Source organism: Suncus etruscus, chromosome 1, assembly GCF_024139225.1.
Source record: "Suncus etruscus isolate mSunEtr1 chromosome 1, mSunEtr1.pri.cur, whole genome shotgun sequence".
NCBI classification, from domain to species: Eukaryota; Metazoa; Chordata; class Mammalia; order Eulipotyphla; family Soricidae; genus Suncus; species Suncus etruscus.
Window position 1 is genome coordinate 167,237,888 of NC_064848.1, and position 65,333 is coordinate 167,303,220.

The 65,333-nt window shown below is 44.4% G+C and overlaps 1 protein-coding gene across 1 annotated transcript; it reads right to left on the reverse strand.

The window, feature by feature from the left end:
• Positions 1-13,057: 13,057 nt before the first annotated feature.
• SLC6A4 (solute carrier family 6 member 4) lies at positions 13,058-53,110 on the reverse strand. Its single transcript, XM_049772779.1, has 14 exons — positions 53,083-53,110; positions 36,196-36,646; positions 33,901-34,035; positions 32,903-33,122; positions 31,913-32,051; positions 31,267-31,401; positions 30,921-31,024; positions 29,738-29,865; positions 26,025-26,137; positions 25,324-25,455; positions 24,283-24,382; positions 21,753-21,853; positions 17,916-18,083; positions 13,058-13,132 (listed from the first exon to the last, which is right to left on the reverse strand). Exons 2-14 carry the CDS (start codon positions 36,536-36,538, stop codon positions 13,058-13,060), a joined length of 1,893 nt encoding a protein of 630 aa, XP_049628736.1. The 5' UTR covers positions 36,539-36,646; positions 53,083-53,110.
• Between the last annotated feature and the right edge of the window lie 12,223 nt (positions 53,111-65,333).

Here is a 65,333-nt window from a genome sequence, read left to right on the forward strand (position 1 = left end):
CTTTTTATAACCAAAAAGTAGGGGCTGGAGAGATAGCTTACTGGATTGAGTGCTGCTTTGACCTTCAGTGTCTGGGTTCAATTTCTAGGTCTTCATGATACTCTGAGCACTGCTGGGAGTCACCACTTAGCATAAAGCCAGAAGTATCCCCTAAGCACCACTAGGTTAGCCCTCAACCCAGAAAGAAAAAGGAAACTAGTATCCATATCTCTTGACTGAGATAACTAAATTTGTTACAATCTTTGGGTGAGACTATTTGACTCATATGCTCAGGGAATATCCTTAAAGTCCATAGGTGACCTTGTGCAGTGATGGGATTAGAAAATATTAAAGAAACCAGAGAGAGGGGCCGGGAAGGTGTCGCTAGAGGTAAGGTGTCTGCCTTGCAAGTGCTAGCTTAGGACTGACCGCGATTCGATCCCCTGGCAGCCCATATGGTCCCCCCAAGCCAGGGGCGATTTCTGAGCACATAGCCAGGAATAAACCCTGAGTGTCAAACGTGTGTGGCCCAAAAAAAAAAACAAAAAAAAAACAAAACAGAGAGATAGTACAGCACTTACCTTGCATGGGGCCAACTAGGATTCAATCCCTGGTACCTCATAATTACATAGCCCACCAGAATTGATCTCTGGATACCTTGGTGTGGACCAAAACCAAAAACTGCCATGTGATCTATTTTCTACTTATAACAGTTTAGGTATGCCTCCCCTAAATGGACAATTTGGTTTAATTTTCAGATCCTACCAGTCCTTCTGCCTTTTAAATCAATGAGTTGAGGCCATTCATGTAAAGTGATAGTATTGAAATAAAGTTAATTTATTGGCATTTTTGTAATGTGAATTTTGGATACTTGTGATACTCTATTTTCTGGTACTTTTTTCTTTTTAATGTGTACAGTTTCCATTTGTCTCTTGTGTCATCTAAGTAAGTTTTCTTGAAAATACGATGCAAATTACCTCTGATGTTCTATCCTCTCTTAAATTCAAAGCAAGTGAGCCTCAATTCATTATGCAATCTATTATTACTCTCCTTCCCTGCATTTTGTTTTAAGTATAGGTAGTTTATTGTTGTTGTTTGGGGGTTGTTGGTTTGATTTTTTGTTTGTTTTATTTTGGGGCCACACCCAGGAGCATTTGGGGATTACTCATGACTCTGCACTCAGAAGTTACTCCTGGGGGCCGGAGAGATAGCATGGAGGTAGGGCATTTGCCTTGCATGCAGGACTGTGGTTTGAATCCCAGCATCCCATATTGTCCCCTGAGCCTGCCAGGAGCGATTTCTGAGCATAGAGCCAGGAGTAGCCCCTGAGCACTGCCGGATGTGACCCAAAAATAAAATAAGTTACTCCTGGCAGGACAGGGTACCATATAGAATGCCGGGGATTGAACCCAGGTCAGCTGTATGCAAGGCAAATGCTCTACTTGCTGTGCTATCAATGCAGCCCCTATAAATAGTTCTTTTTTTTTTTTTTTTTTTTTTGGTTTTGGTTTTGGTTTTGGTGCCACACCTGGAATTCTCGGGTCACTTCTGTGCTCCTAGCTCTGCGCTCAGAAATCACTCCTGGCAGGCTCCAGGAACCATATGGAATGCCGAGAATCAAACCTGGTTTTGTCCCAGGTCAGCCGCATGCGAGGCAACGTCCTACCACTCTGCTATTGCTCCAGCCCTATAAGTAGAAACCCTTTTAAGTCGGGTTTCTTTTCCTATTATGATACATTTTGGTAGAACAAAATTTGATTACTATACACATATTTAGCTGTTGTTTTTAAAGCTTTGTGCCATTGCTAACTAGAGGATTTTTTTATTTATTTGTCTGTCTCATACAGTGTTTTTGATTATATCATATGAATCCCTCTTAAGTCTGAGGTAAGTCCTGAGGTTTCTCATATATTTTTTTTCTTTTGCTGCTGCCAAGATTCTATATCTTTGGCTTATGTCACTTATATCTTGCTGTTCTTCTATTGGGGTTTATTTTATTTGAAATTCAGCTTCAGTAGGAGTGTATGACTAGTCCTCAAAAGGAAAGTTCTCAGTTACAGGGCTGGAGCAATAGCACAGCAGTAGGGCGTTTGCCTTGCATACAGCTGCCCAGGACAGACTTGGGTTTGATCCCCGGCATCCCCCAAGCCAGGAGCCATTTCTGAGTGCATAGCCAGGAATAATCCCTGAGCATCACCAGGTGTGGACCAAAAACCAAGAAAATTCTCAGTTACAATGAATTTAAACAGTTCTTCCCCAGTCTCTTTTTTTTTTTTTTTTTTTTGGTTTTTAGGTCACACCTGGCAGCGCTCAGGGGTTCCTCCTGGCTTTACACTCAGAAATCGCACCTGGCAGGCTCGGACCACGTGGGATACCAGGATTTGAACCACTGTCCCTCTGCATGCAAGGCAAATGCCTTACCTCCATGCTATCTCTCCGGCCCCCCATTCTCTTTTCTTAATGGAAAAATGTTAATTTTTTTGAGATTGTTCCATAAATTCCTGAGGTTTTGGTCATTTTTCTTTATTTTCCCCTTCTGGTCTTCCTAGCGATTTTGTTTTGTTTTGTTTTTTGGGCCACACCTGGTGGTGCTCAGGGTTAGTCCTGGCTCTGTGATCAGGAATTACTTCTGGCAATGCTTAGGGGGGACCATCTGGGATATTGGGGACCGAACATGGGTCAGCACATGCAAGGCAACGCCCTACCCACTCTAGCCCTGCAATGTAATACATTTTATCTTTGAGTACATTTCTCATTCTGCTACTGAAGTCCTCTATTGTGGTTTTTAGGTTGCCTACTATGTTCTTTAGTAAGTTGATTGAATTCATTTTATTACTCACAGAAACAGTGGTTTGATGGATATGAAATAATTAAAGAATGGGAAGTTGCATTTTGCATAATAAAATTTGCAAGGAAGATAGAATCCACCATGGTTTACTCTTTTTTTTTTATTTTTATTTTTATTGTGGCCAAAGTGAATTACAAATCTTATAAAGTGATATTTAAGGTACACAGTGACAGTAAATGAGTGCCTTTCCACCACCAGTGTTGTCCTCCCTTCATCCCTGTTCCCAAGCATATATCCCTTATCTTCCTCCTTTATCCCCCAGAATGCTAGTGTAACTAAAAGAGAATATGTTAACACTAATGTAAACCATTCTTTTTGCTGTTCCAGATATTTTTACTAGTGGTTTCTTAAAGGTTTAGAGTCAAAGGAGCACTGTAAAAACAATGCTAGAGTGGCAATTATCGTTTGCGTGCGCCCACCAAAGTATGAGGGTCATGGAAAGAAAAAACTTTAAAGTACAAGGAGACCCTTCCCCTGAAGTTTCCTGACATAAGACCGTTTCTAGGCTCCAGGCAAACTAGTTTGTCCAATCCAGGTCATTGTCTGTAGTGCCCATACAGTTTTATTTTTCACAGTCTCTGTTGTTGATACCATGTTTCTGTATTGAAAATCCTGGAATCTGTATATCCTACATTGAAGTCAGGATGGTGCAGAGCGGCATCTAATTTCAACTCACAAAGGGCAATGCAGAAATCCCTATCAAGTACGTAGATCGTTATTGTTTAAATCTTAGTGTTAAGGGAAGACTCTTGAGTAAATCGATGTCAGAGCAGCAGTAGGGTCTTCCCTGGTAGAGGATTGCTTCCAGGTGATGTCATAGACAACTTTGGATGTTTCATAGATGGCTTCCCTGGTTCAGGGGTGACTGGAAAATGCCCAAACCTTTGAGGTCTATGCCAGGTCATCATGTCAATGTTCAGCGCATATGGGGGGGCCACAAGAACAAGTCCAACAATCCCCATGACCTGGTTCAAACATAAGCATTAAACTGAGGGACTCTTTCACCAAAATTCCTTATTGAACATTTCACAAAGAGAAAAAAAGATACAAAGTGGGGAAAATAAACTAACTTAAGACAGTGGACTCAATTGTCATTGTTTATGGGAACTAACCAGAAACCTAATATGGTAGCAACCACAATTACACAATGAAAGAAGGAAGAGGCCAAGAGGCTGCTGAGAGTAAAGTAGGTAAAGAGTACTGGCCTCTTCCCAGCCTGAGAGACCATTCTCTCATTTTTATTTTGAAAATATATGGTACCCCCACCCGAACTGGTCTCTTCCGAACCTGAGAGTCCATCCTCCCATTTTTATTTTAAATATATATGATACCCCTGCGTGGTTTTTAAAATGGAGACCAATGAGAAAAAAAAATATCAATGAATGTCATAAGGTAATGTCCCAACATACACCAGTGCTGCATTGGGTGGATGGCGATCCACCCCATGTGTCCCCCCTACCCTTAGTATCAGGAGAGAAATGGGGGAAAGCCTGAGGATCATGATAGAGTCCACCTGGGCCGGCAACCAGGGAAGGCCTGGAGTAGGGGGGAAATAGGGGAATGGCTGGAAGCTTGCCAAGCCTCCCAGCATCCCCTAAGCTAGAGAGAATGCCTCCGGCATGGGGTGTCCCCTAATCCCATACCTGGGAAGAGCTGGCTTCCAGGATCAAGGCACTGAAAGCCAGCTATCTGCCCTACCCCTCCCTTTGTCCCCCCCCCCTAGAGTAGGGAGGAGGGAAGCCTGGGGACCCCTAATAGAGTCCACCTGGAACCCAACAGCAGGCCACCCGAGGTGGTACTCAGGCCAGGCCTAGAGTCCAGGGGGAAATAGGGGAATGGCTGGAGGCCTGCCAAGCCTCTCAGCACCCTTCAAGCTAGGGAGAATGCCTCTGGCATGGGTGTCCCCTAACCCCATACCTGGGAAGAGCTGGCCTCCAGGATCAAGGCACCGGAACAAATTCATTTAAAAAAAAAAAACTTGAGGGGCCGGGCGGTGGCGCTCGAGGTAAGGTGCCTGCCTTACCTGCGCTAGCCTAGGAGACGGACCGCGGTTCGATCCCCCAGTGTCCCATATGGTCCCCCAAGCCAGGAGCGACTTCTGAGCGCATAGCCAGGAGTAACCCCTGAGCGTCACCGGGTGTGGCCCCCCCCCAAAAAAAAAACCTGATTGATTGGTTTTTGGGCTACACCCGCTGACACTCAGGAGTTACTCCTGGCTCTGCACTCAGAAATCGCCCCTGGCAGGCTGGGGGCCTATAAGGAATGCCAGGAATCGAACAGGGTCCCTGTTGGGTCGGCCACATACAAGGTAAACGCCCCACCACTGTGCTATCTCTCAGGCCCCTAGTGAATTCATTTTTATAGGTTCTTATTTGATGAATTTGGTTTTTGGGCTACACCCGATGACACTCAGGAGTTACTCCTGGCTCTGCACTCAGAAATCGCCCCTGGCAGGCTGGGGGCCTATAAGGAATGCCAGGAATCGAACAGGGTCCCTGTTGGGTCGGCCACATACAAGGTAAACGCCCCACCACTGTGCTATCTCTCAGGCCCCTAGTGAATTCATTTTTATAGGTTCTTATTTGATGAATTAAAAGCCATTACTTATTTTGATGTTCACAGTAGCCCAAATTTAGTCAGCGAGTCTTCAGATGGTTTTGCTCTCTTGACATGCTCCATCATTTTTGTAACATTTATTTTGGGGGGGGGGGGGGACATACCCATGGGTGCTCAGGGGTTATTCCCGGCTCTGTGCTCAGAAATTGCTCCTGGCAGGCTCAGGGAACCATATAGGATATTGGGGATAGAACCTAGGTTTGACCCAGGTCAGCTGGGAGCAAGGCAAATGCCTTACCATATAGCTATATACTACAGCTCTGGCCCCTTTATAACATCATTTAATCTCTGGAATAGATGTCTCAGAAACACCTTGTACTTTCTCTGTCAAGGCTATTTCTCCAGAAAACTTGGCTCCTTTTTAGTAAAGAACATGTTTGTTCATTGCTTTGGGGATGTTTCTGATCCCGTTTTCAGTGGATAGAAATCTGGATGCACATGCACATTTGCATTTAGTTCTCTTTTCTAGAAACTAAACTTGAAGTTATAACAATAACTTCAATTTCAACTCAATATTATAAAGTCTATGCTAGTAGAAAGAGATGGCTCCATTGATAGCACATGATTTATATATGAGGACATATGATATGGGTACCATATGGCCTCCATAGTTATATTTGGACACTTAGGTGCATGTGATACAAGTACTGTAACCACTGTACTATCTGCACAGCCTGGGGGATATAGAGGTGAAATTAGGACTATACCCAGCTATGCTCAGGGTTTATTACTCCTTGATCTGTGTTCACTCGTAGCAGTGCTCAGGGGGAACATATGCATTGCTGGGAATAAAACCAGAGTTGGCTATATTTAAGACTAGTACCTAAACACATGTATTTTCTGGCCCCAGAACTCATATAAATATAAATATATAAATGTATATACACATATATCATTATACCACTTTTGAGGTACTTAACATTATACATGCATACTTCAACACAATACCTATCACTTCCCCCCATCAGTGTCCCAAGACCCCTCCCAGCCATCCCTACTCCCACAAAAACTCAATTCGAAAGACAAAAATCTCCAACTGTTTTTTAGTTTTTGGTCACATCTGACGAAGAGTAGAAATCTCTCCTGGTAATACTTGGGAATCACATGGGATAAGGAGATTGAACTCAGGTTGATTGCATGCAAGCCAAGCACCTTACTTGTACTATCTCTCTGGCCCTCTAATTCTGATGACTGGCCATTTGTTGCTATATTTCTGTTTTCTTTATATCCTACATATAAGAAAAAAATTTTCCCAAACACAATTTAGTAAAAGGAGAGAGAATCAACTGGGTCCCATATATCTAGCTGCAAGTTTCTGGAATCCTTTAATCATAATGGCCCAAATAACTGTCAAAAAAATCCCTGCTGTACTGTGTACATTAATCAGCAAGATTCTTCTGTAGAAAAGACCAACCTTATTCATGTATCAAGTAATACAAATGGTGGTGCTGGAGCAATAGCCAGTAGTATGGTGTTTGCCTTGCATGCAGCTGACTCAGGACAGACCTCGGTTTGATTCCTGGTATCCTATATGGTCCCCCAAGCCAGGAGCGATTTCTGTAACTCCAAGTGTGACCCCAAAACAAAACACACATACAAAAATACAAATGGGATATATAAAATATTGTTGGTTTGGGCTACTCTGGAGTCTAGTGATCACATGGTGCCAGGAATTGAACCCAGGCTTCCTTTATGCCAACCATGTGTTCAGTTGTTAGGTGCAATCTCCTGCCAGAATTCTTTTTTTATGCCAGGGAATAGTGAACTAGCAACCAGATCAAGAAAGAGAATACTGCCTCTGCAGACTTGTATGTACCTCTCCCGCCACAAATACTATTTGGACTTTTGTAATAATTATTTCCTTGCTTAAATTTACTTGCTTTTTTATTTAAATTTTTTGGTTTGGGGGCCACACCCAATGACACGCAGTAGTTACTCCAGGTTATGCACTTGGAAATCACTCCTGGCTTGGGGACCATAAGGGACGCCAGAGATTGAACCTCGGTTCGTCCTAGGCTAGCGCATGCGAGGCAGATGCCCTACTGCTTGCGCCACTGCTCTGCCTCCCTTTTTAAAAATATTTTTTATTACCTACCCATGTATATATAAAAGTTTTGCGAGTTTTTTATTTGTGTGTGCGTGTGTGTGTGTGTGTGTCACACCCAGCAGTGCTCAGAAATTGCTCTTGGCAGGCTTGGGGGACCATATGGGATGTCAGGAATTGAACGAGGGTCTGTTCAGGGTTGGCCACAAGCAAGGCAAACACCCTACCGCTGTGCTGTCATTCCAGCCCTATATAAAAGTTTTGAGATTGGTGGGGCACTAAGAAATGAATTCTGATCTCTAAAAAATAAATAAATAAATAAAAGTGGTGGTGGGAAAAAAATTTGTGCTATGTTCTTTTGCCCTTTTACAATTCTGAGGGAAGTAAGATTAAGCTCTACAATTTCAGAAATTGTTAATTTGCCTGCTTTATCTTGCTCTGGATTTATCACTTTTATAAAGCTTCTGCAATGAAATGGAAAAAAATGAATTCACTAAAATTTGTATAAGGAGATTGTGAGTAGTGGATAAGGCTCTTGTCTTGGACACAGCCCGTCTGGGTTTGATCCCAGGCACCACGTGTGTTCCCCTAGCCCATCAGGAGTGATCCCTGAGCACTGAGAAATTAAAAATAAAATTTAACTGAGAACAGGTTATTTATACAGTTTCAGAGGAAAGCCTAGCAGACACCATTATCTTAAATGTTTTGATGTTGACATTACCAGTTTATGGGGACAAATCACACCATGCTCTACCTAACAGCAGACAGTGAGGCAGAAAAGCATTCTTCCTATGCTATCTGTCAAAAAGTACCTAGGCCAGGCCGAATTGGTAGCACAGTGGTAGGGCATTTGCCTTGCACATGGATGACCCAGGACAGACGTGGGTTCCATCCCAGAATCCCATATGGTCTCCCAAACCTGGAGCAATTTCTGAGTGCATAGTCAGGAGTAACCCCTGAGCTCCGCTAGGTGTGGCCCAAAAACTAACTAACTAACTAGCTAACTAACTAACTAACTAAATGTCAAGGTAAAGTCAGAGATACTTCCAGTGGCCATGGAAGGAGAGAGACTGAGGTTTTGCAAGTGTGTAATTTGTTTCTTGCAGGTTTCTGGCAGTGCTCAGCGACCACCAGGGCTCTACCTGCTGTTGCTCAGTTGACAGCATGGTGCCAGGCATAGAACTTGGGGCCTCACACAGCTTGGCATGTGCTCCAAGATTCCACTCACATACCTGACCCTATTGTTAGAATTTTTAGTTTAATCTTCAGTTTGGATCTTGGCTATTTTTTTTTATGAGAAGAAAGCCTTTCTGCTGATTTTAACACTACTACATTAACAATTTACAAAAGTATTTACATATGGGGATGGAGAGATAGCATGGAGGTAAGGGGTTTGCCTTTCACGCAGGAGGTCATCGGTTCGAATCCCGGCGCCCCATATGGTCCCCCATGCCTGCCAGGAGCAATTTCTGAGCCTGGAGCCAGGAATAACCCCTGAGCACTGCCGGGTGTGAACCAAAAACCACAAAAAAAAAAAAAAAAAAAACCCACACACAAAAGTATTTACATGGGGCCGGGAAGGTGGCGCTAGAGTTAAGGTGTCTGCCTTGCAAGCGCTAGCGTAGGACGGACCGCGGTTCGATCCCCCGGTGTCCCATATGGTCCCCCCAAGCCAGGAGCGATTTCTGAGCGCATAGCCAGGAGTAACCCCTGAGCGTCAAACGGGTGTGGCCCAAAAATCAAAAAAAAAAAAAAAAGTATTTACATATGTCTCAATCTAACTTGGAACAAGTTACTGTATAAATACAGGGGCACTGTGCATTTAAAATAATAAAATATTTATTTAATTATTAATTTAATTATTTAAAATAATTTAAAATAAATACTGTATAAATACAGGGGCACTGTGCATTTAAAAGAAGGCACTGGAATGGGAGTGATAGTACAATGGCTAAGGCACTTGCCTTGCACAGAACTGACCCAAAATCAACCACCAGCACCACATATGACCCCCCTGAGTACAGAACCAGCAGTAAGCACTGTACACTAAGTGTGGTTCCCAAACAAAACAAAGTACCGAATTATGGAAGCCAGAGAAATGGTACAGCACTCACTTTGCACAAAATTGACCTGGGTTCAATCACCAGCACATCATATGATAAACCAAGCCTGCCAGGAATGATTCCAAGCACAGAGCCAGTGTAAGCCCTATTCACTATCAGGTGTAGCCCCAAAAGAATAAAGTTCCTAATTTTATCTTCCAATTTTTGTTTTGTTTTTGAGCCACACTCAACTGTACTAGCTCTGTGCTTAGGGACCACTCCTGGCTTGGAGCATCATATGTGGTGTGGGGGATCAAATGCAGTTTGGCTTCAAGCAAAGCAAGCATCTTGCTGAACTATCTCTCCAGCCACCAGAATATGTAATTTTATAGATCAAATTTCCTTAAGATAAAGATACCTCAGTATTAGCATTTAAATAAGAATATTCTTTGAAAATACCATTTTGGGTTTGGGGAGGTTTAGAGCTATACTCGGTAGTGCTGAGAAGCTTTTCCTGACTCAGTCTAGAAGTCATTCCTGGCAATTATGGGTGTCAGATGTGATGCTAAGAGAATAATGGGTCCAACACATATAATTAATGCTTGTATTATTCCTTTAGCTCTTCAGCCCATTCCAGTTTTTTTTCTTAAATTATCAAATGCTCTCATGTGTTTAAGTTTGTTTTGCTTAAAGATGAGATGACTGACCAAGGAGGTAGCTCAAGTGGTAGAGTGGTAGAGGACATATTTAGCCTATGGGAGACTCTGGGTTCCATACCTGGCATCTAACGACTCCTGAATATGACCATCATAAAAACATTTTTTAATGGGGCCGTAGAGATAGCATGGAGGTAAAGCATTTGCCTTGCATGCACAAGGATGATGGTTTGAATCCCGGCATCCCATAAGGTCCCCCAAGCCTGCCAGAAGCGATTTCTGAGCATAGAGCCAAAAGTAACCCTGAGCGATGCCAGGTGTGACCCAAAAACCTAAACCAAACAAACAAAAAACCAAAAACTAAAACAGAACATTTTTAAGCAGAAAACGAAAAATTGGGGACTTGAGCGATAGCACAAATTGTAAATAACTCACAATTTGCCTCCATCTTTGAATTAATCTATTTCATTCTCAAACATGCTTTTCACTCAAGCACTTTTTAGGCTCATTTTCCTAGTTTAGGAGCCTTTTGTGTAACTCTTTTTGCATTTGGGAGGAGAGGTGAGTGGGGTGGGAAGCCTATGAGTGACTCTCAGGAGACCCAGGAGTTTCTTGCAGTGATTCTGGGTCAACTGGCTGGTGATTCAATGCCAAGCAGTGTTGCCAGAACCCTGTGTTCTACAGATTGCCCAGACACTCCATTGATGCTCAGGGAGCCTCCAGTGGTGCAGCTGATGATGCTCAGGTAACTGCGATGCCAGGAATTAAACTGGGGTTGGCTAGTATGCAAGTATGCACCTCAATTTCTGCACTATTACTCCAGTCCCCTCTTCTTGCAATTTAGATGTGTTGCTAAATGCCAGACAGTAATTGAAGCTAGGCCTAGTGAGCAAGCACACTATCTTTAAAGTGTAATAATGTCTTCCTGCTTATTGTAATAATGTCTTCCTGCTTATTGTAGGACAGTTTTGGCCTTTTTTTTTTATATCATTCCTCATAGAAATGACATTGTAGTATCAAGCTTCACTGAGAAACTACTACCCTTCCCCAGAACTCCCTCACACAGAAACAAAGGTCTGTGTGCAAATAAATAAAAAAATGAAAACATCTCTAATTACCGCTGTCATTTTATTGTTTTTGAACAACACTCAGCGATGCTCAGGGGTTATTCCTGTTAGTTCACACAGGGATTATTCCTGCGGGGTTTGGAGAACCAAATGATATGGCGGGAACAGAACCTTAGTCTGCTGTGTGAAAGGCAAGCACCCTACCCACTGTACTATCTCTCCAGCCTTGTGTTTATTTTTATTTTACTTTTCTTTTGAGGTGACACCCAGTGATACTCAAGGCTTACTGTTAACTCTGTGCTCAGGGATCACTCATGGTGGTGTTTGGGGACCATGCAATGCTGGAGATTGAAACTAAGTTAGCCACATTTAAAGCAAGCGCTTTACCCTGTACTATCCCTGTATTATCTCTCGAGCTTTTTTCAGAATTCTAGTTAAGTATGAAAACTTTTCCAAGTATATATTCCCTTAATATCTGGTTTAGCAAATTAATTATTTTTTGAGTTTTTTGTTTGTTACTTTAGAAATAAGATACCTTTGAAAGAAGGTTTCCTAAGTGGATGTGGGGGTGAGGAGAATCCGATATCCATATTCAAATATCTTTTGTTTGTTCTTTTTTTTTTTTTTTTTTTTTTTTTTTTTTTTTTTTTTTTTTTTTTTTTGGGTGATGCCCAGCAGCACTCAGGGTGCTCCACTCAGAAATCACTCCTGGCAGGCTCGGGGGATCATATGGGATGCTGGGATTCGAACCACTGACCTTCTGCATGCAAAACAAATGCCTTTACCTCCATGCTGTCTCTCCAGCCCCAGTGTTCATTTTTGAGCCATATCTAGTGGTGCTCAGGAGATCTTCTGGTTGGGAGTCACTCTTGGAGGGGCTCAGGGCAGTGCCAGCCATTGAGCTCTCTCTCCAGCCCCATATCTGAATATCTTTATAAAGCAAATTCTTAACACTTTATTTTGGGGGGGGGAGGTTCAGGGGTTGGTTACTCCTGGCTCTGCACTCAGAAATTGCTCCTGGCAGGCACAGGGGACCATGTGGGATGCCGGGATTTGAACAACCATCCATCCTGGATTGGCTGTGTGCAAGACAAATTCCCTACCTCTGTGCTATCTCTCCTGCCCTACAAATTTGTAGAAATAAACATGCAGATTGGAGTAGATAAAATCATGTAGGAAAAACCTACAGCTTTTTAATGCACCCAAATGATTTGGAGAGAGATCAGGATAATGCTAAAATAACAATAAACACAGACACATGCTCACATGTACACATTATTTTTCAGTTTATTTTCTTATATCTTCTCTCCTGATTCCACAGCAGCACACAGGGTAAATGGTTCTAGTAGATTCCAACTATAGAATTTTATGCTACTTGGAAAATATATGGCTAGCAAGAAGCATCCCTGTTTTCTTCTACATAGTTTATGCTTTCATGAACAATGAAACCTTCCAACACAAAGATTAAATACCAGCGATCATAACAAGAAATGATACAGGAGACTTTCACAGGCTTGATTCTAAACCTAATTCTAATGGATTATATGGTGGTTTTCAAACCTCCACACACCCTCCTGCATATGCAGAATATACCAGGTCAGCTTTGTCACAAATCTAATGTGATATTATGTCCAGGAGATTTCACAGAAAGAAGGGGGTTAGAGGCCATAGGAGTCTAAGCCCCATAGTCTTTGGGAATTGTGTCTCAGTGAGGATGGTCCTTCCATTGTAGGGTTTAGTTGGAAACCCATGAACTTCAAGGAGAGAAGGTGACGATTCTGGGAAAAGAGACGTTGGAACACCTTTCAAACGGTGTTCAAGCGGATGTCCCCACAGGGAATTTCTGTTGGTGTTTCTGGAGTGATACTTTTAATAATACGCTGTTGGGAAGGAAATAAAGTGTCATTAGATTATTATATTGAAGGATAGTTTATGGGCCACCCCCAGCAGTGCTCAGGGCTTACTCCTGGTCCTGTGCTCCAGGTCACTCATGGCAGGGCTCAGGAGACCAGTGGTGCTCAGATCATAGGCAGTGCCAGAGATCAAGCCCAGGTCAGCCATGTATAAGCCCTACTCACTGTATTATCCCTCCAATTTGAAAATATTTCTTTTTGTTTATTGATTTTTCTTTTAATATTTGCCTCGGTGCTTCACTCAGCACTTCACTCAGTGTTCAAAGCTTACTCGGTGATCAGAGATCAGTCCTGAGGATCATCTGAGGATCAATTATATGTGGTACCGGGGATTGAACCCAGATCAGCTGAGTGCAGGGCAAGCACCTTGTCCCCTCTTCTATCTCTCTAGCACAGAAAATATAACATTATTTTTACTTCATATATATGTATTTTGTAATTTACCAGTACTTCCCAAAATCTTTCAACGCTAATATTAAAATTGAAATAGCATTTGAATAGCATATACTACACTGAAAAAGTCTCATTGACTTTCCTTTAGGGAATCCCCAGTTATTAGTTGTTAAATATAGATTTAAAAAAATGATACGTTCAGGACCTGGAAGCATCTGCAAGTTAATTAGAAAAATGGGAGAAATGACAAGTCTTCATTCAAATCTCTATTGACTGATCAGCTGCCTTAGATGATCTGAGAAAGGTAATTTTTTTTTCTGAACAAAGAAGGCTTCACATAGCCACTCAGGGTGGGAGAGAGGCACATGCAGTGACAAGTCTGGTCCCTGAGTTGAGCTGAGCTCCATATTGCCTGCATATTGCCTGTGTAAACACCACAAACTTGAAGGGGTCCTCAAACTTTTTAAACAGGGGGCCAGTTCACTGTCCCTCAGACCACTGGAGGGTCTGATTATAGTAAAAACAAAACTTATGAACGAATTCTTATGCACACTGCATATATCTTATTTTGCAATGAAGAAACAAAACATACAAATACAATATGTGGCCCGAGGGCCATAGTTTGAGGACCACTGCCACAGACAGTACACAGGGCCTCCACCAGGGACAATCAGAATGTTGATGGTTTTATAAATCACTCTCACAAAGAGTACTGTGAGTTCACACAGGGTGATGAGTTATACATGACTCAATTTTAAAAGGCATGCTCAGGGACCCGAGCACTTGCTTTGCCCACAGCCAACCTGGGTTTGATCTCCGCATCACATATGGTTCCTTGAGCCCACCTGGAGTAATCTTCATATACAAAGCCAGGAGTAAGATCTGAGTGCAGCTGGTATTGGCTCCCAAAACAAAAATAAATAAATAGCATGTCCAGTGTCATCACTCCTAAAATAATCCCATGTGGTTGTCATAGTCACCATAGGGGAAAGGCAGACTTGCAGGTTCACCCCTAACTAAAGACTTAAAAGTCATTTTTCAGGTTCTTCTTATATAGTCATGGACTTCCTGTAGTAAAAAATACAATCAAACTAACAAAAAGCTTGAGCACTTTCAACCCTGGTAACATGAAGTATAACAATACTGGAAATCCAGAGGCTTTAACTGTCAACTCCAGTAACACAGGATAAAAATTGATATTGTAAGCTGGAGAGAAAGTACAGCTGGCAGGGACTTAACTTAGCTGACCCAGGTTTGATCCCCAGCACCACATATGGTCCCCCAAGCCCCATCAGGAGTGATCCCTGAGCACAAAGCCAGGAGTAAGCCTCGAGCACTGCTGGGTGTGGTCCCCCCTCCCCACCAAAAGACAAAGAGGAAGAAAAGAGGAAAAAATAAAAAAGAGAGGAGAGGTTAGGAGAGAAGGGTAAGGGAGAAGAGGGGAGAGGAGAAAAGGGAAGAAGTTCGGAGGAGAGAGATGAGGAGGAGAGAGGTGAGGAGGGGAGAGGGAAGGGGAGTAAAGAGGAGGGGAGAGGTCATGAGGGGAAAGATAGGAGAGTGGAGGAAAGGGGACAGGAGAAGGAGGGAAGTGATAAGGGGAAAGGTGAGGAGAGAAGGGAGAGGAGGGAAAGGATGGGGGGAGGAGGAGAGAAAGGAGGGGACAGGAGGGGAGTGGAGGAAAAGGCATGGAAGAATAGAAGAGAAGAGAACAGAAGAGCAAAAAAAGAAAGAAAGAAAGAAAAAGAAAGAAAGAAAGAAAGAAAGAAAGAAAGAAGAAAGAAAGAGAGAGAGAGAGAGAGAGAGAAAGAAAGAAAAGAAAAAAGAAAGAAAGAAAGAAAGAAGAAAGAAAGAAAGAAAGAAAGAAAGAAAGAAAGAAAGAAGAAAGAAAGAAAGAGAAAGAAAGAAAGAAAGAAAGAAAGAAAGAAAGAAAGAAAGAAAGAAAGAAAGAAAGAAGAAAGAAAGAAGAAAGAAAGAAAAGAAAAGAAAGAAAGAAGAAAGAAAGAAAGAAAGAAAGAAAGAAAGAAAGAAAGAAAGAAAGAAAGAAAGAAAGAAAGAAAGAAAGAAAGAAAGAAAGAAAGAAAGAAAGAGAAAGAAAACAATATGGAGTTTCCTCAAAAAACTAGAGTAACCCCTGGGCACTGCCAGGTGTGGCCCCAAAACCAAAAAAATTTAAAAAAAAGTAAAAAACTGGAAATTGAGCTCCCATATGATTCAGCTATACCACTCCTAGAAATATACCCTAGAAACACAAACATGCAATAAAAAAAAATGCCTTCTGCACACCTACCATATTTTACGTATAAAACGACCCCCTAATTTTGCAGTTAAAACATAGGTGTAGGCCTATATTCGCTGTATCAGACAGAACGTTCCTGTGCTGCAACTGTATGTACCACAGTGAGCCAATCACAACAAGCAAAGGTTCAAAGGTTATACTGTAATAGAAGTCCTCTCTGACTCTGGCCGATCTGAGCAGGCTTTTGACAGTGTAGATTCGGAACAGAACATTGTCTAATTTGCATGCATCAAAAGCCTGCTTGGATTGGCTGAGTTAGAGAGGCGGTCCGAGCAGCCCTGCAGAGATTGGTGCAGGATCGAGTTGGAAAATTCGTTTCGTGGCAATATCCAGACAATTTTCGTTTAGCGGCATATGGAAATGTTTTTCGGGATATACTCAGCATATAAGACGACCCCCGGTTTTCAGTTGATTTTTTTTTTCGTTTCAAAAGTCGTCTTATATGCCAGAAAATACGGTATATTCATTGCAGTGCCAGAATCTAGAAACAAACCCAGATGCCCAATAACAGATGATGGCTAAAGAATCTGTGGTACATATACACAATAGAATACTATGCAGCCATCAGAAAAAAATTAAGTCATGAAATTTTCCTACACATGAATGGACATGGAAACTGAGTGAAATAAATAAGAGGGAGAGAGATAGACACATCTGTGGGATTTAAGAAAAATAAAAGACATTATTGTAATAATACTCAGAGACAATAGAGATGAGGGTTGGAAGGACCAGCCCAAGATATGGAGTTTATCAAAAAGAGTGGTGAGTGCAGTTAGAGAAATAACTACACTAACAACTATCATGGCAATGGCAGTGAGTGAGAGAAATAGAATGCCTGTCTTGAGTAAAGGTAAGGAATGGTGGAGTAGGGAGATGAGGGGCATTGGTGGTGGGAAGCTTGCACTGGTGAAGGGGAGTATTCTTTTTTTATAAGTGAAACCCATCTACAAACATGTTTGAAATCATAGTGCTTAAATAAAGATGTTATTGGAAAAATAAAATAAATTGAACAAAAATAAATAAGCAATAAAACACAGAAAAGATGAGTGTGATTTAAAAAAATGGGAGCCAGAGAAATAGCACAGCAGTAAGGCATTTGCCTTGTATGTGGCCGACTCAGGAGGGACCCGATTCAAATTCCCAGCATCCCATATGGTCCCTGCCATGGGGCTATTTCTGAGTGCAGAGCCAGGAGTAGTCCCTGAGTACCATCGATTGTGGCCCCCAAACCAATCAATCAATCAATTAAAAAAATATATTTTAAAAAAAAAGACAAGAAAGGAAAGGAAAATAAATAAATAAAACAATAGAAAAAGAGGGAAAAATGACCAGGAAAGCAGGAAGAGATTACTGAGGGCTGGAACACACACTTGGTATACTTGTTCCTGGGCTTGATCCCTGGCACTGTACAGCCTTTAAGGCATAGTTGGTTTTACTCATGAAAGCTAAAGAGGTTCAAAAAATAGGGGCCAGCGAGATGGTGCTAGAGGTAAGGTGTCTGCCTTGCAAGAGCTAGCCAAGGAAAGGACCACTGTTCAATCCCCTGGCGTCCCATATGGTCCCTCCAAGCCAGGGGCAATTTCTGAGCACTTAGCCAGAAGTAACCTCTGAGCATCAAATGGGTGTGGCCCCCCAAAAAAACTAAATAAATAAATAAATAAAAACAAGGAAAGAGATCAGGGAAATTTTTTCATTGTAATCTCTTGTTGGATCAAAGTTTGTGTGTTACTCAAGACATCACAGATCCAACAGCTGCAGATGGCAAAGTAGTTATCTGTCACACACAAAGCCTAAATCCTGCATCCAGTGCGGATGGGAGAAGGGAGGGTGGAAGTGGGCTGGGGGGAATGTTACCCAAATCCAGGTCCCCTCACCTTACTAATGAAGGCTTAGGACATTGGATGCAGGTCTACAGTATGGTGGACAGCAGGAGGCGTATATAGGGCTGAGCCACTTCTGTGCATTTCACAGGGATAAACTAATGTCTTTAGAATAGGGCATAATAACAAAGGAGCCCTTTTCTCCCCAGTGATCCATCTGGAAACATTAGCATGTACATACCTCCTTCAAGGTCCCTGGAGTGGTGATTAGCCGGTACACAATATACGTGGGGATGCAGATGAAAGAAGAGGTTCCTATGCAGTAGCCCAGGATGACACTCCAGTGAGGATAATTATATTGGAAAAGTCGTAGCTGTGGTGGGCTCATCAAAAAACTGCAAATGATGAACTGAAAGAGAAATGTCCCAAGCATTGAAAATATTACCAGTACCATGTGGACAGAGGCAGTTCTGATATCAAGAACTCCAAATGCTAATGCTAAGATATTTTTATTGAGGAGATTAATAGTACTCAATAGTACTCTGAGACAGAGTACTCACTAATATAGAGAGTTGGGCAGGGCCAAGTGTTGAATCTAGGGCCTCAGATATACATCCAAGGTCAGTGTCCTACCCCTAAGCTACTTCCCCAGCCAGAATTCACTGATTTCTGCATCTCACTTACAGGAAAACATACAAATGCTTGATGTTCCCCGTCTCCCACATCAGTTCCCAAAGCCTCAGACTATTCCTTAGGAAAAAAAACAGAGCCCCCTTCAGGGAAAAGAAGGACTAACATGCTTTAGAAGGGGTCGGGGTGGGGCACTGTGACCTCTCCCAGTCAGCAGAGGAACAAACTGAGTGACCTTTCCATGGCCCTGTAGGCCCTCTGCAATTTTGTTTTCATTTCTTCTGCATTTCTTGACCATGACTGGTTTGAATTGGATGAAAGGTCCACTAGTGATAACAAAGTTCTCAGACCTCAGGCTTCTAGACCAATGTTTCTGGTCTATGTGTATACAGATGTTTTGTTTTGTTTTGTTTTGTTTGGCAAGGGGACATATCCTGCATGCTCAGGACTTATTCCTGGCTCTGCATTCAGGGATAAACCCTGAAGGTGCTCAGTAGAGGGATAGAACCCACCTGGGCCACTTGCAAAAAAAGCAAGCCCCTATCCACTCTGCTACCCATTGTGCTATCTCTTCAGTCTCAAAACAGTTTTTAAATCTAGGGTTTCAACCCATTCGAATCTCACTGCCACAGACCCATCCACTGTGAGGAGCAACCACTGGCAAAAGCATCTTTCTATACTTTCATTTCCGAAATTCAGTGAAAAAATCTCAACTCCCAAATTCCACGGAATCTGTTCCCAATATTCAGATTATGGGTTTTCTTATTCAGTTTGGTTTCTGGAGCGAGTGCAAATATCAGTTTTTGCCTAGTAACCACTGTGCTGAAATCGCTATTGCTCTTGATTTAATTTAATTTTATTATTTCATCATCATAAAGAAGACAGTAATGTAAATTATTTGTGTGATTAAACATCTATTTATATCTTCTTTTTTCTTTGTAGGTAATAAAAAGGAAAATGGCTAACCTAGCATTCATTTTCTCAACAGTGTGCTCTGACTTCCAGAAATAGGATTTGGGGACAGGAGTTTGGCCAAAGGCAAACCTTTGCCTCACCTCAGTCTCCTCATCCTGACCTCCATCTGATTCTGAAAAACCGACAGGGAGATTGTGATGAGGTGCCATCCCTATGGTTCCTTGTGTCATTTTGATGGCAAGTGTGAGCAAGTCATGGCCTCCCAGGGAGACCTTGAGTCATGACTAGAGCCTCTAGGCTGCCCCCCACCCCACCCCCACCCCCCAGTCCTTCCTAGCATGTTTCTGCTCAGAGACAAGATTTCCTCTTTTAGGAACTGGCTTCAATGAAAAATAATGTTTTCCATGAGGTCCTCGTGGTCAGCCTCTATCAGCCTTTAGAAGCCCAGAGCAGGGTATCTGCTCCAGAAACCCACAAGTGGAAGCCAGCTTCTCAGCCCCTTATCTATCCCCCCTCCACTTCCTTGCACACTAGCAAACTTGCCTCTAGAGGAAGTGAATGAATAAAACAGACCAGAGATTGTGAGCGATGTGGCTATGGGCTAGACTCAGAAGCTCATTGACGGGATCAGCCCCTTTGCAAGTCAACCAAGAAGTTCATAGAAATGAAGACATTTCTATGAGCTCCTCGGGCCAGGACAAGGTGGAGGCAGCTCAGGCATAACAGAGACAGTGATGCCAATGTTGTCAGCAGTCAAACTAGAGTATTTTAAAGCAACAGTTAAAGAGACAAACTCCAGGGGGCGGAAAGATAGCACAGCGGTAGGGCATTTGCCTTGCATGCTGCCAACCCAGGATGGGCCTGGGTTCGATTCTCGGCATCCCATATGATTCCCCAAGACTGCCAGGAGTAATCCCTGAGCACCACTGGGTGTGGCCCAAAAACAAACCAAAAAAAATGAGACAATCTCCAGGGCCCAGCCTGCCTCGGGAGGATGAGTCAGCTGCCCCATCGAAGAGATCAGACTGAAGTGAGTGAACTAAGACAAGCTACAATGGGGTAGGGTCTTGTGTTTGTTTAAACTGTTGATATTTTTTTCAGTGGGGACTTATTTTTGTATTCATGAACATATTTAATTCTTGTTTTACTAAATATTTAACTATTGAACTATTATCCTAAATGCCATACTCAGGTTTAGATAACTAACTTTGGGGTATTCAAATTTTATACCTCTGCTTTGCTTGCCTTATGCAAGTCTTAGTTTCTCATGGTTCCCTCCTGTGGGGTGTAACTGACACAAACAAAGAAACTTGAGTATACCTCAGAAACCTAGCCAATGTAATTTCTTTCTTTGAAAAACAAACTTATGTAGATTATGGAGAAGCCCTGATAAAACTAAAAATAGTCCATTTATGGCAGGACGTTTGCTTCACTAATATAGATTTAGACTGAATCTTTTATTAAAAATAACTAAAACTTCTGGATTTAAAAACATGTGCTTTAAGGGCCAGAGTGATATCACAGTGGGTAAGATGCTTGCCTTGCACATGAGTTTGGTACCCAGCATTCCATATATTCCTCTGAGCCTGTCAGGAGTAATTTCTGAGTGCAGAGCCAGAAGTAACCCCTGAGTGCCACCAGGTGTGGCCCCAAAATAAAACAACATAAAAAGTGTGCTTTAGAAGTTACCTAAAAGCACCCATGAATTAATAAGGAACCCCTGGGTAAAGAGGAAAGGGAATGCTTGAGCTCTACACAAGTGCCAGAGCCATGAGTCCCAGGCTTTTGGACAGATAAGGTAACGGTTGGCTTTGATTTGGGGAATTGCTCGGGTGCAGGAAATAGAAGTCAAGGAAGAATTTGAGAAAGTCACACTGCTGCAAAGCCTAGAATGCTAGAACGAATAAACTATGTAATCACACTATGATTAGAGCCCCCAAAAGAAATAAAAGGCTGGAGGCTGGGGAGACAGCTCAAGGGGAAAATACATACCTGGCACATGAAAGCACTGAGTTGAATTCCTGGCCCAGGAAACATCCCATCCTCCACCCCAGAACATTGACCAAGGCCCTGCCAGCACCATTGGGTGAGCCCCTATTAACAATTACAAGAGGCTGGAGAGATAGCATGGAGGTAGGGGGTTTCTCTTGCATGCAGAAGGACGGTGGTTCAAATCCCTGCATCCCATATGGTCCCCTGAGCCTGCCAGGAGCGATTTCTGGGCATAGAGCCAGGAGTAACCCCTGAGCACTGCGGGTGTGCCCCCCAAAAAAGAAAGAAAAAAAAAAGGAAACAATTACAAGAGAAAATAAATGGCTGCCTATTTATTTTCTATCCATACTAGAATACTACAGGGGTTATTTTGAAAGAAGATGAGGGCACAGCTGTCCCTTTAAAACACCTGGACAGCCCAGATTCTCTTCAGAATCCAGGGCTGGTTAAGGCTGTTAGGTGTAACCCTTCAGTAACTGATGCCATGGTAATGAGGAAGGTGGCTGTGTCCAAAGTGAGGAGAGGGGAAAGCACCACTCACCAAGAGAAACAGAGGGCTGATGGCGACCCAGCAAATTCTCCAAAACCATCCAGGGCTGAAGCCCAGCATTTCCTTCACGTCACTGCAAAACTGAGTGAGGCCTAGGCAACAGAGAGAGAAAGAGAGTGAGTGGCTAAGAAGAGCACACAGCTGAGAGGGAACCTGATCAGAGGGAGCACCGCTGAGAGGGAAACTGGTCAAGAGAGAACAGACAAGGGGCCAGAGAGATAGGTCAGTGATTCAAATTCTGGCATCCCATATGGTCCTCCGAGCCTGCCAGGAGCGATTTCTGAGCATAGAGCCAGGAGTAACCCCTGAGTATTGCTGGGTGTGACCCCAAAACTGAGAGAGAGTGAGAGAGAGACAGAGAGACAGAGACAGAGAGACAGAGAGAGAACAAACAGCCACCTTCTGCTATGAATCAGGAACACAACAGTTCTGGATTCCTCCACAGCAGGGCTGGCAGCCCAATCTGGTCTGACACTGGGACTCGTCCCAAACCTGCATTTCATAGCAAGTTAAGTTTTCTCTCCATAGAGAAGGAGGATGAAAGGGGAGCTATTGACCCTCTGCCTTTCTATGATGTCAGCATATACTTGACTTTATTGGTACGATAGAAAAGAGAGTTGAATTTTGTATAGGTAATTGTGAACACTCGACAGAGACTGATTAGCCATTTACTGAGAATTTTGAAGAGGAAAATTAAATCACACTATTGCCTGTTCTTATGTCAGGACTATTCTATAAAAAGTAATGGCATGTGTGTCCTATATTTTCCAGGAAACACAATTCAACTATTCGAAATGAGGAGGTTTAATTTCTTTTCTTTTTTTTTTTTTTTTTTTTGGTTTTTGGGCCATACCCGGCGATGCTCAGGGGTTACTCCTGGCTGTCTGCTCAGAAACAGCTCCTGGCAGGCACGGGGGACCATATGGGACACCGGGATTTGAACCAACCACCTTTGATCCTGGATCGGCTGCTTGCAAGGCAAATGCCGCTGTGCTATCTCTCCGGGCCCAGGTTTAATTTCTTAGGGAGGGAGACAGGTACACCCAATGGGTATAGTGTTGAAATTATGTTCCTAAGAAACCATTGTTAATAGTATTATAAACCAAGCACTATTTCTTTTAAGTAAAAATGCAAAATGCTTTTTGTTACAACATGGATGGAATTATAGAGAGGAGGCAGGTGAAGTGAAATAAGTCAGAAGAAGACAAATGCTGTGTGGCACTCATAGCTGGTAAACAAATCAATAAACCCAGGGTGCAGGTGATTAAATGTCATTAAAAACAAATCCTCATACTCTGGGAAAAGAAATGAGATTATAAGGTGCCAGATGGAGGGGGTATCATGGGAAGTTCCAATGGGCATTAGAGGTAGGTTATTGGCACTTTGGTCATGAACATGGTGTGGTAATATGGTGCTCCTAAAACATATAAACACTTACACTCAGAAGCCAAAGTTACCTCAACAAATTCCTTATTTTAAAGTAGAGATTCCACATATTGAAAAACAAGTAACTAGGGGCTAGAGAGATAGTACAGCAGGTAAAGAGCTTGCCCCACACATAGCTGACCTGGGTTGGATCCCCGACATTCCATACCATTCCCCAAGCACCACCAGGAGTAACTCTTGAGTAAAGAGCCAGAAGTTAAACCAGAGCATTGCTGGGGATAGCCCAAAATTCAAAAAGAAAAATTAAAGAAAAACAAGTTAACTGGCATAAAAGCAAGAACTGAACTTTAATGAGAAATGAGGAAGCGGCAAAGTGTTTTCTTCCAAGAGCTCCCAGCATTACCTTGGGCAGGTTCACACCCCTCATACTTACTGACTTCTACTTACTGTCTTCTACTTACTGAGGGGGTACAGAGAACCAGCCTCCCTGTGGCCCTCCACCCTCCCTGATCCCCTATCAGGGATTCTTGGCACCCAGTGACTGGGCCTGATCCAGATTACAATCAATCTGCACTCCAAGCAATTTTGCCTTCCTCCGACTCCACCCCAGAGAGAAGAGATGAACTGGGGCTTTTTACCAGAGTAGATAATCCAAACAGGAACTTTCTTCCTTCCCTCTTGCCTAAAAATTAAACTCCTAACCTCTGACTCAGGGCTCTGGAAGGAGCTTGTACAAAATTGAAGCTTGGCACCACTCACCCTAAACCTATTAGTCCACAGACTTACAGCACATTGAACCGAGGAGTATAGTGAGACATTTACTGGGCACTAGTTCTTTGTCATCTGTCCAATTCTTAGAGCTAAAGCAGGATCAGAAGTATCAGTGGTGGTGAACTCTCAAAAACATTTTCAGCCTGTCCTTGCTGGGTAAACATCCAAACCAAGAAGGGGAGGCTTCTCAAGACTATGGGCAGCCTGGTACAGAGTATGGAAGAAGGCACTCAGTTGAGATGATTTCATAGCCCCGCCTGAGATATCACCTGCTTTTATGAAATTGGCCTTTCTCTAGCCTCCTGAGGGCGGTTGGGAAGGCTGGTCTCTAATGTTGAAAAGATGGAGGAAGGAGGCATCTTACCATAGAACCAAAACACAGCAATGGCTTCTATCAGCACGACGGTGAGCACCCCGGGCCCCGTGGCATATTCTTCCAGCAGCTTCACCACATATGCCCCTCCCTAGATAAAAGATAACATTCTGAGAATCCACTGTTTCTTCACCATAGGGGCCAACAGAAGCCTGTTCACATAGGCTCATTCTGGAAAATTCCCACTTTGGTTCAAACTAATATAAATCTTCAGAGCCTCCTTCTGAGATTGGCTTCCCAGTCCACGCCTCCTCTAACCCCTGGGCTCTCTGAGAACCCAAAAGGGCCTCTGGAACTGAACTACCTGCTTTTGTTTTTCTTTACTCAGCTTTGGGGCTATACCTGGCAGTGCTCAGGGCTTACTCCTAGCTCTGTAGTCAGAGATCACTCCTGGCAGTGTTCAGATGACCTTATGGGATGCCAGGACTCAAACCCAGTTCAGTTAAACTGATGCAAAGTAGGCTTTCTACCCTCCTGTACTGTCACTCTGGCCTCTCCTCAAATTTGTATATTAAAGTAATAGCCTCCTGACAAGCAGCCGGAAGAACAGAACTATACCAGAAAAGCAATTCAGTTTCTCTCAGATGTTCTTCAAACCTGAGAGATAGCTGGATCTACTAGAAAAAAAAAACTAAGCACCTCTTGTCACCATGCACAGATTCTACAGCTGTCAAAGAACCTGTAATTTTTGTTGACAAACTCTAAAAACAGATATGATGATTCCTTTTAATTTCCTCTGAAGTCAGGGTAGCATGGGGGAGGAAAGAAAGGGTAGTATTCATTTCTTATACTCTTTCTTTGTGAAATTTTATTTGATTTTCTTTTGGGGCCAACTGTGGCCATTGTTGGCATTTACTCCCAGTACGGTGCTTCAGAGTGACTTGTGGTAGTGCTTGAGGACCCATGTGATGAGAGGGATGGAACTTCCACCCATGTACCAAGCATGTTCTCTAGCCCTATGAGTCCTCTCCCAAGCTGCTAGACTCTAATAGGCTCACCAAAGATGGTTCTTTTAGAGATTGAGTTACTTACAAAAGTTAGGGTGACCAGAGATCCAAAGAAGCAGGTAATGACCACACCAAGTACAAACCACTCCCGACGCTTGGACCAGATGTGAGGGAACTCATCAAGCACAGCGGTGATGACCCCTTCTAAGCCTGCAAACTGAGAGGAAATACAAACAGTTCCAGGGGGCTAGAGCCATGTGTCACCTTCTGGGTCCCTGTGCAGGAAAGAGAGGCTCAGACTACTGAAGGACCAGACAGACTGACCCTAAGCAGCTCTCCCAGCTCACAGGACCTTATGGCAAACAAATGTTTCTGCTTTATATGATGTCTTATAAACCCCTTTCTAAGGACACTGAGGGACTAGAAGGGAGCAAACATATGGCTGTTGTTCCTATGAGAGATTTCTCAAGGATACTTTGCTTGGACCAGAGAGGTCACCTCAATGTTGAGACTTGTTTCATACTGACAGACAAGGCCCTGAGCTGAAGCAGCGATTAACCCAGATACCAGAGTCACTTGGCCATCTGATCACCATCTGATCAAGGGACCATGCATAGTACTAGTTCCTACATACTGTTCCCCACCCCATGTGCAAGGTACTTTGCCCTGATTATCTCATTAAAAATTGTGTTGTGTTGGGGGGACATGACATGGGAGCAGCCAACACTGGGGGTGGCCAGGTTGATAGAGAACAAGCCCAATATCCCTCCCATCTCCATCACTCACTGTGCTGTCCAGGCCCAGTGTGATCAGCATCAGAAAAAAGATGATGGCAAAGAATGTGGATGCCGGCATGTTGGCAATGGCCTCAGCATACGTGATGAAGAGGAGGCTGGGTCCTGGGTCAGAGAGCAGGGAAGGAGGAAAAGCTGCTGAGATATGCCCGTCAAAGCTGATTTGCAGGAAAACACCACATCCATCATTACTCTTCATCCCCAAGCCATCCATGTGATGCTATCGTGAATGGACCAAATGCTGCTGGCCCTGCACTCCCTTATCTGACCTCCAGATAGTCAGGGAGGCAGTGAGGGAGAAACACACACACTGCAAGTGGTACACTAGACTAGTACGAGGCCTGGAGAAACCAAAATCCCTAGACTGTTAAAGAGGCAGACAGAAGCGGGACTTTCCCTGACAGGTTGTCCAGCTCTTTTTCAGGGCTGATCCTTTTTCTGTTGTAGTGCCAGTATCAAACTGGAACACAAGGCTTCAGACATGTAGGGCAACTGTTCTATGTCTGAGCCACATGTCTGGCCCAGGACTTACCTTGTTACTTCCCATTTAAGGAAAGCACGCACCAGACGCGGGTTTTCCCTTCCCTGGTGCAGTGCTTTCCTCTAAAAGAATTATTTGCCAAAAGGCCCGCTTAGCGAAGTCAATCATTTGACCCTTTGCGTGGATCATTGGTGGTAATTCCAACATGGCTGTAACATTACATTTTTCTCTCTATTTGGTCACTATAGAAATCCAGCCTCAGCTCTCCTACAGACAAAGAACTGTCACTACCAAAAGCCCACCAAAAGTCCCCTGCTGGCTAGTTCGCATAACCTGGCGCCAACAGCTTGTTTTTCTAAGTCTAGCTCTATGATGGTAAACAATTATTTCCGTCCCCCCTAAAATCTATTTTGCTGCTACTACTTAAACATCATGAATATCTCTGTCTCTCTCCTCCTGATATCTTGAAAAACCTGCTTTTTGCTAAACTATAAACATCTCTACTTCTGGTTTCACTGCCTTCAGGCAGAGTTCTTTCTCGCCTGAAGAAAAATATTTAAAAAATGTAAATTTAAGGTCTGTTTTTCCATTGTACTGCTCTCCTGCTCTTTGAGAACACCTTGCATACCAGAGTCTGTCCTTATAAAATGTCATCAACTGAAAAGTAAAATTGTCTCTCATCCCTTGGGCGAGAGTCCCCATACAATGCATTTTTGTGTGGTCTCATTTATTTCATATTTCATATTTCGTCCACTCGTGCTCCTGCTTCTTTCCCTATGAAAAATTCCGAAACCCACGAAAGGTTCTGCTTAGCAATGCTAACCCGTCTGCAGCATTACCTCATCACTTTTATTGTCTAGTATACTTGTACTCAAAAGCAGCATTGATGGGGTGGGGGGATGGGGATATCTTGCTATGGATTTCCACTTTCATCCCAACTTCTCGCATCCTTTTTTCTCGATAACCTCACGGAATGTCATGGATGTCTCTACATGACTCTATGAGTCAAGATGACTGAGCATCTTTGGGGTTTTTGGGGGGCCACACCCAGTGGCACTTAGGGATTATTACTGGGTCTGTGTTCAGAAATAGCCCCTGGCAGGCTCGGGGGGACCATATGGGATGCCAGGGATTGAACCTGGGTTTGTCCCAGGTTGGTCATGCACAAGGCAAACGCCCTAACACTGTGCTATTGCTTCAGCCCCATGTCTGAGCATTTTAAATTTCTGCTCAGAGAAATTCTAAGGATGAGCAATCTCTATCTCTGCATATAGACTTGGACTTTTTCCAGGCCCAGACTCACTGGCCTTAAAAGTTATCTTTTAAGTCCTATTTTTATGTTATTTGTGTAAATAGTTTTGGGTCATACCCAATGATTCTCAGGGCTACTCCAGCAGTGCTTGCTCTCAAGCATACAGTTCCATGGATTAAACCTGAACTTGATACAGTTGGGGATTTGGTTTGTGTAATTGCTCTTTGAGTAGTTCATTTAGGGTCGGTTTGGTTAGCACAAATATCGTGAGTTCTTTTTTTGTCTGAGAATATTTTTAATCCTCCCTCCCATGTAAACGAGAGTTTTGCTGGGTAATGGACTCTAAGTTAGAAAGTTTCTTTCTTTCAGTAGTTTTAATATGTCATTCCACTCTTTTCTTGCCTGGATTGTTTCAAATGAAAGGTCTAGTTTGATTCTTATGGATTTTTTTCCCTTTATACTTAAGGATTTTCTTCTCCCTTACTGCTTTAAAAAGTCCATCTCTCTGTTTTTTGCCATTTGGACTACTAAGTGTCTTGGTGGTGTTCTGTTAGGGTCTATTTTGTTTGGAATTCTTTTTGCCACTTGGATTTGTAGAGAAACCCTTTTCCCAAGCGTGAGGAAGTTCTTTGCTATTATCTTCCTCACTACTTGTTCTCTCCCTTTCCTGTTTTCTTCCTCTTCTGGTATGCCTATAATACAGAGATTATTTCTCTTGTCTTTGTTCATTAAGTACCTTACATTTTCTTCTAGTCTTTGGACTCTCCTTTCTTTTTTGACTTCTTTGTCACTGCTGTATTGTAATTTGTCTTCAAGTTTGTCTCTATGATTCTCCACCTGTGTAATTCTACTTTTATAGCTTGCCAATATGTTTTTTTAGTTTCTTCTGTTCTATTTTATGAATTCTCTTATCTTCTGAAAGAGTTCTTCTTTGAGTTGGTTGAGTTGTTCATCTATAGATTCCTTAATTTCGCAGGCTAATGACTCCTTGATTTCCATCGCTAAACCATTAAGTGTTGATTTTAGGTCCTTATCTATAAGGTTCAGGCATTTGGGTGGATTTGGAGATTTTCCAGGATTTCTATCCATATCCCCCAGTGTAGGTGTCTTCCTTAGCTTCCCCACTAATCTTTGCATTTAGGGGTTTGGAATGCTGGCTGGCCCCAAAGTGTAGGCGATTATCGATGGCTTTAGGAATGGAATTCTTATTAAAAAAAAAAAAGATTGACTTTCTGAGAAAAGGGGCAGAGTTTCTCTAAAACATCTTTAAGGACTAGACAGGTACTTTAGCAGGTAGGGTGTTTATCTTGCATGCAGCTGACCTTAGTAGTTAATCCCCAGTATCACTTCCAGTCACCTGAGTACTGCCAGGAGTGATCACTAAGCAAAGAGCCAGGAGTAAGGGGCTAGAGTGATAACACAGAAAGTAGGGCCTTTGCCTTGTATGCAGCCAACCCAAATTCAATCCCCAGCTCCCCATATGGTCCCCTTAGCACCACCACGAGTGGTTTCTGAGTTCAGAGCCAGGAGTAATGCCTGAGCACAGCTGAGTGTGACCCAAAACCAAAAACAAAAGAGCCAGGAGTAAGCATTGATCACCAGAGGTTGTAACCCACCTCATCCCCCAAATTTCAGAGCTAGAGCAATAGTATAGTGGATAGGGTGTTTGCCTTGCACACAGCTGGTCCAGGTTCAATCCTCGGCACCCAGTATAGCCCCCCAACCTACCCAGGAGTGATTTCTAAGTGCTGAACCAGGAGTTAGCCCTGAACAACACCAGGTATGGCCCAAGAACAAAACAAACAAACAAACAAACAAACAAACAAAAAAACCTCTCCTTTCCCAATACTTAAAAAAAATCTAACAAACTAACAAAAACAAACCTTTAGAAGGGGCATTATAAATCATTTGTATCCAAAATACAGCAAAATCTCAGTGGGAGCAAAGGACCTAATTAGAACCTATGTCCTACCTGCGTCTTTGGCCACTTCAGATACGTCTTCATTTCTCATTTCAGCCATGTACCCGAGCACCGTGAAAATGACAAATCCAGAAACAAAGCTTGTCAGGCAGTTCACTGCACTGGTCACCAGGGCGTCTCTGGAGTAGAAAACCCAGTGCATTGAGACCACGCTCCTGAGTCTAAGGAGCTTGATTAGAAAGACAGGCTGTACTCAAAGAGGTTTCAGGCTGTGTTGGAATTCCCTCCCCTGTTCCCAGCTGCTAACCTCAAGGCTGGCTGGACCACCACTGGCTCAGCCAATAGGCACAGCAACTCAGGTGCTGTTTGGAGGGATACCTTTTCTGCAAAGGAGCACAAAGAGATCTCTGGTTTCAAACTATATTTGCACTGAAGCAGGGATCACAGTGAAAGGTAGGTTAGGAGGAGCCAGAGGCCTCACATTTATGGAGTTCATGCATTTCGGCTTTGGCATGATACTGCAGGTGAAGTTCCGAGACTACCCTAGAGACATCTGGGCACTTTGAGAAGAACTCACCCTGTAGCTCAGGCAGAGGCCCAGCACAGAGCCACATTGCCTAGGTGCATAAAAATGCCTTAACAAAAAGAATTATATAATGATCTTTATAAATCTCACAATGAGATTGCTGGGCATAGTCACTGGTGACTGAATAAGATAACCAAGTTGATCCTTAAGATGATTAGGAATCTTTAATCAAAATCAGCATAATACTCTTTGTGTTGTCAAAATCTCTGAAATGAGATTCTTTTGCTACCAAAATCATGACAGATTCATGCTATTCAATATAGTTCATGCACTGTACTTTTTGTGTAAATACACATCAACAAATCATCATGTTACCATTCTCTTGCTTAATATATGAGTAGATCAGACCTAAATGTTTCATGTGTTAGCACTTTTGTAAAACGACTTTAAAGTTTCTGAATTTGGCATGGAATAATCTCACACAACAACCATGGCTTGGAGTCCCCCTCCAGGCTGAGCAGCTGGGCACACCTGAGGTTTGGGCCTGGGATCTGCATTTCTACAGGTAAATTGGTGACAACTCAGGCCTCATTATCAACAAAACCTAACCCCAGACAGTCTGAGACCCTCAGTCTGAATCTCCTCCTCCAAACCAGCTATTCTATGTTCACCCAACTTTCACATATGCTTGGAAACCCTGATACTCACTGGTAACAATTATTGTTGAATTTGTTGTAGCTCGCAAAAGCCAAGAGAACCCCGAAGCCAGGACCAAGAGAGAAGAAGATCTGAGCAGCAGCATCCACCCACACCTAGGACAGAGCAGAGGTGCGAATGAGCATGGGATGGGGGCATAACAGGCCAGCATCTTCATGCCACCACTTGACTCTAAGCAAAACAGTCAGTTCTCAAAGGGTGGCCAGGTACATACACACAATATTTCTCTTCTTGTCTTTTAGGCAAATACTAATTCCAGTGACCTCTGCTCTGCTTTGCCTGGTATTCTAACAGTTGGTTCTATCAATAGGTGCCCTCAGTCCCCATGTTCTCTTACCCCTGTCTCCAGAAGCTTCTGCCAATTAGGTTTCAAGTAGAAGAGGACGCCCCTCCAGGCCCCGGGGAGGGTGGCACCCCTCAACAGCAGGATTGAGAGGATGATGTAAGGAAATGTGGCTGTCACCCACACCACCTACAAGGAAGGGAGTAGAGGCAGGATGTCACCATGTGGAGGTTGTGTTTTTTCTTATAGACCCCCAAGAAGGAAGAGAGATCTGCCACATTCACTCCTATAATCTGAGGAGGCAGAAAGATCATAGTCTTTATCTGACTCACTGCTTATTCTAAATTCCCACTGCAATTGTAAAGTGGGTTGATTCCTAGCAGAAGACAATCAAGTGGCCAGTTGATTACAAACACTAAGCATACTCCTAGAATTTGAGGTGGGGGCATTGTTTCAGTTTGTTTTGACTTGATATACCCGGCCATTATCAGGGCTTACTCTTGGCTCCGTGCTCTTTTCAGTTCTTTGCCAATTTTTTTTTTAGACTTTTCTAACAGATTTGGTGTCTAGAGACTGGGCATCCTGGAATGTGTTTGGTGTTGAAGGGTATAATTTGTCCATCTATGGTTTTTGAGTTCTGTGTTTGAAATTCTCTGAGGCTGCTTTGCAGGACTGGATTAGAAGCTAGAGTCCTTCTCACCTTGCCAGAAGTTTTGACACCTTTCCAGATGCTGAAGTAGATCACTGTGAAGATCAGCATGATGCAGAGGGCAAGCTGCCAGCTGATGCCTCCCAGATCTTGGAGACCCTTAGACCGGTGGATTTGTAGGACGTGGCGCCTGGAGTAAAAGCAAAGAAAATCTCATGAACAGTGGCCTGAGACGACTTCCTATCTGAGGTGCCAAAGCCACTGTGGACACAGAACTGCCAAGACCATGTGGTCTTGGGAAAAGGTGGGATTGACCATGCCCAGCCTACAGTAGGAAGCAGTGGTAGCCCATAAAAGGCCCTCAACCCAGGCAGGGACTTTCACTCTCCTTTCCTGGCTGGAACCCAGCCCAGAACCATGACCAGCATAACTGTCCTTGAGCATTACAAGGTTTTGCACATGTGAGTCATGGACCCTGCTTCACTTGGTATAGCTGGGGTAGGAGCAATAGTATAATGTGGTGTTTGCTTTGCATACAGTTTACCTGGTTTCAACCCCTAGCATCTCCTACGGTATCCAAGCACCGCCAGGAGTGATTCCTACTCAGGAAAACCAGGAGTCACCCCTGCCCTCCTGCGTGTTGTCAAGTAAGTACTCCTCCCCAACAAAAACTATAACTGCTTGTCAAATAGCTCCTATTCCAGGCTACCATAGCCCAAACTCCAGCATTAAAATATAGACCCCCCTCCAAGCCTCTTCTTTCCCTGATGGCTGAGCATACATGCCAGAAACAACCAGAAAGGTTCAGAGTCTTGAAGTAATTGGGACTTTGCTTCCATGAGGGCCTAAGAAGGGATTTTGGCCAGTGTGCACTGAGGCAGCCTAGCACAGCACTTCACAGAGGAGGAAACAGCCAGGCCAGAGGATTGAGAACTCAGCACATGAAATTGGGGGCCAGGCCTGCTTCCCTCCAAGAAGCCACGCCCCAGGGGCATAGACTGCCCCAGCAGTCCTACCCCTTCTTCGTGAGCACAAACGTACGTGTAAAATTCCTCCGCAGGTGACGTTGAGTGGGGTGTCCAGGTAGCGTTGTTCTCTGAAAAGTAGTTGGTGCAGTTGCCTGTGTTCCAGGCGTTCTGGCAGCTGGTCCAAGGCAGCTGGTCGGTGAAGGAGGAGATGAGGTAGTAGAGCGCCCAGGCCATGATGGTGTTGTAGTAGGAGGCGATGTAGAAGGCAATGATGCAGATGGCATAGCCAATGCCTAGGGGCGTGGGAGAGGGAGTGCATAGGAAGGGACCTAGTTGAAAGGACTGCCCCTCAGCATAAGGAGGAATCAGTAAACCAGGGGATGGGGAGGTACTGCTGCCCCGGTGACAGGCAGAAATGGTTTGGCCAATCCCACTATTCCCCCAAAACTCTGAGAGTTTGAGGAGAATGACGGGAAGGTGCCACATAGGTGTTGCAAGGAACCAAGTTCCCTATAGGTGTCTACAGTGGAAGCTGTTCTGGAAAATGTGTATATGCTTATGCTTTCAAAAATGTGAGAAGCAGGGGCCAGAGCAGTAGTGGGTAGGGTGTTTTCCTTGTACACAGCCAGCCCAGGTTTGATCCCTGGTATCCATAAAGTCCTTTGAGCCCTGCCAGGAATAAGTTTTGAGTACAAAGCTAGGAGTAAGGCCTGAGCACAGCCAGCTGTGACATTTCAAAAATGTGGGGAGCAGAGGGATCAGGAACACACCACAAAGGACTGAGCACATGACCATTCCCAACATGTCCAGAATACCAAGATCAACCCCCCAGTTGTCACATAGCCTCCCAAGCATTAGTGGGTGTTGTTTCTGGTTCCTCCGTATATAAATAAATAAATGTTTTTATATGTTGCTGTTTATTTCTAAGTCCTGCTTATTATTTTCCTGCAACAAGCTATACCATTTGAAGAGTCAAAAATGGAAGTACTCAAGCTACAGTGTAACTGTAGAAGAAGGGTCCTAGTTCCCAGGCTTTGGAGAACCCACTCCCTTCCCAAGCCTGTTAGGTACCTTTGAAAATGGGGCATATTTTCTTCCATACAGAAATGCAGCCGTTTCGATGGTACTGGCCCAGTGCAAGCTCCATGTAGAAGAGTGGAATTCCTCCGAAAATGGCCATGATGGTGTAGGGGAGGAGGAAGGCACCTGGGGCAGATGAAAGACATTTGCACTCCTGCCTACAGATGCTGGACAGATGTCCAGAACAAACCAACATGGACCCCAGGGGCCACCCAAGAACCTAAGCCTCTCATATGACAGAGTTGGGGACAGTAGAGTTTCTCTAGCATCTCCACTAAGCTTAAAACCATTGGGCTGGGAGATACAACAGTGGTTAGGGTTCATGTTTGGATCCTGGCATCACATGGTCCCCTGATCATTGCTGGGGAAGTCCAGGACAAGAGCCACAAGAGGTCCCCAGAGGTGATGGGGTGACCCAGGTATCCCCGACACTGCAGGACCCAAGCAGGGATTGCATCCTCTGTCCTTTACACTGCACCAACAGCTTGTTTGGCTGAGAATTAAAAGTAGAGTCCCAGGAACTCCTCAACACCATTTTGGATGCTCCCCTCAAAACACACAACACACCTTCAGGCAATACCTGAAGCAGAAGCTTCACAAATGGGTATAAAAATCAACTTTCCCAGCTCCCAAGATGATTCTATTGTGCCCAGTACCTGAACTCACATTTGGGAACCTGGGAAGACTTCCTGTAACAACATCCTGTTGTCTTCCTGTACAACAACTAAGATAATCTATCAGCCACGAGCTCAGATCTTTGTTTCTCTGTGTTAGCTCTGGCTCCAGACACTTAATCACTAATATAGGTTATAGTTCCAGAGTTTCATCAAGTCAGGACTCTGCTGGCTCTGGTTGAGGCTGAATTCAGAAACATCAGGTTAGGGATTTCTCCTCATCAACCCAAATTTTAGCTTAAAGATTATCATCTGTTGGACCAGAGAGATAGTAGAGTGGGTAGGGCACTTGTCTTGCATGTGGACAACTTAGGTTTGATGCTCAGCATCCCATATAGTCCCTCAAGCATTACAAGAATGATTCCTGAATGCAGAGTCCCTGAGCACTGCCAGATATGGTCCCAAATGACAACAGACAAGGTGTATCAGCTGTGATTTTTGCCTAATTTCCTTCTACCAAGCGCTCTAATCCAGAAACCCAAAGTCAGTGCCCGTCAGAATAATCCTGCCTCACTTCAACCAAGCAGAGAACTAGGCTTGTGTTTTCATGATGGCATTTTCCCAAAATGCCTGACTTGGCTCACTTTTCTGCAGGGAATTAATATAGCAGGGGAGATGTCATAGGAACCCAGCCCCTCAGCTAAAGCTAGGACTAAGGAGCCTCCAACTTTCTTTACTTCCAGGAAGCAAGCTCTGGGCACACTCAAAGCTACATGGTACAAGAGCCTTCAAATATACAAGAGCCTTCAAAGAGGCAAGCTACAGAGGGAAAAGAGGGTGACACAAATGGATTGCCTCCCACATGTGCCTTTGACTGCTCCCCAAAATCAGTTGTGGGCGCACCTGTTATTTTTGAATGTTAACTGATTTGATTCCCATGTTTCTTCCTTTTCTTATTTGGATAGCAAATCCAATATGAACAAGAGATCCCACACCAGTATCTCCTGATCCACTTTCCCTCAGGATCCCATAACTAGAGTCAGCTGCTCTCGTGGGATTAGCAGTAGAAATGGGAGCAAGAAACAGTCTTAGGGCTAGAGATGTATCCCTGGGCATGTGTGGCAAGTAAGAGGCCTGGGGTTAATTCTTAGTACATGTCTCTCTCTCATATATATATATATATATATATATATATATATATATATATATATACCATATACATACATATACATATATACATACATACACAGTTTCTGGCCTCAAAAACCAGATATTCTTGCTGTAAACAATTTAACATACATTCCTGAGTGGTTTGGGATTGGCCTGGGCTCAGCCCTGGAACCTATCCAGATGGTAATTTAAGACTCTGGACCTGAGCTGACGCCTATCTGGGATCGCACATAAGGTCCAAAGGCCCCATTTGCCAAGCCCAACTCTGCGACCCTGGAATTGCCTCCTAGTTTTCCTTCTGTAGAGCTGACTCTTCTGAACCCTTCTATGCAGAATCTGCCAACAGGAGATAAGGTGCTTCAGAACCAAGAGAACCTTAGATACCTAGTGTTCACAAATGTGTCCATAAAACAAGACTGCACTCATCTACCCTCCAACTTTCCAAAATGATTTACAGACCTCCCCTAGGCCAGAACCTTTCCTTGTGACCCACGGTACTGACCCCCTCCATTCTGGTAACAGATGTAGGGAAAGCGCCAGACGTTGCCCAGGTCCACGGCGTAGCCAATGACCGAGAGGAGAAAATCCACCTTCTTGCCCCACGTCTCCCGCTCCCCTGGATGGGCCTCAGCCACTAAGGCAGTGGTGGCAGCAGTAGTGGAGTGCTGAATGCCATCTCCAGCTCCGGGGCTGGGAACTGTTGAATAGCCATTGGAGATCTGGCCTATCTCCGCCTTTTCCCCTGGTCCAGGGACGTCCTTCTGTAGAACTCCGTTCTCCTGACAATCTCCTCCATCCATGCATGCAGCTGGCTTCGCCTGTGCATTTAGGGGCGTGGTCTCCATCCTGCTGGTTAGTAGATGCTACTGACACCCATCTGCTGAGGACAGAATTGAATTCTTGGTGCTCAAATGTGTGGCTCCTTGTAGTTTGGTATCGATGAAGTCACAGTTCTGTGGAAAAGGTACACACAGAGAGGCATCTTAGTTGGCTTTGGTATTAACTCATCAGACATCTTCAACTTTTTAAACAAGCTCTCGGTAAAACTGAGGCATCCTATCTGCATGAGAGTCAATGAATTTAACAACATAGGTCCCACCATGATACGTGGTATCAAATCACAATCAAGTAATTTGTAAAGGGAAGAATACACAAAGCAACCACAAATAGACCCTAAATCATCAAGATTTTGTGCAGGGTCTATTTCAGAACAAAGCATTTACTTCACTTGAAGACCCTAGACTCTCATTTGGGAAATAACCAAAAATTCAGAATGGAAGAAGAGGACTAATTTCAGTAAAGCTTCCCAGAAAACTTACACTGTCCTGAGTATGGACTTGCTTAAATCTGCAAGTAGACGGGCCCGGAGAGATAGCACAGCGGTGTTTGCCTTGCAAGCAGCCGATCCAGGACCAAAGGTGGTTGGTTCGAATCCCGGTGTCTCATATGGTCCCCCGTGCCTACCAGGAGCTATTTCTGAGCAGATAGCCAGGAGTAACCCCTGAGCAACGCCGGGTGTGGCCCCCCAAAAAAAAAATCTGCAAGTAGACAAGGCCAGTGCTCACCATCACTTAGGTTGAGAGTGCATTGTCATTAAAGAGAATGATAGCTAGTATTTTAAAAAGTAGAGGGAAAGAATAACTTTTATGAAACATCCCTAGATTTTTGTGCTGTGGAAATTTTCATTCTTCCTTCAGTCCAGATCTTAGAAATCTTGGAGCAGATTCTAGCAGCGCCCAGTATTTCTATTATGGTCCTGCAGCTCCAATAGGCCGTTAGCAGTATTACTGTTCACCATTGATTCTTACTCACCATCATTCCTTGTGCCCTCCCCAGCACTCCAGTAGCTAATCCATTTGCCATTCTGCAAAAGTGAGTGAGTAAAGTCACCTCTCATCCTTGCTGAGAAAGATGGGATGAAGAGCACAGAGGTCACAGGTGCTGACCTTGTTAGGGACTTGGTCTCCAGTTCCTCTTATGGTGGTGGGCTGCCTTATGCCTTTAAATCACTGCCGTGTCCTGGACTACTGAGAAATCAACTCAGCTTGTTCTCATCTGGATTGTGGTCTGACCAGATTGAAGTCTGAGGTCTGAGAAGTCAAACATGGGCTAGAAATCTGAGCCTTTTGGACTTTTACCTGTGACTTGTCATAAAGTTAGTAAGTAGTCAAGACTTTTCAGTTAATTTCATTTCTGCTGGACCTAAACTCTTAGAGTTCCTGAAATAGTTTGGGAGCAAAAGCATGCTTCTGATGAGCTCAGACCACATGGTGCCTAAGAAAAGAAGCCCAGGGATGGCAGGTGAGCTAATATCCCAACCCGAGAAAGTTGGTCTTCACTCTCCAAATGCAGTCATGAAGGACAGCCTCGGGCAGGGAACAAATCAGAACAGCACTTAGCAGTGCTTTCATTTTAGCTTATGGCTTAACTCCCTGGCCTTGTGGCAAAGTGAAGACAATTTAGAATACGACATTAAAGGTTTTCACCAACAAGTGTGTAAAATAATTGGCTAGGATTTGCCACAAAATACTAGGGGATACAAATAATTAAAGTGCTCTCTTTTATCCCAGTAAAGTGGGGGGAAAATGTGGGTCACATGTGGCAGTGCTCAGGGCTCTGTGCTTAGAAATTGCTCTTGGCAGGCTTGAGGGACGATATGGGATGTCGGGAATCAAACCCAGGTTCATCCAGGGTTGGCTGAGTGCATGACAAATGCCCTATCTCTGTGCTATTGCTCTGGCCTCAGAAACAAAATTTTAATTTTTTTTGGTTTTGTTTTTGGTTCACACCCGGCAGCGCTCAGGGGTTACTCCTGGCTCTATGCTCAGAAATCACTCCTGACAGGCTCAGGGGACCATATGGGATGCCGGGATTCAAACCACCGACCTTCTGCATGCAAGACAAACACCTTACCTCCAATGCTATCTCTCCAGCCCCGAAAATTTTTTTTAAAAGAAATTGATTGTTTCCTAAAATATGAATATCCTATATGAGAAATATATAAGCTTTATCCAGTGTGTGTGTGTGTGTGTGTGTGTGTGTGTGTGTGTGTAAGGGGCAAGTAGAGGTCTGAGTTTTACTCTATTGGGTCCAAACCCCAACTCTATCCAATCTCAAAAAACTCTCACAGAAGAGGACTTTCTGACAAAGAATGGATAAAATTCCATTGTGATCTATTTTATTCTATTGTTTAGACTCTCTCTGAGGTGCCCCTTTCCTTCAACTCCAATTAGAATTTATGAAATTTTTTTTGGTCAAGGGGCCAAACCATGCCTAGCAATGTTTATGAAGTATTTCTCGTTCTATGCTTGCGGGCAACTCCCTGTGATGCCAGGGATTAAACCATGGTTGCCACATACAAAACAAGTGCCTTAACCCTATAATACTTCTCCAGCTCCTAGACTTTATGGACTTGTAAAGCAACCACATGTCTTCTCATCTACACTAAGAAAACCAACACCAGGCTAAAGTGTTGCTTTTTCAAGCCCCCATAACACAGGGCACCTCACACATGCAAAGTATATGCTCTACTACCAAGTCACAGCTGCAGCCCTTCCAAGGGAATGTTATTTTATTTTTAGTTCATTTTGGCTTTGGGACACACCGGGCTGTTCTCAAGGCTTACTCCTGGCTCTGACCTCAGGGACCATATGGGGTGATAGAGATTGAAGCTGGTTGATCACATGCATGACAAGTGCCCTAGCATGACAGGCACCCTACCAGCTGTACTTGTTTTTCTGTGCCCTACTCCCTAGGAAAATTTTAGACCAAATGATTTCTTCTTCTTTCCCTGGTGTTGTTGCAGTGATGTACATTGCTGCACATAAACATGGTGTGCCTGTTTGCTCTTGCAGTGGTGCTCAAATACATCTGTAGGAGGTCACATTTCTGATCTCCTGTCTGCACATCCTTCCGTTGTGATGCTGCGGATCCCAAACAGTAATTCTGTCAGGTCCACACTCAGCCCTGGGCACTGCACCAGGAACCAAACTCTAACCTCCACCTTGCAAGGCAGCTGCTTCTTGCCACTGAACAATGTCCTGGGAATTCTTGATTTTGGTTTGGTTTTGAATCCACACCCAACCATGCTCAGGTTTACTACATGGCCCTGTCCTCAGTGATCACTCCTAGCAGGCTTGGGGGAACCATAAGGAGCACTAGAAGTTGAATCCGAATCAGCAACATGCAAGATAAGCACCCTATCCACTGTGCTAGCTCTCTGACCCCATCAAGGAATTTATTTTCAAGCTCTTTCCAAATTTTTATTTGAGGCACAGTGATTTCCAATACTTTTGATGACAGGATTTCATGCATCCAATTTTCCAACACCACACTCTTTATCAGAGAGTTTTTTTTCTCAACTCTTCCCTCTCAAATTCTTTTTCTTTTTAGAGGAAAAATGATGACACAATGCCAGTAATATTTATCTATTTTGGGGATCTGGTCCAGGTTCAAACTCGGGGTCTCACACATGAAGAGGTCAATATATTTCAATGCACTGTCCAACACAAACTGAACTTGGCAGTGTGTGGCTGGGCCACTTGAAAAAGGCCACTGCACTTCCCTCAGTCACAGTCCTCACATTAAAAGCTGAAGAACTTGAAGACTAGATGGCAGAGATAAAGAGCTTTATCACACCAGGCCAGATGGCACCCAGCAGATAGAGTCTGCCTGCAGCCAGGGCCCCACAGGACCTTCCTTTCCCCTCCTTCCCAGTTTGACATAGGAAGTGTCCTTAGACACACTCTCCTCTCACTGTCTCACTGACAGGACTTCTGGGGATCTCCTGCATCACCCAGATTCTTGGGCCTGCCCCATTGCAGTTTCTAGAAAGCTTATCCCCACAAGATGTGAGCTGCAGAGTCCAGGGGTTTGTTCTCTCCTCTGAGGCATCCTTTAGATGAGGCATTCTTTTTTTTTTTTTTTTTTTTTTTTTTGGTTTTTGGGTCACACCCGGCAGTGCTCAGGGGTTACTCCTGGCTGTCTGCTCAGAAATAGCTCCTGGCAGGCACGGGGGACCATATGGGACACCGGGATTCGAACCAACCACCTTTGGTCCTGGATCAGCAGCTTGCAAGGCAAATGCCGCTGTGCTATCTCTCCGGGCCCTAGATGAGGCATTCTTAAGAGAGAAGGGAAGTGGATGTGTGGATGTGTGAAGATCTGTTTAGTAAACATCTTGGGGGCAATGTGTGCTCTTCAGGATTCTGGGGTGGTCTGATTTTTATTTCTTAGCAATTGTGAGATGCAGCGACTGGAAGAATACATCATGATTCTTTGCTTTGGTTCTGAGCCATTACAAAGTACTGGATCTCTGAAATATTATTATATATTGTATTATTGATAATTTTTATCAATAGGCTGAAGAAACCAGGAAACTATTAAAAGCATCTTGTGGCAGATAACTGAGTTCAATCTGTCCCTCCAGCTCTGCTTTCTTGGGTTCTCCCAGTGTGTCCCCATCCTAATTATAGTATTGCAAATAGCAAATAGAGAAGGAGCAGTTAGGGAGTGTTAACAGTGAAGCCACGAAACCACAATCCCTCTAAAACCCCAAATAGGCAGGATACACAGCTGTTTACTTCAACTCACTCCTTTCTCAGAGAGAAAGCCCTTCCAGGTCAGCCAAAAGCAAGAGGCCTAAGCCTGGGTGCCCATTTGCCTACAGCATATGATGTGTCTGTCCTAGAACCCTTCCTAATTTTCCTGACTCTACCTGAGACCAGTAGATAACAATGGTTGGGAGCAAGCTGACCCACAATTATAGAAGGAAGAGTTGCTAACGACAATTTATTTCTTAAAAAAAAAATTGTGTATGTGTGTATTGGGGAGCACATTCAGTGGTCTTCAGGGCTATCTCCTGGCTCTGTGCTCAGGATCATCCTTGGCAGGATAATTTGAATTGGGGATTGAGTTGGGGTTGGCATATGCATGGTCATGTGCAAATTTCCTAACCCCTGTACTATTTCTCTAGCCCCCGAGCCAATTTCTGAGCTTATCGGAAAGATCAGGTAGAGAAAGTGGATGCGTTGAGCACATGCCTCACTGGTGTAAGGTTCCAAGTTTGATTCTCTGCACTCCATGTCCCTTCCCTACAGCCTCACTGAGTGTGATCCTGCTGGTCTTCAGCACCTCCAAGCACTGACACCATCCAGCCAAGCTTCACAGGAGCCAGAGTAATAGTAGAGCAGGTAGGGCTCTTGCCTTGCACATGGCTTACCCAAATTCAATCTCTGGCACCCCGTATGGTCCTCTGAGCACACCAGGAATGATCCCTGACCACTGAGCCAGGAGTATGGAGAAAAGAGAGCCAAATACTCTAAACATGTGGTAAGCAGTGGATATGAAGAAAGAAAGAAAGAAAGAAAGAAAGAAAGAAAGAAAGAAAGAAAGAAAGAAAAAGAAAGAAAGAAAGAAAGAAAGAAAGAGAGAGAGAAAAAGAAAGAAAGAGAGAGAAAAAGAAAGAAAGAAAGAAAGAAAGAAAGAAAGAAAAAAGAAAGAAAGAAAGAAAGAAGAAAGAAGAAAGAGAGAGAAAGAGAGAAAGAAAGAAAAAAAGAGAGAAAGAGAGATAGAGAGAAAGAGAGAAAGAAAGAAAGAGAGAGAGAAAGAAGAGAGAGAGAAAGAAAGAAGAAAGAAAGAAGAAAGAAAGAAAAGAAAGAAAGAAAAGAGAAAGAAAGAAAAAAAAGAGAAAGAAAGAAAGAAAAGAAAAAAAAAAGAAAAAAAAAGAAAAAAAGAAAGAAAGAAAGAAAGAAAGAGAAGAGAGAAAGAAAAAAGAAAGAAGAAAGAAAGAAGAAAGAAAAAAAGAAGAAAGAAAGAAGAAAAAAAAGAAAAGAAGAAGAAAGAAAGAAAGAAGAAAGAAAGAAAGAAAGAAAGAAAGAAAGAGAAAGGAAGGAAGGAAGGAAGGAAGGAAGGAAGGAAGGAAGGAAGGAAGGAAGGAAGGAAGGGAGGAAGGAAGGAAGGAAGAAAAGAAAGAAAATGGGGCCAGCGATAGGGTGTTTGCCTTGCTGACCCAGGACCAACTGGGGTTCTATCCCCAGCATCCCATATGGTCCCCCAAGCCTGCCAGGAGTGATTTCTGAGAGCAGAGCCAGGAGTAGTCCCTGAGTGCTGCTGAGTGTGACCCAAAAACTGAACAACAAAAAAAAAAAAAAGAAAAGAAAGAAGGAAGCAAAGAAGGAATAAAGGGAAGAAAAGAAAGGAGAAAAGAAGGAAGAAATGAAAGAAAAGAAAAGAAAATAGGATGGGGCTGGAGAGATAGCACAGCAGTAGGGTGTTTGTTTTGCATGAAGTCAATCCAAGACAGACGGTGGTTCGATCCCTGGCATCCCATATGGTCCCCCGTGCCTGCCAGGGGTGATTTCTGAGCGCAGACCTGGGAGTGACCCTTGAGCACCTCCAGGTGTGACTCAGAAAAAAAAGGAGAAAGATGAAATGTCCTCTAAAAGGGTCTCATTTGGCCCAGGAGTATCAATTAAATGTTTATGCTGGAAGTTATTGGGGCAGGGGTTTTCTGGGGACACCTGGTCCATCAGAGGATTAGCCCTGCTGGATGAGGCTTGTGGTACAGAGGACCAAATCCAGAGCCTCTCACATGCATGGCCTGTGCTCTACTACTTGAGTTATTTCTCTGGTCTGAAAACTGTATTTTATTTTATTGAGGGAGAGGGTAACTCTCCAACAATGCTCCAGGGACCTGAAGTGTCAGTGCTCAGGTCAGCAATGCATTATTGCTGGGGAGGAGAGAGTAAGGGGTATCAAAGTCACTCCAGATGTATTCATGGGCCATGTGGTGTTGGGGATTGAATTCAGAACTTCCACACACCAAATGCCAGACCTTTGAGTTGCCTCCTTGTTCCATTAGGAGGTTTTTTTAATCCTCCTGGGTAGGAAGACAATAGTAAGGTTCAATATTAGAGCTTTGACTATCCCCAGGCAGACTGATTTCTCCAGGGCCAGAAAATGGCCCAGGAACCTTCTTTTGAACTTTCTTGTGTGCTCTTGCCCCAGGCTATGCAGGGGAGAGGCTGTGGGTGGTGCCAAGGAGCAGTGGTTCAGTGATGGGCAGAAACCTTGTCCCTAAGTTTTCGCACTTGGTGTGGGGCCAAGTGTGTGGTTAATGGGCCCAAATCCACTTACTCTTCACACTCCTGTTTCTTCCCAGCCTGGGAATTGGCTAGTAACTAGTTCATGCCACCTCCCACCTCTTAGAAAGATCCGTTTCTATTTAAGATCCTGATCAAGTCTCCATTCCTCTTTCTTCAAATTCTGTTTTGGTGGCCAGGGGAACCAGTATATGAACAAGCATGTAATTACTGTGATTAGTCATAAAACCACCCACCTTTGGAAACACCCAGGATTCAACTTTTCTGACAACAATCAGCTCCATCTAGGTAGAAACCCTATAGAAATTTTGGTGTGTGTGTGTGTGTGTGTGTGTGTGTGTGTGTGTGTGTGTGTGTGTGTGTGTGTGTGTGTGTGTAGGTCAAAGTGTAGCACCATGGATTATGGATTTACCATTGAGATAAGATTAATTATAGGTCATATAGCCAAGTGACAATGAGCATTTCCTATTCACAGAGTTGAAAGCTCCCTAGGCACCTACCTTGATGACATGAATGACAGTGCCCTGGTGCTGCTAAGGCTGTTCACACAAACACAGGTACTCAGCACTCATTCAGTGCCACCTGCTCAGAGACAGACTTTGGCTGAGCCACAGTCCTGCCTTCCCCCAGTTCACTTGATCAAGCTGGTGCCTGAGAAAAATCCTGATAGGTGGGGAACAGTGGAGCCCACTGATAACTGCTCCCTGGATGTGCAGGTTTAGCCCCATGTTCCTCACTCCACAGCTGACTGGAGGAGAACATGTTTTCCTTTTCTTGCTATTGCCAACTTCTGTACCAGAACCCAAACTCATGCCAACCTGCTGCTGGGGGGGGGGTCCTATGTGGGAAAGCAGGCTGTCTTTGCTCTTGACTTCTCTAAGGTGAAGCTATGGGTGGGGACTGGAAGCTACAGACACCTCTGGCACCAAAAATTGAGACTCCAGGATTGGAGAGATAGTACAGCAGCAAAGGTGATTGCCTTGCATGCAGCTGATTTGGATTTGATCCCTGGCACCTTGAGTCCCAAGGGACGTCCCTGTGCCTAGGGTTAGGAGTAAGCATTTCAGGGTGTAGCCCAAAAACAAACAAAAAAATGAGGCTCTATGATTTGAATTGAGGGAAGAGAGAAAACCTGTTTGATTGGAGAGATGAGAAAGAAATGAGCCCCATTCTTGCTGCCAGCTCTTTATCCAGAAAATCCCTAGGATGTGTGCGTGTGCGTGCGTGCGTGCGTGTGTGTGTGTGTGTGTGTGTGTGTTCTCAGGGACAGTGGTGGGGCGATTAACTTTCCAGTGCTGGGTGTGGTGCTGCATTGGTGTATGCCAAAGCGTTCTTATAAACCGTGATACTTCAATAAAGAAAAATAAATCCTGGATGAGTCAGTTTAACTTTTTGGAGAAGAATTAAATAGGCAAAAATGTTCACGGTCACTAGGAAAAGAAAAAAGGGTTTCTGCCCAGAATCTCCCCTGCTTTGGAGAAGAGCACCAGAAATTCTCTATAACCTAACCAGAGTGTAAAATAGAAAGGATGGCCAGTTATGGGGCTGAGATGCTGCAGAGACTGGCAAAAGTAGAATTGTTTATTGGACTTTTAAAAATGGATTTGGCAGAGTAGGCATAAAAAGCCCTCCTCTCGTGAACAAGAATGTTCAAGCCTTGACTTAACACTTTTTCTGAGTCATCAATAAGAGCTGCCATTTTTCCACAGCCCACAGCTCTCTTGTCTTGTAGACTCACACCGGAATGTCAGATCTACCACTTGGGAACCGGGCTATGTGTCTTTGGCAGTTAACATCTGAGCTTTCTTGTCCTCTCATATAAAAGAAAACCATGAAAATCCTCCTAGGGCCAGAGAGAGAATACAGGGTTAAGGCATTTGTCTTGCACACAATCAACTCTGATTCAAACACTGCATAAGGCTCCCCAAACACCACTAGAAGCGACCCCTGAGCACAGAGCCAGTAGTGAGCCCCAAGCACCACCAAATACTGTTCCACACACTTGCCTCCCACCCCCCAATCTTCCTCCCTAAAAGCTGAAAATTAAATAAAGTAAATGTTTAACTCAGTGAGCGGCCATGGGAAGTAGAACAGATGAGATCATGACCTGTCCATGGCCCCCTGTGCAATTGACTCTAGTTTTCCTAGTCCTCAGTTCAGTCAGAGAAGGAAACAGAGGCCTCCAAGGCTAATGACCTGCAGTCTATTGCACAATGAAGAGCAGCTTGAGCCAGATGCTCTGGCCCCCTATGAACGTGCTTGTGCGTCTCAACCAGAGGCCTCTCGGCATCACCGGGCAAATTTGTCAATAGTAAGTTCCCAGGTTCCTCAGAGATGCAAATTCAAGTGATCTGTGCAGGAACTGTATTTTAAACAAGCACCCAGGTAACCAGGAACAGCACTATACACCACAATCCTACACCTTTGTCCCTTTAATTAGCTTGCAATCACCACTCAAAGCAGTGGGAGTGGGTCTTTCCCTCTTCTCCCTTCTCATTGGCCTCTCCACATGTGACATCATGTCTCTTATCCATGTATAAACTCTGCTGCCCACTCATAGCAGAGACTAGACCTGAGCAATAGCATAGCAGTAGGACTTTTACCTTGCACGAGGCCAACCTGGGACCCGGCTTTGATACCCAGCATCCCCTATGGTCTCCTGAGCCTTCCAGGACCAATTTCTGAGCACAGAACCAGGAGTAACCCCTGAGCCCTGCAGGGTGTGACCTAAAGAAAGAATTTTTCAAGTTTCTGTTGCTGCTGCTGGTTCTCCTAAGCATGAGGGCAGACTAGAGTCCCAGGAGAGACTTCACTCTTTTCTCTTCAGAGCCTCATTCTCAGGGACCCACTGCTCCACTCTCCTCAGCCATTGGGAAGATCTGCAGTGCTTTTGGGGCAGCAGGAGGCCCTCACAACAATAACACTGTCTGGTGGGAGGGGGCACTAGGACAGGATCTCAGGCAGTGCTCAGTGATGATCCCACAACACAGCTCTTACTGGATTAGGAACTGGAAAATTGACATTGACAATTGACGTTCTAGGGTTAAAGAAGCACTTGCAATGTATTTATAGGCTCTGAACAAGTACTAGCAAGAGATTCATCCATGGTCTGTCTGAGTTCCAAAGTTTGTTTGGAACTTAAAATATATTTTCTACCCTCAGGTGTAAATGTCATAAATTATTATTAACACCCCAAACCAGTTTATAAAATCTGAGTTGTATAAGAAAATAGGAAAAATATGTCAAATGAAAGTAGCAGGGCAAGCCTTCTTAAATACAAAAGCAAGGTGACAGTGAAATGGATCGGAGGTTATTTATTGAACATCCCGGTTGTTGACAAAATTTTAATTTGAGGAGAGAAGTTCAAGGAAGGAAAGAGACTGGTGCAGATTTGGCAGAAGTATCTTGCAAGGTACCTTTAAAGAACTTTAGACATTGACTCAGACTCATTACCTTGAATTAACTTCACAATTTACAACTTCTGGCAGCAAACAAAGTTTCTTTCCCTCCATGGCTGGAATATGTTTCATGAGAAAGAGACTTGGGAAACCTGAAGGAGTGACTTGTAAGCAGATTAGAGAATCACTTACACTTTGTAAACACTCTGCAGTTGTGATAGCACAAAGTGTGTCATCCATAAAAATTAAGATAAAAACTGGAGCATTTCCAGATACAAACTTTCTTTTCCATTTTATAGATATGACACTGACTATTTAAAAACAGATATAAGGACAGGAGAGATAATACAGTAGGTACTAACTCCCTTGGCATTCATCTTGCATAGGGGTACCACTATGACCCCTGAGCATCACCTCAGAGTGATCCCTGAGCGCAGAGTCAAGAGAGAGCCCTTAGTACAGCTATATGTGACCCAAAGCCCAACATTAAATTAAAATAAAAATATATCTGAGAGCAGAAGAGATAACTCAGTGGGCTGAGCACATGTATTGCATATGGGGCCTAAGAGAGAGTACAGTGGGTAGTGCTTTTCTTGCATATTCCAGATGTAGGTTTTATCCCTGGCACCTCATATTGTTCCCCAAGCTTCAGCAGAAAAGAGCCCTGATTGCATAGCCGCGAGTTAGTTTTGAGCACTGCAAAGTGTGCCAACAAAACAAAATATGCTTTCATGCAAGAGGCCTGGGTTCAATTCCTGTATGATATTGTCCTCCAGGCATTGCTGGGTGAAACCCCCAAGCACTGTGTCAGGAGTAGCTCCTGAGTACTTCCATGTGTGGCAACAAACAAACAAAAACCAAAAAAAAACGAAAACCAACAACAAAAACACCACAGTCAAATCCCTTTAAAAAGCCAGATATGATTAGATCCACAGACTGAGTCAAGAGTGGGAGTGGGGTGAAGTAAGAGGAAAACCAGAGCAGGGATGCAGTGTTGTGAAATGAGGGCGGATTTTTCTGTGGCAGCAGAGGAGGAGATGAGAGAGAAGGGAAGAGAGGAGTTTGGAGTAGAATGAGATCAGATAGAGATTAAAGGAAAGGGGGAGGAGAGCTTGTTTCTGGAGGCGGTGGGTGAGCGGGGGTGAGGAGCTGGGCAGAGAGACCAAAGTGGGAATGAAAAGAATGGGGTCAGCAGCAGAGTGGACAAAGCCTGGGCTTCCCAGGATATATGTGATTTGGAAGCTGCAGCTTGAACTGATGGAGTCTCTTCTTACAGAACTCCTTAAAGAAGTTCTGAAATGTGCTTTACCGTATTACACACATCCTCTGGGCACTCATGGAAAATCAGTCCTGTGTTCTAAGTGTTGGTCATGAGCTCAGATATCCACTGAGATGAGGGCAAGAGATAAGCAATCTTTGATCTCTGGCCTGTTCATCTCAGAAAGTAACTCTGGAAGTGACAAACTTAGGGAAAATTTGACAATGTCTACATGTTTGTTTTTGTTTGGGGGCCACATCAGGTCATGCTCAGGGCTTACTCCTGGCTCTGTGCTCAGGGATCACTCCTAGTGTGGTTCAGGGACTAAATGTGATGCTAGGTATAGGACTGGCTTGGCCATGTGCAACCAAGCACACAGCCAGCCCTGTGCTGTATGTTTGATTATAAGATCTCACTAGGGGCTGGAGAGATAGCATGGAGGTAAGGCATTTGCCTTGCATACAGAAGGACGGTGGTTCAAATCCCGGCTTCCCATATGGTGCCCCGAGCCTGCTGGGGGTGATTTCTGAGCGTAGAGCCAGGAGTAGCCCCTGAGCGATGCTGGGTGTGACTCAAAAACCAAAATAATAATAATAAAATAATAATAATATCTCACTAATGTGGTTTTTCAGGTGCGATAAGAAAGGTGGGTGTCTAGAAAGTCTAAGTTTCCACAAAATATAGTCATTTCTAAAGTGCATAATTATTGTATAATGTCAGGTATTATATACAATCACTCAAGCTATCTGTATTACATAAGCAAGAATGTGATCTGCCTATACCGAGTGACACATATGGCAAGATGTTAAAACTGATGGATCTGGGTTCATTGGACCATTTCTCTGTGTTTTCTTTTTTTATTTTCTCTGAGTTCTTGATTGAAATTTTTGAAAAAGAAAAACAGGCAGGAGAAAAGAAGAAAAGAATTTTAGCACTCCTCTTAGATAAGGCTAAGAAGCCTCCAGCAGGCCATCTCTGCCAGCTGCCAAGGGAGCCCCAATATCCTCTCCTCTCCCCTCCTCCTCTCTGCCTGAAGCAAGGGAAGGAGCCAGTTTATTTGATTAGTCTTTTAAGAACAGCGCACAACACCGGGGGAGGGGGAAACCAGGCAGGAGACTTAAATTCTAGGCCTGCCTGAATCCTCAGGCACCCCCTGCCCCTTGGGCCAGCTTGAGCAGATCCTTCCAGAAATCTCTGCCTCTCCCTAAGTCTGAGGAATTCCTTGGTAAAAGGCTACAGTTCAGTTTATTTTTATTCTATTCAGCAGCTCGCTAACAAAGGAAATAAAAGATTCTTTCTTTCCTTGAAATGTTCAGAAAGACCCCTCAGGAACACTCAAGAAGGGACACGCCAGCTGAGGGCTGGACTCAAGGGCCTGCCCCTCCCAGCCCACCCACCAGCCTCAGACACCCAATTTCCCCAGCTCACAACCAGCAGTGGCCCTCCCAGATGCTTGGCTTTGTCTCACCTCTCTCCCCAATCACAAATAATGATGGGAAAACTGTCGCAGATCCCAACAGATCTTCTCCTCACACTTAGCCACTTGTCAGCATCTGAGGACCTTGGCCACTTGGTCAGGATGTCACCGCCTCAGCTCTGCATGGCCAGGCTTTGTCTCAGTGAGAGCTGGACAGCACAAGGGCTTCTGGAACTCTGGGTGGGCCTTCTAGTTCAGTGGCCTATGTCCCCCCCTAGCTACCCCAAGTCCAGGGCAATGTGATAGTGAGAGAGTTATGGTTTCAGAGAACCAGAGGGGAGAGATCCAGGCAACCTGGCTGCCTCATACCTACTCCTTTCTGGCCTCTTGCCTCCCCTATTCCTTTAGGCATAGGCGAGAACATTCTTTTTTCAGGGGGGTTAACAGGTTATGACAGAGCAGGAGCCACTGAGTGGCTCCTCTTTCCAGTACTGACAAAATTCAGACTAGAGACTAAGGCTAAGCCATCGAATTTCTGCATGTGAAACCCCAAAGTATTTGATGCTCTGCCTACAAATAGAGGGGTCTTGTGCTGCTCATCGGAAAGCACTGCACCCCTCTACCAATAGAAAGGTTTCTTTCCTTCATGGGCTTCTGTTTTTAAAAGACTATTCCAACGAGATTCCCTTGTAGAAAGAATGAATCTGCCTATTTCTCTGGGTTTTCTACTTGACCTGAATAAACTCAGAAAACAATTCCACTCTCTAAGTGAAGTGAGACATCCCTGCCTGTGTGTTCTGGAGAAATGACTATCATCAGACTTTGAATTTTAGTAACTCATATTACCCTGTTTGCCCACATGCCCACAAGCCCATATGCCCCACTAACTTCTGGACAGTGACAGCTGACTGGAACAATTTCAGTGTCCGGGGGAATAATATCCCCGGCTTATAATATTCTATTGAGGGGGGGCCTTTTCCACCAGCAGCACTTAGGTTTCTCAATAAGATGGGGAGACTGACCCTTACATGGTTTGCACATGCCTGAGGTGCAGCTCCTGAACTCCACATGTCAGAGTGGCCAAAGACTTTCCTTAGATAGAATTGCTAGTTGGGGGAGTGAGATGGGGGGAGATGCCAGAGAACCTGGATGGGCAACATTTGGAGCATCAGTGAGTGGGGTCCTGGTGCTTTGTTATTTTGCTCCTTTATTTCAAGTCAAGTTTGCTTGACACAGAAGCCAGGGAACAGTGACAGAAAGAGGTAGAGGGAATAGAACATACATGATGTATCAGCCTATATCTTAGATCAAGGGGCCGAGACCCCGACAGCCTCCTAGAATGGCTAAGTATTTTCTGCAGTATTTTCCTTTGGGCATCTTTAACAGTTGGGGGAAAAGTCAAGTCATGACCACATCCTGTTGATTCATTAAAGTCAAATTAAAATTAAACTTCTGGCATCCCTACCCTCTGAAATAAAAGCATTTGATGAGAATGAAAAAGAAGGAACAGTCCTTTACTGAATTTGCTGCGTTTCTCTTCTGAAAAAACAGAGTGGCTTCAACCCCTTGCCAAGCACCTCTATATATGTTCACCCCGAGCGTTTGTGAAACTTCTCTGTTTCATCTAAATACTCAGGAACCCTAAAAATCCCCCCTCTTCCTAGAGGATTTGGAGATTTTGTGGGTTCGTTAAATCTTCACCATCACTCTATTACCCGCCCTCCACCCCCTGATCATCCTTAATATCTCTATTTCTCAATAAGGAGACAGAAAGAAATGGGTTTGAATCTGGGCTGGTAGTGACATCCCTGAAACGTCCTGAGCTAGTCATCATTGCTGAAGGGACTTTAGAATGATTGTGAGAATCTTTTTATTCATTTTACTCAGACTCAGTGGGAAGAGGGAGAAGAGAAAGGGGAGGAGAGAGAAGAAAAGAGCGGAGAGATGGGAGGGGAGAGAGAAGAGGAAAGGAGATGAAGGAAGAGAGAGGAGACAGAGCAAAGAGAGGGAAGAGAGGAAAGGGAGAGTTGAGTAAGGGAAAGGAGGAGAGGAGAGGAAAGGAAGGGAGAAGAAAGGAGAGGAGGAAAAGAGAGATGAGTCCAAGGGGATGGGGAGATGAGGGGAAAGGAGGAGAAAAGGGGAGGAGAAGGGGAGAAAGAGGGGAAGGGAGAGGAGAGGATTATGCTGCAAAGGGCTTGCTTAATTTGCACAAACCCTTATACCAACCTACCTCTCTCACACTCAGGTAGCGGTCACCTGTGCCAGTGTCTTCACAAGTAAGTCAGGACAGAGTGGTGGCTGAGTGCATCCCTCCACTCCTGAAAACCCAAACACCACTGAGGCTCCAAACACCCCTCCATCCACTAAACACAAGCCCCCAAGTTGCCTTCTTTGACATCTCCCTTGTCACGGAAGGCAATACACATTAAATATTTGATCTTGTCTTTCTGTGATAAGAACTAGCAGGCTCATAAATCAACCTTTTTTTTTCCCCCTGGGCAAAATTGATCATAGAAATAAATCTTCGTAATGTCGAACTCAAACAATGTCACCCCACTCTAAACTTCTCCGGAAGCCCCAGATGCAAAAGAAATTCAATATACAAAAGGAAATGCGCTCTGTCTTGTTGGTTAGCTCTGGGGAGCAATTTTTAAAACTGGATTTGAAGACAGTCATTTATTATTTTATTTTTTTTGGAAAGCAATGGATGGCTTACCCACTTGAACCGAGTAAAACAACCCGTCGGAGTTCACGTCTCACCTAAATTCCGAATGTCCTGCGAGCGGGCGTCAGCTCTGCGCCGTGAGAGGGCACAAAGCGCACCGAAGCGCTTGGCACCGAAGTGTCACTCGGAGATTTTTCTAGGTATCTGAGCATGTATGTCAGCCAGACCTCTCGGGCAGGAGTGCCTTTGTAGATCGCTTCCTGCACGCGATGGCAGGAGTCAAGCCCCAACAAGCCGCGGGGAGGGACTAAAGCAGCTCTCCCCGGGGTGCAGGGACAGCTGCGGGGCGTCCCTCTGCCGCCGCTCCCCGCAGAATCCCCGAGGACGACGGACCCCGGACCCGTCCCCGCCACCGACCCGCCCTCGCCCCGCTCTCCCAGCGCCCCGGAGCGGAGCCCGCCACCCACCAGCTGGAGAGGGGGAGGAGGAAGGGGGTCGAAGTTCTGCCAAGAAGCAGAAGCTGGAAGCCAGAGGGAGAAGCCGACCCACCTGCCCGGCGCGGTGCGGTGCGGTGCGGTGCGGTGCGGTGCGAAGGCTGCTCGCGGGGCTCTCGGGGACCGGGCGACCCTCGCGCCCTCGAGGCACCCGGTGCGCCCGCTGCCTGTGCGGCGCTGGAGCCCCAGCGGCCGTATTTGTACCCTCGGGCCCCTCACATGGTCTGATCTCTAGATAGCCGCCGCCAAAGAGCTCTTGAAGAATTTTTGCGTCACTTTGAGACGCACAAACTTTTACCAGCCGCTCGCTCAGCCAGTCGCCCAGGGCGGGAGATTGCTCTGCCTGCGGGCTGGAGTGGTGGTGGGGGGGAGCAGGAGAGGGAGTGGGTGGGGACCCTGGAGAGGTGCAGGGCCCCCAAGCACAGAGACACACTGACAGTGTGACACACAGTCACTTTCACACGGTCACACACTCACGCTCACACGTCCACAGTGAATTCACACACACACGCAATGCACACACATATCCAGACATACTCACACACATGATCACATTCATACATACACTCAAACAGGCACACATTTATAGTCACATCACTCACATATACACTGACACGCACTTGCATGCAGGTCGGTCACACAATCACACTCGGATACAGTCCTACGCACACCAATATATTGACACACAGTGACAAAGCCACACAATCACATAGACACACACACTTTCATAATACAGACACATTCACACACAGTTCATAGACTTGCAGCCCTACTCACTCGCACTAACTCCTAACAGTCTTCTTGTATGTGTGTGTCTTCCTGGAGGACAGGGCTCTGGGAAGGAGAGAGCACATAGAGTGGAGGGCGGTGGGGGACAACAAGCCTAGAATCCCCTTTTCCAGGTAGGGAAAGTCTATTTCCTAGCACAAATTTATTTCTTCCTCACCTGTGCTCTGCACCTTTAAAGTTCTTCTTCAGTGCCACCACCTCTGTGCCATCTTTCTTGAGCACAAACATTATTCCCATCCTGTCCATCAGGCTCACCCCCCCTTCTTGCTCTATTTTTCTCCCAAGGACTTAACAGCACCTGCCACTTCATGAGGCTTACCGCTAGGGTGGGCATTCAGCCAAAAGGAACCTTGTCTAATTCCTCCATCCCCAGGGCCCCTGCCGAGTGCCCTACCTAGTAACTAGCCTAAGTGCTTGCAAAATGAATGAGTGAAGAATTCTTTCCCGTTTAATAAACTAGTCGCAGTGCAAAGCAAAACAGATCGTATAAATTTGAGGACTTGCAAAAACTATTCTGCCTGGATTGAGCAATGGATGAAGGACTAAAATTACCCGTTTAAAAATAACCTATTGTTTAGAATCATGTAGATTTAGTTGTTTTGATCATTTTTTAACTGACATTTGAAAATGAATTTAATTTATCATATCTTTTCAATTCAATGATGCTTTAGGGCCACTTCAGGTGGGGATTGTATTTGAGAAGGGGGAAGGGGGAGGGTTATCTCCTTCATTGGCTGTAGAACATGCAGTGTCAGGGAAGGAAGTCTGAGCTCCCTGCACACACATGCACTCCCGCTGTTTGAGCCTTAAATACTTTTTTCACATTTGAAAAGAAAGGGTGCGTTGCTTGCTTCGGAAGTCCCAGGAAGAGATGGGAAGAGAAGGTGGGGGTGGGGTTGACCCGCCTATTTCTCCATAGAGGAAGCCAAGGATTGTGGCAAAGCAGAAGGTAGAAAGAATATAGTAATCTGGGATGTGAGTCTGGGGTAGAGCGCGCACGCGCGCACACACACACACACACACACACACACACACACACACACACACACACACACACACACACACCATAGAGAGCAATTACAAATCTGGAGCCCCTTTGTATTTGGGAGAATTGAGGCCAGGAGATGAGTTGAGCAGGCATCTGGAAGAACTCTGTCCTTGGGCGTGGGCCATGCCCCAAGCGAAAAGAAATCCGTGTAGGGCGTCAGCGCCACCTAGAGGTCAAGATGGGGATTGCGAGGAGAGCAGGTTGCTCTGCTGAGAGCTGGCATCCAGGACAATTCAGAGAATCGAATCCAATTCCTGGAGCAACAGAGCCCCACATAAGAGTGAACCCTCCTTTCAGAGAAGTGCGGTTGTCAGCTATATCCCCGGTTTTACTCAGCTTTCTTAAACCGATGTATAAGTGTTATAAACTTTAGATATAAACAGCTAAAGTATAGCAGACAGGGCAGAAGGGAGGAAGAAAGGGACTAGGTAGGGATGTCATCAGCCCTTGGCTAAGGCTCTTCTCTATTCAGTTCGTTTTCTGCAACTCCAAATGACTTTAAAAGCCATTCCACAGGAGTGTTACACAACCTTCACACCCACAAAACACCCAACCATGTCTCAGTGTTCCAGGTTGCGGAATCTTATAGTCTGGGTGGAATCTTTCTACTAGATCCTAATTAATAACCATTTCTGCCCAGAGATCTTCTCTTCATTCTGCTTGTGCTGCTGAGGTGCCGGTCTTAGGAATCCAGGTCCTGGGTTTAAATCCACTCTGAACTTTTGCCTGTTCAAGCATGCCCCCTCACCCCTGCAGGCTAAGTGCTTTTGTTTCCTTATTTTGCAGTGCCAGGAATCAAACCCAAGGCAAGGCAAGTGCTGAGACACATCCCTGGCTCCTAGGAAAAGTAGTAGTGCTCAAGAGCATCTCTCAGTTCTTCACTTGAGAGCTGATCCTGGCCATGCTGGGGAGTCCATGTGATTCCAGGGATCAAATTCCAGCCCCTCAGCATGCAAGGTGTGCCTAGGGTTCATTGAGCCTCTAAATTCTTTAATCTGACCCAATCTGGCTTCAGGTCTCTTGTGTGTAAAATAGAGATCACAGGTCCCTGAAGCATGAAAGGCTGACTATCTCTCCTGCACTGGGAAGCACATTGTGCTCTTTCCTCATGGGCCGACTTTCAGCTCACTCTCTCCCCAGCCTTGGCCCACTCAAATCAGTCTTTTCCTTTTTTGTTCTCTGGCTCTGGGGTGCTATTAGAAAATGGTCTAAGAGGACTAGAGTTATAGCACAGGGGTAGGGGGTTTGCCTTGCACGTGGCCAAAACAGGATAGACCCCAGTTTAATTCCTGGCATCCCATATGGTCCCCTGAGCCTGCCAGGAGTGATTTCTGAGAGCAGAGCCAGGAGTAATCCCTGAGTGCTGCAGGGTGTGGCCTAAATACCAAAAAAAAAAAAAAAAAGTCTAAGAACTGCAGGCTGGCCCATAAGTTCACACAGATGGCTCAAGGGACCAATTCTCTTTCTCACATGTGTTTTCTCTCCCCTGGTTCCTTGGGTGTCCCCACCCTCAGATCCGCTGAACCTCAACTCCCTACTCTCCATTCCACAATCCAGCTTCCCCCCCCCCCCACACACACACAGTGAACCTTCTCTTCCCTTGCTTTCTATTCTTATTGCTACCATAGTCCTGGCTTTTTCCAGCAATCTACTCCTCCTCACAAACTTCCTCCCTTCCTGACCTTCAAATCAGGGGGAGTGTTCATAGACCTTTTCTCCTATTCAACCCTGCACCCTTCCCAAATGTCCATCTTTTCCCCCTTCAAGGCTCTTCTGTGACCAGAGCATGTGCTCGGTGTGAGGGACACTGAGGTCTCGCTTCTAGCCTTTGAAGCCTGGGAAGAGGGGTCTGCTGACTGTGAGTGAAATGGGGAGCTTTTAGGGAGGCTGGAGGAAAGCAGTGTATCAGAGAAGGACACACTATCCATGACCGGCAGGGACTAGAGATGTGTAGAGGAGTGAGGAGTGGCTGGAGGCAGTGATCCCTGTGCAAACAGGGCTGGCCAATACCAAAGTTGGAGGCCCAGTGTGCAGGGAAGGAGCTGATATCACTGATGCTGACAATATGTGAGAGTCAGACAGGCAGTCCTGATTCAGCAATAATTTCTTTTTGTTTCTCTGTCTAACCCTGAACTGACAGGGCCTCGGGTCTGCTCAGCTTTAGCTTTGAGAGGCAGAGCACTCATAAGTGTTTATATCCCTTCCCAGTCCTTGCCTGTCACACACATATACACAAACACTGCCACTGAGGAAACACCATTTCCTGGGTTTCTCAAAGTCCAGCTAAGGTTCCCTAGAGAAACCAGGCCAGGACAAAGCCCGGTAACCCCCGGTCTCTCCCTCCGGAAGAACCTGGAGCCATCTGTCTGCCCAACCTGGGCACTGCTTACACAATAATGGAAGATGCCTTTCCAGCAGCTTTTCCTTAGAATCCTCCATCCCTGGGCTCCTTCCTGTTCCATCCCTTCTGTCCCTCCTTTTTTTTGGGGGGGAGGGGGGATTGACCTAGTTTTAGTGACTGCACTCATGCCCAGCCAGCCATGTGTTGGACATATGAGTAGAATTTGCTGTGATCATGCTCCCCTGATCCTGCCCACCCCCCCCACCCCCGCCCCAGAGTGCTGATCCCAGAGAGGCCAAGGCCCAGGGAACATGGAGTGCCAGGAGGGAAATGCCCTCGCCCTGTGCCCTGCCAGTGAGCGAGAGGAACCAAGAGCTAATCAGCCTTCACCTTGGGGAAGTCATGGAAAAGAGCTGGAAACAGTTGAGCTGTGTCTCTGGCCCCCATGATCTCTCTCTCTCTCTCTCTCTCTCTCTCTCTCTCTCTCTCTCTCTCTCTCTCTCTCTCTCTCTCTCTCTCTCTCTCTCTCTCTCTCTCTCTCTAATTCCTTCAGAAACCTCCTGCCTTTGCTAAACAAAACCTCTTGCTAATGTAGTTACTGCGAACATCCTCCATCTGTGATATATTGGAACCAGGCTTTGTGACTTCCTGCCTGTAAGATTCCCTCTTTGGACTATAAATACCCCGAGTGAGGACCACCGTCTGGAGAGTAGTGGTTTTTACCTTCTACTTTGGCAGAAAAATGGAAGTTGAGAGACAGCAAACCTCACTCCCACCAGCCTGTGAGCATGGCTGATTATAGCCAGTCCTTTGATTCCTCTCCAAATGCCTGTCTCCTCTGCTAGACTCTGAGTTCCCAAGGGAAAGGCTCTACCTCTCATGCCTCAGCCCCCATTTCCCACTATGTCAGCACACAGCAGGCTTCAGTAATACAGCGACTGGCAAGAGATGACGAAGGAAATGCCTTTTTCTCTGAGCAAACTCTTTGTGCCATAACCAGCAAAGACTGGTAGGTAAGTGGGGGATTGCCCCACACACAACAAGGGAGTACCAGGCAACTGTAAGCTCCACGTAGCCTTTTAGTTAGGACTGATTTGGGGAAAGGAAATCAAGATTCACTGTGGCTCAGTAGAGCACCTGCCTCATATGGGTCAGAACCTGGGTTTGATCCCTGTTGACACATATAAAAATCTTCCCCTCTCTCTTAAAAGGAACAGGTGTCATTCCAATTAGTGTGGGGGCAGGCAATGAATGCATTTGTGTATTGAAAGTTAGTTGAGGGGCCGGAGAGATAGCATGGAGATAAGGCGTGTGCCTTGCATACAGAAGGACGGTGGTTCAAATCCTGGTTGTCCCATATGGTTCCCCAAGCGTGCCAGGAGCGATTTCTGAGCGTAGAGCCAGGAGGAACCCCTGAGCGCTGCTGGGTGTGACCCCAAAAACCAAAATAAAAGAAAAAAAGAGAAAAAAAGAAAAAAAAAAGAAAGTTAGTTGAGAGAAGAAACAGGAAATAGTTAGCTGCCCAGGAGGGAAAGGACAATTAGAACTTAGAGACCATTTCTACTATTTTAATGTTTACTCTTCTGCATCACTTAAAAGTTTGTGTAGATCTTATTTTCATAAAACTCTTTGCAGTAGAGCAACTATTATTACTTTGGAAACAGAAAGACTGAAGAAAAGAAAGAAGGGGCCATAGTGATAGCACAGTGGGTAGGGAGATTGCCTTGCACACAGCCTACCCAGGTTCAATCCCTGGCATCCCAGGTGGTTCCTTGAGCCTGCCAGGAGTGATTTCTGAGCTCAGAGCCAGAAATAAGCCCTGAGCATGGATGGGCATGGCCCCAAAACAAAACAAAACAAAACAAAACAAAAAAACAGAAACAAACAAAAGAAGACAGAAGACAAATAAGAGGAAATAAAGGCCACAGTCAGGGACTTTTGAGCTCCTCATAGGCAGAGTGGCTGTGGCCAAGAGCCTGCTGCCAGGTGACTTAGTATTCTCACTTAGTGTTTTCTCTAATTTAGTAGCAAGGAAACTGAGTAAGACAAGAGGTGAAGCAGCAGATAGGGGTTGGCCTTGCACATGGTCCGGTAGACCCAGGTTCAATCCCTGGCATCCCATATGGTCCCCCGAGCCTTCCAGGTACTCCATATACTCCCCCACCCCCAAGTTATTTCTGAGTGCAGAGCCAGGAGTAACCCTTAGCCTGAGTACCACCGGGTGTTACTCCCCCACAAAAAGAGGTGAAGCCAGAATCAGATAAAGAGGGGAGGATGATTTTAGAACTCAAGCTGTCTTCTTTGGGCTCCTGAGGTCAGGCCTCTCTGCAGACCCACTTCCCATTTCCCTTTTTCTGCTTGAGAGGATAAAGCAGTCACCCTCTCCTTGGCTTGTCTTCTCATCTAGGAACTTGAAGATAACTGGTATCTCCCAATATAGATTTGCCCTTAATCTCATCTTGGTGAGCTGATCACTCTCCTGATGTCTGTGGTTACTATGATTAAAAGTTAAAGGGACAGGGTGGAGTGATAATACAGCATATAGGGCATCTGTTGACCCTAGGTAAATCCCTGAAACCCCATATGGTCTTCCAAGCTCTGCCAGGAGTGATTCCTGAGTACAGAGACAGAAGTCCTACTACCATTCTCTCTCTCTCTCTCTCTCTCTCTCTCTCTCTCTCTCTCTCTCTCTCTCTCTCTCTCTCTCTCTCTCTCTCTCTGAATGTTTCCTTTGCATGTAGGAAGCCAGACCTCCTTACCTGGCATTGCATACCTGAGCATCAAGTATGCCCCCCACCCCTAATAGTTAAAAATTAGTATATTTCCCTTCCCCAGTTTTAAATACTATAGTTTACTAGAAAACCTAATTAACATTTACCTGCTTTTTTCACATGGCTCAAGTAGATGCATGGTATCTTCCTAACCAAATGAGAAACTTCTGGAGAGCAGGGAATCATTTGAATTTCCTGAGGGCTAGCACAGGTTGGACAGAGTTCCATGAGAACTAGTGAGAAGCCACATGTGTGAGGATAGAGAGATAGTACAGGAGATAAGGCACTTGCCTTGGTCGTGGTCAATTCCCATCTGAATCCTGGGTACCACAAATGGTGCCCCAAGAGCCACCAGGGTCATTATTAAGCACATAGTCAGAAAGTCCCTGAGCATCTTTAGATGTGACAAACCCTTTCCCCCAAACAAGCCATTATTAGGCATCTCTTTCGCCCTTTCCTACCATATGCACTACAAACCTATTGGCTACATTTTGCTACCCATATTTTTTTCTCTTTATCAAAGTATAAGTTTTCTTACTTCAGACATTACAAATAATTCCTTGGGGCTGGGGAGGCAGTACAGTGGATAAGGTGTTTGCCTCACATGTGACCAACCTGTGCTTGATCCCTGGCACCCCATAAGGACCTATGAACCCTGCCAAGAATGATTCCTGAGTGCAAAGCCAGGAGTAACTGAGCAAAGTAAACAAACCTGTGTAGATTTCCCTCTCTTTTCTACTCCTTTTTTTCAGCCACATTCATGAGATCTAGACCTTTCTGCTAAGCACTGGTATGCAGGATTCATGAATATTGTTTTCATTCTAGACCCTGTTAAGTTATAGGGAAGCAACCTTTGGGTCTTTGTGTAAATGTTGAGGAGTTCTGTTAAAATCTACCAGTCTTGCAATATTTACCATGAACAAGCTTTGTGAAAGCAGAGATGAATAGAAGGACTGGCTTAAACAAACATGTAAATACATATTTCAGAACACGAGCAGCACTGCAAGACAACAGCCCTCTAGGCATGTGTGGAGGGGATAGAGACAGTGTGGGTAGGGAGACTGGGTGGCCTTGAAGTTGGAGCTATGGCCAAGTTGTTAGAGGCTTTGCCAAAAAGTATAGGAAAGAGTTTTAGGAAGGGGTTGGGCTGGAAGGTGGAAGTAGCTAAGATTAAAGACAAGCCTGAGGAGGGCAATGAGCTGAAGCAGGGTAAACAAGAAGAGACATGAGAAAGTTGAGTCTGGAGAAGAGGGGTAGAAACCACAAGGAAACTGAGTATGCCAGCTTCTGAGATTCCTGAATAAGTAAGTGAAAAGGTTCCTGGGTCTGGCAAGGATCTCGGGGACCTTTCAGAGTTCAGAGTGTCCTTCAGGGATTTAGAAAAGAAGACAATATACATGGACACATTCCTATCTTCATCCAAACACTAGGTCACTGGCTAAAAATTCAGTTCATTTACCTTTGCTTTTTATAGAAAAATAGAAATATTTTCTATAGAGAAAACATGGCTTTTATCTTTCCTTTACTGGACCCTAAATTTTTGTGTTTGCTTTTTTGGACCACACCTGGTGACACTCAGGGAATATTCCTGGCTATGCTCTCAGAAATCACTCTTGGCTTGGGACCATCTGGGACGATGGGGACTGAACCCAGGTCCAACATGGGTCAGCTGTGTACAAGGCAAATGCCCTAACGCTGAGCCACGGCTGAGAAAATCAATTTCTTGAGAATATAGGCCCAATATGGCTAAGGATATTCAGATATAAATGTTCATTTCGGGGCCAGAGAGATAGCATGGAGGTAAGGCATTTGCTTCACAGAAAGTCAGTGGTTCAAATCCCAGCGTCCCATATGGTCCCCCGAGCCTGCCAAGAGCGATTTCTGAGTGTAGAGCCAGGAGTAACCCCTGAGCGCTGCCGGGTGTGACCCAAAAACCAAGAAAAAAAAAATGTTCATTTCATATACTGTTTTATTTCATCATTACTTTGAAATGATCTGAGTAGTGAGTGTAGCTTTGGTTGCAGTTGGGCAGGGGCACTTTATTATTTTTTTTTAATAAGTTCGACTTGCCTTATGAGAGGCTAACTTGGATTCGATCCCTGGTACCCTACATGGTGTCCCCCCCCCCCCCCGCAACTCACCAGGAGTGATCTCTGCATGCAGAGCCAGGACTAAGTCCTGACCACCACACCAAGTGTATTCCCAAATAACACAAAAAGGTAGATTTCCAGGAGGGCATGGAATGAATTTTTTTTTTTCCCTTAGAAGGGTTGGATGGTAATAGGTGCCTTTATCAGTGAATTGTGACCAATTTTTTTTAAAAAAATATGTGCATAATAAAAGTGTTCTACAGATACTATAGCAGAGTTATTAAAGCTTGTATCTTTTTTTTTGTTTGTTTGTTTTTTGTTTGGCCACACTCGTTTGATGCTCAGGGGTTACTCCTGGCTAAGTGCTCAGAAATCGCCCCTGGCTTGGGGGGATCATATGGGACGTTGGGGGATTGAACCGTGGTCCTTTCTTTGCTAGTGCTTACAAGGCAGACACCATACCTCTAGCGCCACCTCACGGGCCCCAGCTTATATCTTCTAATACTTGATTTTTGTGGCTCATTAATAGAGAAGTGTGAACACTGGAGAGATAGTGCTAGCCTTGTATGTACTTTGATTCAATCCGTGATACAAGGACCTTTAAGTACCATTGGGAGTGACCCCTAACACAGAATCAGAAATGCCATAAAAAGGCAATAAATGTTAAAAGATTTAAAAAATAGACGTTTGTTCATCTATCATAATGTATTTTTTTCAGTTATAGGAATAAGCTAGTATGTAATACTTTTTGGAGGCTGTTGTAAATTATATAGTTTTACTACAAATACTATATGTATTTGTACAGTATCACAAATACTGTCTGTAGTATTTTTACTACATACCATCTACCTCAAGCACAACAACTACCTTCTATCTCAAGTAAGGATTGTTTTATTAAAGAAAAATATTGCCAGTGTCAGGAATGAACCCAGGTTCTCATATATGTTAGTGCTTTATCACTGAGCTATCTCTGGGCCTGTTTTTCAGGCCACAATGGTGGCATTCAGGAATTACTTCTGGCTCTGCACTGAGAGATCATTCTTGGCGGTGGTCAGGGGACCATATGGGATGCTGGAGAGCAAACCTGGACTGGTCATATATAAAGCAATATATATATATATATATATATATATATATATATATATATATATATATATATCAACCTGCTTTTTAAAAAACACTTTCCGGGACCATTGTGCTGTACACTCCAGGAGGACTGTGAATGTACTCAGATTAGTCTGTCTGGTTATCCAGGATGGCCTTCATTTTGCCAATTAGTAGGATAGCTGTACCAAATTTGTTTTGGCTAGTATCTGCCAGCTAACCCTTTTATCTTTTCATCATTTTTTCTATACTAAGGGGCTAATTAATGTTGTTTATTGGTTTATGACTGAATTTTAAGAAATGGTTTGAAGGGGCCGGAGAGATACATGGAGTAAGGTGTTTGCCTTGCATGCAGAAGGTTGATGGTTTGAATCCAGGCATCCCATATGGTCCCCTGAGCCTGCCAGGAGTGATTTCTGAGCATAGAACCAGGAATAATCCCTGAACGCTGCCGGGTGTGACCCAAAAACAAAAAAACAAAACAAAACAAAACAAAACAAAAAAAAGTTTTAAGAAATGGGACTAGATTTTAGTGACAAACCATAGATTTTCACATCTCATGTCCTAGATTATAAATAACCAATTTGATAATTTGCCTTTTTTTCCTGGAATTTAATATATTTATTATATGTATTCTAACTATTGATATAATGGCACATCTATATTTCTTTTTACTTATTTTGGCCTATTTTCCTGTGTTTTCTTTCTCTTCCTCATCTTTTTTATGAACTATAGTCTCATTTGGAAATTACGTTGTTTATACTTAGCAGCTAGAATTTAGCATAGATCATCATACCTGTCTAAAACTAATCAATTAACTTACCATATAAATGGCATATAACTTATTTATTTGGGGGGTGGTTGGGATCATACTTGTGCTCAGGGGTTGTTCTTGGTAGTATTCAGGAATGATCCCTAGTGGTACTCGGGGGACCATATGCAGTGAGGGGCATCGACATTTTGTCTCCTGAATTCTATCCAGTCCCAGATATATATATATTTTTTTTTTTTTTGGTTTTTGGGCCACACCCGGCAGTGCTCAGGGGTTACTCCTGGCTGTCTGCTCAGAAATAGCTCCTGGCAGGCACGGGGGACCATATGGGACACCGGGATTTGAACCAACCACCTTTGGTCCTGGATCGGCTGTTTGCAAGGCAAATGCCGCTGTGCTATCTCTCCGGGCCCCCCCAGATATATTTCAAAATGCTTATTCTAATCACTTCCTCCCCAAGTCTTTATTTTTGCAAAATTTCATCTTATCTTTAATTTTTTTTTAATTTCACCTTTGTTTTTAAAATGCCCTTGTTCTCACTGAGCATAAGGAATTCTAGGTCACAGTTTTTCATAGCACTCTGAAGCTACTGACTGTGTTTTTGGCTTACAAAAGTGGTTGATGAGCCATTAACTGTGAATCAAATTATTTTTGTTTTTGGGTACCACCCAGTGATGCTCAGGGCTTACTCTTGGCTCTGCACTTTGATATCATCACTCCTGGTGGTGCTGGGGACCATATTGGATACTGGAGATTGAACCCGAGTGGCTTCATGCAGGGAAAGTTCTCTACTTACTATCCTCTCTCTGGTTCCTGTGAATCAAATTAAGATCTTAATGTTTGAGGTATGCTGTCCTTTTCTTCTGGATTTGTTCTATTTTTTGGTTTGGGGGCCACAACTAGTAGTGCTCTGGGGTTACTCCTGGTAATACCTGGGGCACCATATGGTGCCAGGTAATGAACCTGGGGCTCCCAGATAAAAGCACTTGTTGCAGCTATTTGAACTAGCTCCTAGTTTTACTTTTGAGGGGTATTCTTGGATTTCACCAGAATGTACTTAGAAGACGATTTTAAAAATCATGTCTGAAATAGGATTATTGAAATATTACAAACACTTTGACTAAAACTGAGGCTTTCTTTATCCAGTATTATTTTGAAAAATATTGTGACCAATAATATCCCCTGCGCTGCGGGGACTGACAATATTCAGGAGAGCCAGAAGGAAAAGCAGTTACTGATAGAAAAGGTTGATTAGGGTGATAAACTTGCTTTTAATGAAAAGAAGGCTCAGCTTCTGTAAAACACACACCTTTCAGCCATAAGTCTGGACTCATCAGATCTTCTCTTCTCACCTCTCAGACTCAGGGATCCTGAAACTGAAAGTAAGTATT

Coding starts and splice junctions, on each gene's coding strand:
- SLC6A4 (XM_049772779.1), bottom strand. CDS start 36,538: ATGGAGACCACGCCCCTAAATGCACAGGCGAAGCCAGCTGCATGCATG. Junction 34,036..36,195: donor CTGTTACCAGAATGGAGGGG/GTCAGTACCGTG, acceptor CATCTGCCCCAG/GTGCCTTCCTCCTCCCCTAC. Junction 31,402..31,912: donor GTGTCAAAACTTCTGGCAAG/GTGAGAAGGACT, acceptor CCTTCCTTGTAG/GTGGTGTGGGTGACAGCCAC.